The sequence below is a fragment of the Atractosteus spatula genome, chromosome 7, assembly GCF_055471065.1.
Source record: "Atractosteus spatula isolate fAtrSpa1 chromosome 7, fAtrSpa1.hap1, whole genome shotgun sequence".
NCBI lineage: Eukaryota > Metazoa > Chordata > Actinopteri > Semionotiformes > Lepisosteidae > Atractosteus > Atractosteus spatula.
The window spans coordinates 2602963-2675051 of NC_142712.1; the positions used below are offsets into that span (position 1 = coordinate 2602963).

A 72089-nucleotide genomic window follows, 5' to 3' on the forward strand; every position below is an offset into this window, starting at 1 on the left:
AAAAACTAAGGTTGCTGCTGGAAGAGGTGTTAGTGAGACCAGTAGGGGGTGCTCATCCTGTGGTCTGTGTGGGTTCCTATACCCCAGTATAGTGACGGGGACACTATACTGTAAAAAAAGGCACCATCTTTCAGATAAGACTTTAAATCGAGGTCCTCTCTGTCAGTGGTCATTAAAAGTCATTAAAAATCCCAGAAAAGAGTAGGGGTGTACCCCAGTGCCTGGTATCCTGGCCAAATGTCTACCTGGCCTTTACCAGTCATGGCCTCCCAATAATCCCCATCTAGGAATTTTCTTCATCACTGTTCTCCTGCCCAATGTAAGCTGATGTGTGGTGAGTGTACTGGTGCACTTTGGCTGCTGTCCCATCATCAGCTGGGGCTGCACACTGGTGGTGGTGGAAGGAAGTTCCCATTACCTGTAAAGTGCTTTGAGTGGAGTGTCCAGAAAACCTTTATATAAGTAGTAGATATGTATTTAAGTGTATATATAACAAAATAATTAATTAAAATATGAAAGGCTGTAGGGAAGTTCATATACGGTATTTATATAAGGCTGCAATAAGGCAATATTATAAAATGCAAAATATCATACTATGCTTATATGTAATTAGCATGTCTTTATAATAACTTTATTGGCTAAAAGTTTTGCAATATACTAATATTTTAAAGATATTTTATACAAGAGTTCCTGTTATAGAGTAACATCTTAGTCCGTGTTATACTACAAACGGATGCCAACAGTATACAGTATTTTGACACTAATATTGTTAGTAGCACAAATAGTTAGCTTGTTTATACCACTTATAATGAATGCATATAGAATGCATAAAGTTGTTTACTTACTCTGCATCTCACAGGAATGCCACACTAACTAATACCTTACAGAGTATGGTAAAGTCACGTTCATCCCCATTTTATTTTTTCTAATAAAGATTATTCTTCTCCTTATCTCTGGCAAATTCAGTCCATACATGAGGGGATTCAAGATAGGTGGTATGATTAAAAACTCTAAAGACAAGATAATAGCCACGGCACGAGGCACAGAGTCTAAGCGGATCAGAATGATCTCAGAAATGATAGTTATTGAATAGTTGACAAATGTAAGTAAGTGAGGGAGGCAAGTCTTCAGAGCTTTGCTCTTAAATTCGCTAGAACTTTTTTGACAGATCTGGAGTATTCTTATGTAGGAATACAGAATAAAACAGCATGGCAGAAACACTGTGAAGGCTGTGAAGCAAATCCCAAACACATCCTTAAGGGCATTTGCATCACAGGACAGCCGTATGAGTGACCAGTTAGCACAATACAGTCTGTTGATTTCATGCCCACAAAAAGCCTTCCTGGCAGAGCAGGATACAGCTACAACCATGTAGCTGAAGGGATAAAGCAAGGCAGCCGTTACAAGGATCAATACAGTCCTAGGCCCCATGATGCTGTTGTACTGCAAAGGTTTGCATATAGCTACATACCTGTCGTAAGCCATTACGGTTATAAAGGTAAATTCGGCGCCTGCATAGCTGTAGATGATGAATGCCTGAGTGAAGCAGGCAGCTCGGGTGATGGTGTGAGTGTCTGACAGGAGATCAGCCAAAAATCTTGGGAAGAAGCCAGCAGTTCCGTACAGTGAATTAACAGATAGTCCACACAGAAATATGTACATGGGCTCGTGCAAGTTTCTTTCCAGCAATATAACTAAAATAAGTGTTGAATTAATGGAAATTATGGACAGGTAGATAAGGAGTACCAAGACAAAATAAGCATATTTAACATTTTCCATTTCTCCAAACAAAGTAAGTTGAAACATTTCTGTGAAAGCTGGGTCTCCCATTGATTTTATGCTGTATTTCTGAAAGATATGAACAAAAAATAACATTATTAGTTCAACATGATACTGTATATTGGTATGGTCCTGTACTGTATATTTCATTTCACGTACCTAAAAACTAAAGAAATCAGTAAAAGAAATACAGAATACATCTGTGAAATGATTTCATGTTTTTAGAAATAATTTCACATTTCTAGCACGAGCACTAGCTGTACGTAAGAATTTAGAAAAAAAGACCTCAGTCCTATTCAAATTAACAAAGTGTTATTTTCTATAGCAAAAGCAAAATTTAAAGAAAAGAAAAAAGTAACAAAGCAGTGGTTATACCTTTGTTTTTCCTCTGTGTTATTCTTTTTGCTGTAGTCCTTTATAAAGGATCACCTGATTTTAAATAAACGTCAGAAAGCACCTTCAAAGAAGTCTTTGAAGATACACAATCTTGTGAGATACTGTTTTATCTAGGTTTATATTCTACCCGCTCAGGGCTGCTCTGTTCTCAGCTGGGAGCTTGGCACTGACTAGGGAGAGTTTTCAAGTTACCTATGATTAAATGTAAACATTTCAGGAATGACAGTATACAGAGTTTAATTTATGTCAATCTGCCTGCTTAATCAAGTAAAAAACCACATACTTGAGTGAAGTATCTTTTGCAAGTAAGACTTAAACCAGATTTAAAACACTCCTCCACTTAAGTCTGTAAATGTTTACGTAACTTTGTCATCTGTTAAATATCAAGTAATAATTGTAAATATTGCTTAATATTTAACTACAAATAATGTGGAAAATGTAGTAAGATAGCATAAGATTTTATGGTACACTAACATTAATTTTACACTGTCAAGATGTTTCTACACTAATAAAATTAATGTCATATTGTACAGTAATTGTTTTGGGAGTGGGGGTGCTTAAATAAACTAAGGTACAGTACAATGTGCGATAGCCACCTTTCTTAGGAAAGAAAGTATTAAATAATAATATTGCTTCGGCCTGTTTAAGGAAAAATGTAGAGTGTTTTTTGTTTAAGAACAAAAAATTAGGAGTTAGTTAAAAGACATTGCTAATTACAGAAATAATTTAAAAACCAATGAACTATAATTTACAAATCTGTACAACAAGTGTGAGAACTTGGGCCCAGCCTTGTACAGGACCACACCTTTACAGTACAAGACACTCTGGTTTGACAGTGACTTACAGGAAACCTCCTAATTCCTCAGGCTTTTCTTTTCTCTCTCTAGATCTCCCCCTGACCTCACAATCTCGCCTTCTTACAGAGTATAAGCATGCCGGAGGTCCACAGCAGATGGCGATAAGGACTCCAGCAAATATCAAGCAAATACCAAGGATAGAGAAAGACAGGCAAAACAATACCAGCAGAGAGGGGTAAACGCTGACCTCAACATTACACCATGAAGTCTTGTGAGATTGATAGCCCAAGAACCTTACTTCTCCACTAACTGAAGAAATAGGTAGGAAGCTGTCAGGATACTGGTCTCCCCAGAAGGTTTCTAGAGGCCTGGAACAGGTTAAGTAAATAATTCTGCATTACCATTATTATTGATAATGCAGAATTATTATATCTGCAATAAATGTCTGATTTTCGTGGGTGTTGCAAAATCCTGCAATGAGCTATATAATGTAGCAATTTCTTAATCAGGAAAATAACAACAATTAATATGCAGAAATATATTTTTAAATAATGGTAAAATAATAGTATTATATAAATGTGAAAATTGAATGTGAGAAAAATGAATGATTAATCAGTTAGGGTCAATTGAAATGTATGAAAAGGACATTACGAAAAGCTAAATGGGGATTCTCCCATGGTTAGTATTGCATACATTAGATTAATGCCAATTACGAAGAATTGCATGGTTGCTGAAATTAGTCCCAGGCTCCATACTAAAAATATTCTCAATTGTAATTAAACCAAAGCAACAGTTCCTTTACTCCAGAGGATATTAGGGTATGGAAATAAATGAGTACTATTACTATAAGATAAGCAATTTAGAATTGTACTAAGTGTAACATTGTTTCACAAGTGAATGTTGCTAATATATTTGGAACTCATTACTGAGATAATATTGTTAATACAAAGTGATTTTAAGCTTCCATTGCTGCAAAATTTATTGTCATATTCTTCATATTGTTATCCGAATGAAATAGAATAGACATACAGGTCTTATGTTCTAACATAAAATGGTGTCATTGGTAATACAGTTATGAAATAAAGATGAGATATAGATACATGCTGTATGCGGTAGTTATTAGATGTATATTGTGATAAATATGCTGGGGAGACAACTGAAATCTAGGCTAGGTAAATGGGACATGACTTTAATAAGTGTGTTCAGTCATATGCTTTCACTTGTGTATTTTGGTCTATTCACTGGTGGTTCTTAAAGGGCAGCAGGATCAGGGGTACAATATGTTATTTTATGTAGTTAAATGTAAGGGTGTATAAAAGAAAGTTACCTTGGATAGCCATTCAGGCTCCGGCAGCTAAGACTTTATAAAACCAGGGTCATTATCAAAATTGTGGAGACCCAGTTATTCTGAATGATAAAGGTCCACAGATACACACCAGAAAGCACTCACGATGAAGTGCCACAAATATAGCACATGAAAGTGTGTGAGGTTTAATTTAGTATTGATTTTCCATAAACATGAATGTGTTGTAGCATTGGCCTATCTTAGAAAATGAATTGCCAATGTGTTCCCTTAAGCATCTAAAGTGTTTGAGTCTCTGTATCAATTATCAATGAAAATTAAAGCCACTGTGATATGCCATCTGATCAAATTCAAACGGCATCCAACAGCACCTGAACTCATTTAGTGGGGCACTGAAATTTTTCACATAGCTAGTTTGTCATGCCTTTATCTGGAGTATTTTAGCATACATACTGTACACTTAATTTCTTTAAACAAACATTAAATTATCATGAGCGTTCAGCTCTATACAGTATACTGTATGACAATGTTATATAAACAGTAGTACTGTATATTCATTTTAGCCCACATGTTAGTTTACTGGTACAAATAACTCAAATATTCTGAATCAGAGCCCCCTTCTGTTTCTGCTTGCTTGAACAACAGCTTAATCCTTAACTCTACACTAAGAATGGTATCAGCTGGTCTATACTGATTTCTTACATTGTTTTAACTGAGCGTACAGCTGGGGATGATCCCGGGATAATACCATACTATCTAGTACTCTTTGGTATGTGACCATGACCAAGGTCACCAATGGCTGTATGATCTGAGCATTCATTTCTCCTCCTTTTGCTGTTTACTGTAATAGCTCTATCAGGATTGCCTCTCGTAAACATTCAGGAAAGGGAAGAGCCTCTCTCCCCCCCAGGATATCACTTTCCCGTCCCTGGCTGCTTGATTTTAGGCACAATTGTCTTCCTTTCGTGCACCGCCAAGGACCATGCTATTTCCATCCTGAAGGTAGCAGATCAGGATTTTGGCTTTCTAAAGCTGACATTTAAAAAAACTTTGCACCACTGTGTCCTGGTGAAAGACACCAGGTTGTTTGTTTAACCTTTGGCTACAGGAGCAGCCTAGATCTTCAACGCTTTTGCCAGAGGAGTCTTGAAGCCTTGAAGGGCTTAAATTGCCTCCCTGTGGATGAATAAAGTGTTTTGAACTGAACTGAAATAGACTGAAAGGAAATCATCCAGAAGATGAAGGAACCTTTCTCGTTCATTTTCTTGATGATTTCACAAAATGCCTGGTCCCTTCACTATCACTCAGTGTCTTACAATGTTATTTTTATTTCTCCCTTTCCTCATCATAAACTCAACCACATGCTGCACAGTAAAGGAATTTATTTTAATAGGTTTAGAATCAATATGGAACTACCAGATGACTATAAACATTAATGGATTTAATATGCAGCACTTATTATCAACTGTTACATAGAATTTATAAATATAAATATTGTGCTTTTAGAAATACAGAATATACTGTAGAGTATTTACAGTTATGCTGTTGATCTACTCAGTACTTCTATTAAAAAAAACTGTATGACATTTGATTCCTTTATTTTACCAGCTAAAACAACTGAGAACAAATCCATAGTGAAAACCTGGAGACCAATTTCAACAGCTGGTGTTTACAGGAACAATAGAAGTGAATTACCTTGCTTAAGTGAAAAACTCCAGCATCCCATCTGAGACTTAGATCTGCATGTTCTGTTCTTACTCAGCTTACAATTCAACTAGTGAATAAATTAATTTACGGTAGATGGTGTTCTGTTAATGTCTTTTAACCTGCTTACTGCATTGCAATGTAGATTCTACTCTTGCACAAATTCCAAAACATATAAGTTTGCTATTGAATTAAGATTTTTTTATTTCTAAGCAAAGGTATAATTCTTTTTCGAATCTCTGGCAAGTTAAGACCATAAATGAGGGGATTTAAAAGTGGGGGTATTATGAGAAACTCCAGTGATAAGATGACAGGCACTATTTTGAGCATGTCTTTAGTCTCAAATCGATTTAGAATCACCTCAGATAAGACGGTTATTGAGTAGTTCACCAGTGATATTAAATGTGGGAGGCAAGTTTGCAAAGCTTTGTTTTTGAATTCCTTGGAGCTTTTTTGACAAACGATAAGAATTTTTATGTACGAATACAAAATAAAACACAGGGGTAGAACGGAACTGATACATGAAATGACAAAACCTACAGCATTGTTAAGAGTTGTGTTGACGCAGGATAGCTTCACTATAGACCAGTTAGAGCAATATAATCTTTCTATCTGATTTCCACACAAAGGCAACCTGGCTGACAACATAATAATCAATCCCATGCAAAACACTGGATAGAGCCAGGCAACGGCCATCAGAACAGAAATGTGCCTGGGGGTCATTATGATGTTGTACTGCAGAGGTTCTGTTATTGCAACGTACCTGTCATAGGCCATCACTGTTAACATTGAAAATTCCGAAATTGCATAGCTGTAGATGATGAATGCCTGAGTGAAGCAGGCAGTACGAGTGATGGTTTGAGTGTCTGACAGGAGATCTGCTAAGAATCTTGGGAAGAAGCCAGCAGTTCCATACAGTGAATTAACAGATAGTCCACACAAAAATATGTACATGGGCTCATGCAGGTGCTTCTCTAGGAATATTAATAAAGTAAGTGTTAAATTAATGACAATTATTGAGAAGTAAACAAAGAGTGCCAAGGCGAAATATGCAAATCTAACATTTTCAATTTCTCCAAACAAAGTGAGTAGAAACGTTCCTGTGAAAGACGAATCCTCCATTGATTTTTCTGTTGCATTTCTGAAAGATATATATTTAAAAAAAAACACTTGATTAATTCAACATTTGTTTTTTCCATAGCAAAAGCAAATAGAAAAATACAAAGAAGAGAGAAAGTAAATAAAATAATCCCTGGGTTTCCGTGAATGGTCAGATAGGTGTCTATTATAATAATTATTATCATTATGTCACTATTTTAGCAGTTGTTCTTTTGTAAAAGTTTAAATAATTACCTCATTTTAAGAAGACAGCAGTAAGCTCCTTGTAAAAGGTCTTTGAAGACACTCAATTATGTGACATACTGTTTTATCCAAGTTTATATCCAAACTGCTCTGGGCTGCTCTTCTCAGCAGGGAGCTTGGCACTGACTAGGGAAAGCTTTCAAGTTTCATAATAATCCTCCATTTACTGTATATCAATCTGCCTGTTGAATCAAGTGAAAACCACATGCCTGAGGGAATCATATTTCTCAGGTAAGACTAGCATCTTTAAAAACAATAAGTCTGTGAACTTTTGCAAAATGTTGTCATTAATTAAAAATAAACATTTAAATAAAAATATTTCTCCCCTTGCTTTAACAATTTTAAAGCAGCACAAACAATTTGTAGTAGCACAAACTTAATGTATATTTAAACATACTGTATAACCAGCAGCCATATCACCCTGCAAGTCACAACTGACAAACCACTGAAACTAAACAGGTGTGAGCCTAGTCAGTACCTGGATGGGAGACCTCCTGGGAAAAAGTAAGGTTGCTGCTGGAAGTGGTGCGAGTGAAGCCAGTAGGGGGCGCTCACCCTGCAGTCTGTGAGGGTCCTAATGACCCAGTATAGTGATGGGGTAACTACACAGTAAAAAGGTGCCGTTTTTTAAGCTGAAATGTAAAACCAAGGTCCTGACTTTCTGTGGTCATAAAAAAAGCCCTTTGGCATACACCAGTCATGGCCTCCTAATAACCCCATCTATGAATTGGCTTCATCACTCTGTTCTCTTCCCCACTGATGTGTGGTGAGCATACTAATGCACTATGGCTGCTGTCACATCATCCACTGATGGTGGTGGAGGGGAGTCCCCATTACCTGTAAAGCAGTTTGTGGAGTGTCCAGAAAAGCACTATATAAGTGTAAGGAGTTATTAATCATTTTTATTAACCTTCTTTTCATGCAAAACAAAATTGGGGTCATTTCAATGATTTCCTCTAGTGGTCATTCCATAGGTACTACAGTCACCCCAAGCCTGTCAATCACAGAGCATGTAATTTTTATACGTGCTTTATTCACTTGACAGTTGTTTTGGGACAAGTGGATTCTATTCTAAACTCTAGATTGATTTTATGTGAGAGATTGAAGTGATCTTTCAATATGGGTTAGTTATTCAAGATTTGTTTGCCTCTGCATTTCCACTTTTGCTTTTATTGACTGTTACATCAGGCTAAAGATTCAGATGTATTCAGTAACAAGTTTGTGATCTGTGTAGGCTGCTGAGTTTTTTAGAATAATTAAAGTGGAACCATTAATCACTTCCCTCCATCCATTTCCGGGTCACAAAACATCTGGAGCCAGCAATGTGTCCATCGAAGGGCGCACACAAACACAGACACACACGTACTGATACAAGGCAAATATTCCCATAAGCCAATTACCCCACCAGTATGTCTTTGGACTGTTGGGGGAAACTGGAGCACCCCGAGGAAACCCAGAAGAGCACTGGGGGAACATACTGGGATGAAACTGCGAGGGTCATACATCCATGGAAAAATAATAATTCCAACAACAGAACAATTCAAACCTCGGAGACACAAGACTAATCATTATGTTGTGGCACTCAAAAGTATTCTGGGTTCACCAGACATGGAAATTTTGCTCAGTAGAAATGACACCACTCAGGAGGTGGGGTAAATGCCCCCTGCTTTAATAGATCAGGAACAAATGCCCCACCCCCAGCTTTCCTAATCACATATCTACTAACCACCACATAGACCTCTGCAGTAGAATCTATGGAAAGGCAGTGGCTCCACTGTTGACCAGGTTACAAACACCAACCAGATGAGCAGTCTAAATAGGGAGATCTACTGTAGGGAACAGATAACCACAAAAAGGCAACATATGTGCATACAGCAATACATAGTTGTTCCCAGAAGCCCATCTTGGGGACAGGCTGCTTAATTATTGTCCTATCAATATCTGCAATAGCACCAGTGGTTGTCTTGATATGATATAACAGTGAATTGATACAGTAGCTATCGATCCATAAAAACATTTTCATTTCTTCAGCCTTTATAGAGAAATAGAGATGTAGTTTGCCACAAGGAAATTACAAAAGTATTATTATTATTATTTAATTTTATTAATAAAATCAGAAACATTTCTAGTGGTTGGCCTTATTCAGGTTATTCTCTTAACTCGCAATATCTCTGCACCATCACATCATGATGCTTGACATTTGTCATTCATGTGACATTACTGAAACATATACTGTTTATAGAAAATACATTAAAAAAGAACTCAGGTTATAAATAGAAAGTGGCAAAATGTAATAATTAATGAATAACTGCTTACACTTATATAGCACTTTTCTGGACACTCCACTCAAAGCACTTTACAAGTACTGGGGACTCCCCTCCACCACCACCAATGAGCAACAAATCTACTGTACTTCCTGCACTTTTGATTTGTGACATGTTTAATATCAACCAACTTTATAATGGAACAAGTAAAGGTTTATTCCATGCGGAAAATAAAATAAAAGAAACAACGTTTCAGCGGTGGAGCCTTCTCTGGGTGTGACATATTACCTTCCATGCTACATTCCATCACAGTTTTATTTTATTGTTCTCTCAAGCAATCTCATACACAGGCCGTTTAGTTCTGCAATCTTTGATTGGTGCATTTGAATTTACAGCACTACAAACATAAGATGAGAAAAATCGACTGTAGAACTCACATAAGACAAACTGACTCATCATTTTAAAAACAAACAGTTCTTTTTATCACTAAGAATTACTTTTCTATCAAATTTCTATAAAATGAAGCATTTCAATGAAACTCACTCTATATTTATATATAATGTTTTCCTTGCCTATTCAATGCGACTTTTCAGTTATACAATGTTTTTTGGCGCAGGATCAAAAACATTAATAAAAAATGCAAAAGAAAACTTCAACTGATGTTCAGTTCAGTGGATATTGCATTTTTTTATCTATGTTATCAAGCACTGCTTGTGTTAACCTTTCATCGAATTACTTAATTGCTGCCATATGAGTCATGAAAGATGACTGCAGGTACTGTATTTAATTCTCTGTAACCAACAGCTGAAGGGCTACTTTACTAGAAAAACATGTTTTCAAAGCCTGTGCAGGATAAATCCCCACTGCTCTCTTCTTACCAGCAGCATGGTACAGTAGGTCAGACAGGTACTGTATATAATTGGTCTTTAGGGAGTGATGCATTTGAGTGTTTAATTGGCATTTGACAGCTTCTGCACAAATGCTCAATTAACAACTATTATGGATCTCTCAGATATAGTTGTTAAATGCGACTTGCCTGCCATAATATCCAACTTATGCATTTGATTCTGCACTGCCACGAACTAGTTCATGTGGAATAATGACACCCCAGAATTAGATGTTTAATGAGTATTTAAGTATAGTGAACATTGGCTTAACCCTCTGCTTAAACATAGTAGTTTCTGTGGTTCAGTCAAAATCTAAATTTGAAACAAGCTGTCAAATATAAAAGGATAGTATGCTTAATACTTTGGCCTTCGCTTGTCTGGCTGAGGAAATGACAACAGTGGTCAGAGGGTCAGGGCTGTCACATCCTCCCAGAAGGAAGTCCAAGGTACCAAACAGTGAGCTAAAAGAGAACTGGTTCAGAGGCAGTTTCGTAGGAACTGAGTGGACTGTCTGCTCAACATAGAATTAATGAGAAGGGCAAATGATGAAGGGCTGTTTGGATACCCAGTGAATGATCAAGCTTTGGCTTATTTAAATGAGTAGATGTGGATGTGCCATGAGGAATGCTGATGAGAAGTGAATGAGAAGCACATATAATGTGGGTGACTGGACATGAGTTAGCAAACTAGTGGCAGCACTACCACTTTCTGTAACTGCTAGATGGAAATACGGCTGGCGTACAGTATGTGGGAGGAGGAAGAGTTGAGGGCCAACACTACACCAGGTGGACACCAACCAAAGGGAGGGGGTATGGGGGACCCATTGCTGTACCAATCTGGGCTGCCAGTTCCAGGGACAATGTGGGATGTGAACCAGAAGGCCAAGATCTGGAGCAGACTAATGCCATGCGTTTGCACCCATCTCTTGCTTACTTTGTGAAAAATACAGTCCATGACATATAATACCATGGAGGACCTTTAATACAATATGTAGGCCAGTTTGTTGCTGTACTTTATTTGATATAACACTTCTTCTAGATTTTATTTTTCTTTAATTACTTTCATTTGTTTTTATCCATAGCTTTGTCACATATTGTGTTGCTTTTTAATTGCACTGTACTGTATATTGGACTGGTTATTTACATACGGCATACAACTTTAATATACTATACAGTACCTTCCTCCCTGTGCCTGATATGGTAAAGCATTACACAAAGCCCATTATTTTTTTAAAATAAGCAAGCCGGCAAGAAATTTAAGTTGTTTGTGTCAAGTATTAGCCTCCGTTGGATCGGGGTCGACCATGGGTGTTGCACTCTAGTTATTGGTCACTCTGCAACTAGAACACATCGGGAGTGGCTGATGAGGCCAATGTGGGAGTGACAGTCTCTGCTGCAGTGTCTGTGTACCTGGTGGTATGACGCTCCTTTTGATAACTTCTTCTTTCTTCAGCCTGCCTTAGGATCTCATTTTCTCCTATCTTGAGCTGATGCTTAAGAACGCCGCACGGTCACCTGCAATAACCTTGAAGAGCAGTCGCGTGCGCCCAACAGTCCTCTTACTGGATGCAATTTCACCATAAAGGATAACTTTGGGCATTCGCCCATCCTCCATCCGGTGCACATGGCCGAGCCAGTGTAGTTTGTCTTTGTCTTAGCAGTGTGTACATTGTTGGGAGGACAGAATGCGAAAGTACCTCACTGTTCAGAACTTTGTCCCTCCAAGAGATCCTGAGGATGTGACAAAGGCAACGCAGGTGGAAGCTGTTCAGTTTCTTCTCTTGCATTATGTATGTTGTCGACGTCTCGCTACCATAGAGAAGTGTGTTGATGACGCACGCATTGTACACTGATGTCTTGGTCTTGACAAGTACTAACACACTAAACACAATAACATAGCGATTAAATGTTGACTCGTACACAACAAAACAAACCTGCTTTTCAAAGCCTGTTTCTAATCTGTGGTTTTCATTGAGTTCTGTGTGCCAATCTACTGCATTTAAAGGAGGGGGACTGTGCTTTTTACTCCTTTTTATGCTGCACCTTACTTTTTCCCCAAACAGCTGATCTTTCCATGTAGTATTTCTGATCATGGAATAGATTAAAGGTAAATAGGGGCATAGTGCTCTGTTTTTTTTACATTTGAGGAAGGATTTGTTTCCATGCATACAGCATCTGTTGTGCATCTGTTTTTGTATGTAGTTTGTTTTTTAAGGTCTTCAACAATGTAATTCACAAGCTCATTCATCTGCTCATTTTCTTAACAAATACGATGCTTTGTTCTTTTAAAACAAATTACAATCGGTGTTAATGGAAAATGGAACTACTCTAAAGACATCATTTAAATTGAATGTTTAGGTTTGGGGGAACAGGTGTGTATAAAATTTGACATAGACGTTATCTGACATTATCACAATATTATGATACTGTATTATCTGGAAATATCATAAGGCCATATGAAAAGGTGATTAGAATAAAGCAAGCACAGTGCCCAAATAATATGTTAACTGACGCTGATTTGAAAGCAAGAGGAGGAGATTGGAATATGTAGTCTAACACAGATATAATTATTTTTTCATTATGGTATAATGGCTTATCACAACATGGTTATAATGATGATGATGCGCACAGCATATCTTAATAAGATTTGTCTGCCTTGCAGAATCAGAATGCCTCAGTAGGCCAGGGCCCTCTGACTGCAGGCCTTTCACATTCACTACACTAGCATCTCATGGCTTGATTACACTTGACACCGGCTTTAATTCGGGGCTGTGACTGTGGTCGCATTTTCATAGCAATGTTACCTTTCACAACACAGACGGCTCTCAGCAGCTCTAGGTGGATGAGATTCACATATGAAGACTTTCTGCAGTTTAGCCCTCTGATTAACTTCACACTTAAGAGTCGTACTACTAATGAAATATATTCTACTCAATTTCTTTTGATGATATCAATACTCACATCAATGATTAAAAGCAAAATTTTCACAATTAACTTCCAACTCTTTTGTAAGCCCCATACACACCAATAATCAAGAATTATTGGAGTAGTGTGGAAAATCTGGGCATTTGGAATTTTGAATGGCTCAGCCTGCCTCCCCGTTTCCTTCTCTACAGCTGTTTTTGTCAGACTGTGCAGCTACAAGGGCTGTAATTAGGAGCCCAAGGGCTTTGTGTGCAGGTGTACATGTTAGATTGTGAAAAAAAAACTAAACCATTTGCAGAAAACACCAAAAAAAATAGACTTTCAGAATATTAAGATAGAGGTGATAAGGTGAATTGTAAATACATTAATGAAGCTTTAGTTAACCTAAAACTAACAAAGTCTATACTTACATTAAATACTTACAGGTATCCTAAATACATACATTAATATTTACAGGTATCCTAAAGAGTCTGTTCCCTTCACAGGGGAGGAAAAAGGCCTAAAGTAAACATTCTTGAAACCCTTTGAAGTAAAAATACTTTGAACCTAATATCAAACTGAAATACAGTACATAATGATTATAAATAACAATACTGTTAGAACATCACCATTACATTGTTATTACTATTTATTATTGTTTATATTGGTATATCACCACTCATCTACTTTGAATATGCACTTTTAAATGTTCTAAAAGAACAAACATCTCACAGTCAAATAACTATAAAACCTGTAAGCAAAACAAACTGTGGGAGTAGTTATAATGAAGGGAATGCTTATACGTTTTCAGGTATTGATGAAAGACAATTCTGTTGATCACACAGAAAGAAGTTAATATCATATACTGTGACAATTTATCATTCTGAACTAAAAAATACAATTTCTATGCTTGAAAACAGTGGGGTTTTTCTTGAACATGTGAGAAAGAGGAAAAAAAAGAGATACGAGCCTTCTGCTACTGCATTGTATCTTGAGACTTCAACCAGCAGGTCCTTTACAGGCCATGCTGATTTTTTCCTAGGCTCCTCTAATTGTCCGATGTAGGTCTTCTGAGAGGTTTACTTCATTGCTTGCAATCCAAATGGGTTTGCATTAGCCAGGTGTTTTAATTTTGTCCCCAGGCTAGGTCATTTTGAAGTGATAAACATGTTTATCACAGGTCATTAGTCCACTGTATATTACAAATCCCAGGCTATTTCTCAATACCAGCTCATAACAACACCCTGGAGAGATGAAGCAGAAGTGACTCAAACAAGGAAAAGCTCCAGGGGGGGTGGAGAGATCATTAGGACTTAACTAATATGAGATGAGTTAAGCAAAGTAATTATGTCCCTTTTGCCAGTGGTCAGGTATTACCTATGTGGTTTGGCTGAAACAAGGGTGATAGCATTGTCTTTTGTCATGGTGCTTGTTTTAAATTTTCTGTTTCTCTGTCCCATTTCGATGAAAATTCACAATCAGGAACATGGATTTAAATTTTTCTAGGTCAAAAGCATAAAGGCCATGAATAAATGACATGTACTGTAGCTGGAATTGAGATTCCATGAGATGATTGTCATTTTATGGATAACAGGTGTGAATTGTCACCATGTTCAGAGAAAGTTAGTAGAATTAAATGGACCACAATGCTGTAAATAACACCCATTTGTCACGCAACAATACATAGTAGCACCGGTAAATTATACTATGGCCTATATTCAGTGCTTCCATAGCTGGATTTATTAAATAGCTTAAATAGAAGAAAGGGATATGCCTGCCTCAGTTATAGTTTTGTTGTTTCTTTTTGCCCACATATGAATGGCTTTGATGACTAATTATTGGAAGGTGGAATTATTAGTGAATGGTGGTCTGCTTTTTTTTTCTCTTCTGTGAAAAAAAAGTAAAGGTATTGCATTTAAAATTCTTATTCTATACAAGTTTGAATGTTCTAAAACTCAGGTGGTTGTTTTTTAAAAGAAAAGTGAATTGTGTGCTCATTTAAAATACAAGGCTGTTCGTTCACATTGTGTGATAAATGCACCTGTTTACAGGGCCTTACAATCTGAACATTACCACTGCAAGTATTAGCCAACTGTGATTCAAATTCGCAGTCAGCAGAGAAAACCTCGCTGAGTATGGCCACCTTTAAGAAAACAACTTGCCAATATAATTTTTTTAAAGAGCAAAATGTATAAAGTCAATTCATATAAAGTAATATTTTTTTTAAGATTATCCCTGGTAGGAAATAAAATCTCTGGTGGCACAGCAATACTTTGACAAAAACAGATGGATTTCTTTTGTCGCTTTTTTGGGGAGCTTGACAAATACTGCACATGACTGGTTCTCAATATGGCATTACAAATCATTTGATTTAGCATTTACTGTATGTGGAGTTCTTTGATCATATTCTAGTTCTAATTTTTGTGGAAATAAGTGGTGCTTCTCTCTGTGCCTTTGTGCACACACACATGCAGGCTTTGTTATTTTCAGTGCTTACAAGAGTACAGGGAGAGAGATGATACTGTATCTGCACCAGGCCCCAGAATCAGGAAAAAAAAGGCCTGATCTTGAACTGCTGTGATAAGACTCTCTTTCTGACCTTTTAGCCCAGAGCTTTGTAGCCATTTAAAGCTTGGTTTCCTATCAACATAATTGTTAAAAGTCTTATTGCTGATTTTCTCTACGATGAGTGAAGCCTTAATCCTACTCTACAACTTCAGGTCGTCCATGTAAAGCAGGTGGCTGGACGAAGCACCCTGTACTCTTTATACATGATGTATCTTAGTTTGTCGCTATTAAGCATATTATGTCAGTGGAATCAGCGACATACAAAATAGCAGTGGTGACAAGGAGTCGCCTTGGAATATTCCCTGTTTGATGGCAATTCTACCAATCTTGATGCAACCTCCTGCAACTGTAAAGTTGCATCTCTGTTTTCCACTCTCTCATTGCAGCCACGAGGAACCTTACAATTGTTGAACTGGCTCTGTAGATCTTAGAGAGAAGGCCTTCTTGTAATCAATCCAGGCCATACTAAGTTTGTGATTACCTTTTTTAGCGTCCTCTATTACCGCTTATTATTAATATTATTATTATTATTAGTTTGCTGCCTCATAGAGTTGGGGCCCGGGGTTCAGTTCTGGACCTGGGGTGCTGTCTGCATGGAGTTTGTGGAGTTTGCATGTGTTCCCTGCATTTGCCTGGGTTTTCTCTGCTTGGGGGTGTGTCTGTGTGTTCCCTGCGGTGGACTGGTGTCCCATTAAGGGTGTATCCTGCCTGCTTGTCGGAGGGGCTCCTGCTTCTCCATGACCCAGAATTGGATGAAGCACTTAGAATATGGATGAATATAATATTATTATTATTATTAATAATAATATTAGGCGTTGATGTTGATGTATATGTACTATTATTCATAATAATTATGAACAGAACATGTTAGAAAAAGAATAGCGATAGTAAAACAACTTGCCAAGGCTTCACATCTGACACACTTTTCCTTTTCACTATTTTTTCTTCTGCTTGTTCCATTCCAGCTTACATGCTGTGCAGCTCCTTGCTCTTACCTGTGGTGATGCTATGGCAATGATGTAGTGACAAGCACATGAAACAGAGTTCTGATAGAATATGTCCACAGCCTACCTGATACAAAATGGGCTGTAAACTTCTTCAGATAGGCCTAACATATTTTCAAACACAGAAAGAGGAAAATCTTCACAGCACTAAAGATTTCAGCTACAGTACTGTATGTAATTCTGCTCAAACTATGAAATAATACAAATATACAGTGATAAACTGTAAAATAAAAAAAAAGAAAAAGAAAACAAAACAGTACAAAAATCATGGTTTTCTCTGGGATCCTAATTCATGATGAATTAACAATGAATGAATTAAACTGCATGTAACAGGGCTCCAAAGTCTAGTAACTGCTGTCTGCCAGCTGTTAAAAATGCACTCGTGTAACTTTTAGGAATGTATGGATGCAAAGGATTCAGGACACATTATAGGACTGACTTAAGGATGGGAAAATGTATTGAATGATGACGGAAAAGAGAAGCAGCAACAGAGGCACAGGAAACCAAACACAAATGAGGAGATACAAAGGGCTGACTCTGAACCAAGATAGAATGACAATATCTTATTTGCTTGGACACAGAGGCCACACCTATACTTATAGTGCAAACTTTACTGTTTTCCTGATACAAATATATACAGTGTAGTCTGTCTTGCTTTTATGCCATTATGAACACCCTGTGTACAATTATATGGATGTGCACCCTGTGTACAATAAAATATGAACACAGTCTGTAGTAAAGATATTCAGATAATGATAGCTGTAGACATACTGTAAAAATACTGTATAGACATTCTTTGGTTAAAAAAAAAAGGCCACAAGGATGAAAAATTTGAGAAAAGACTATAACTTGCTTTGACACTCTAAGTTAAGCAAAACTGAACAAAAATATTCTGTAATGACGTCTCCTCTGTGCTGTAGGTGCAACAGGTGGTCACTTGATTCTCTGGGAGTGTGTTGACAATGACAATTCCCTGCTGGGTCTGCTGTCAAACAGCTTTACAACAACACTGAGTCAATAGCTGGCTTTCTTGTTTAGCAGTGTCTGGGCAATCCACTTCATATTTTGCAATTCAGCTAGTGACCTGGAAAGCATGTATGTCAATTACAACCACTGAACAGAAACAAGACTGTCAAGTGCCATATCACCAGTTATATGTGTACCATGAAATCATGGTACGAACAAAAAGGCTCTTATCTGATTACTTTAAATATGTAGATTTTTGTCGGTCTTAATCAGGAATGTGGTCTTTACATAAATCATTTAAAAACAATCTTGAAATTGAAATATAAGGAATACTATTATGTGATTAAAATGAATATAAGATTCATTAACAAACAAACCAAATAAAAGTAGATACCAAATAAAATAAGACCTGCATTATTAGATGGATGAAAAGTGCAAATAGTACAGCAATTGATAGACTGAATGATACCATATAAAAAATAATCTTTAAAACCTGACAAAAAGCCTACACAAGCACTCTGCAATACTTCTGCAGAGCCTCTGAGAAATGTCCTTAGCTCAATTCCCAGATCTCTGGCAATCCCCGCTAGTGTGCTGCTCTTAATTAGGTCACTCTGAGCTGATAAACATGTTTATGACAGGTCATTAGTCCACTGTAGCTTTTCATCTAAGCTATATTCCCTCAGTAATAATTTAAATGCCACATGTTGCAGTGGGATAAAACAACAAAGGCACAACTCTGAGGACAGGCTGGGGTAGGTGATTAGGACTCAGGGACAGAACACCAGGTGATACAACGGATCTACAGTAATTAGCCCCACATGGACAGTTCTACCAATGTATTTCAAATTTAATAAAAAAAGAGCCAAAACATACAGTACAATTGCTGTGTAAAACTATGGAAATCTAAATGACAAAACTGGGAGAGATCTTATTTTCTTAAAAAGGCATGTCGTATTGCTGTTTAAGTCAATGCAGAAATCTCAGAAATCCCCTTTTGTTGTCTCATAAGCCTTATCTGATTTAATGCAAATTTTTAATACTGAAAATTATCTCATCTTCCACAAGTAACTTTTGCAAAAGACATCGATGTAGGTTTGTCCATTCATCCATTTCTGACCACTTTATCCAATACAGGGTCTTGGAGGAGCCCGAGCCTGACCCAGCAAGCAACAGGTGCAAGGCAGGGCACACCCTGGACAGGACGCCAGTCCATTGCAGGGCACACACAGTGACATGCATGCACACACTCACACCAAGCCAGATAACCACACATAACATGTCTTTGCACCGTGTGCAGAAACCAGAGGAAACCCACATGAACACGAAGAGAACTGTATCACTGTTTCACTATCACTAGAACTTCACACAGATACCGGTGCTTTTGCCCCCCAGGTCGAAAACTGAACCCTTGGCCCTGGCAGCAAAGCTAACCACTGCGCCACTGTGCCACCCACTGTAGTTTTGTTAAAAAAGCCAAAACCCAAACTTCTTTTGAATCTGAAATTAAGAGCTAGAAATGACTGGAATTCCTTTGCATTATGAATTTACAATACAAACACTACTGCAATAATCCAATTATATTCACTAGCTGTATTATTCTTAGGGGGTCATAGTGAGGCACAGGGCAGACGGTGGGATCACACCTAAACAGAAGCCTTGTCTATTGCTGGACTCCTACATACTGTACATGTGGGGGAGGGAGAAGGGGGCATCTAACTCTGGATCGTACCAGCAAGGCTATTCTTCACAGTATTTTTTTGGAGTTGTGTTTTTAAAAAACAATTTTGTCAACAGTTGTATGTACAGTATGAGCATTGACAGAAAAAGTGAGGGTAGAGTCTTTGTTCTGATAAAACCCCGGAGCTCTGAGATAAGACAGGGTAATATTCATATAAGCAAAGAAAGTCTAGGATCTCCTAGAAATACAGTATACCTTTCCTAAATCCTAGATCCTAGAGTTTCATTGCAGGTATGACTGAGAGGCTCATCACACCTGCCTTTCTTCAACCTCCTTAAGGAGGAACCTTTTGCACAATCTATTGCTGGCCGTTTATTGACATATAAATTAAATGAAACCTTAAAATATTTTAAATTTAACCGACAGGGACCACATTTTGATAAGTAAAGTAAAAAATTATGTACGGCTAGTTTCTGATATGCTACACATTGGGGCTGCTGAATCATAATGGCTGCGGTGCATCACCCAGGGTGCTGTGCTTGAGTAGTGTCCCTGTATGTAAACTGATCTGATCATCTCTGGGATGGAGATGCTATATAAATGTAAGGAATTATTACTATTTTACAGTAGAGACTAAACAGAAATGCTTGGCTAGTGTGCTTCCCTAAAGGATTTACTCTTTCCACACAGAGTGTGCGCTAAAGAACACTTTGATCATGACAGTGAGGGAATTATTCTTAATTCAAGTTTAAGTCTTTTATATTTTTAAACACTTGTATCTTGTAACTTTCCACTCCAATGGTTGTGAAAGTATATAGCTCTGCTTTTGTCTATATACTGTATGCTGAATTGTTAACGTATGTTACTGTATGTTGCAAGGCATGACTGCCATATGTTCCTGAGAGTTACAAAAACAATGAGGAACTTGCTTGACTGCTCTTCACATGCACAGCCAATGTCAAATCCTTTTTATGGACAGGTTTTACAGATCTCACTGTATAAAAAGACCACTCTTTGTAATACTTATTTGAGTCTGGCCTGCAAGAGCTAGGCTCCCGTATGCATATGTAATACAGAAGACTTCTGCTACACAGACACCCGAATTGCTGTCATTTCTTTGACATAACAACAGTAAAATATAATCTTATTAGAACTGCTGTTCTTCTCCTGAACTCCTGTTAATGTTTATTAACGTAAAAAATGAACAAAGATAAAAAAGGTGATATTAACACCAATAATAATAACAGCAAGAAAGTGTGTTCTCATCATTCATGTAACAGAAGTAAAAACAAAGGAAATAAGAGTGCAGTATATTAATCAAGTAAAACCAACAGTAAAACTGTTTTATATTAAATTCTATACATAAACATACAGCAGCAGGCTGACGCATTAGTACAAGGGTTTGCGTTGGTGACTTGCAGTGATAGGGCTCTGGGTTCACTTCCAGACCTTTGCTGCTGTCGGTGTGGGGTTTGTACGCTCTCTCCATGCTTGGTTTTCTGGTGTCCTCCCACAGTCTAAAAACTTGCTGGTTGTTTAATTGTATGCTGGTTGTTTAATTGTTAATTGGCCCTGAGTGTAAATGTGTGTGTGTCTGTGGCTGGTGTACCCTGTCTTGGGCCTCTTGCCTGCTGAGATCTTGCTGAGCTCCAGGCCCCCCCCCTGACTCTGAATTGAAAGAAATGGCTAGAAAATGGATGGATGTAAATATCAGCTAATGTGGTTCTTAAATAGGAGCATTCCAATTACAGAGTACATCTCACATCATCAAGGAGTCAAGCCAAGAAGTCTTATTTTCATGACACCCCCCCCCCACCACCGATTACTGCACTCAGTCCTTCTATGACCAGAATAACGAACTTAATAATCCTTTTGCATTCACATGTTCCTTAACTATTTCACCTCCAGACTAAACAAAATAAATGGCTGCATGATGGTGATTGCTTTCCAAGATTAATTTTCACTACATTTTCCCGTTATATTCCAGGGGGATTTTTTTCCCAACTTGGTTACAAGTAAGTGAAATCAGTTTTGTACATTTTTAACAGTACAGGATATTAAACTTTCTCCTGCTCTCATTTTCCTTTAGATCTGATGAGCACAGACAACCAAGTGACGAACCACATGAGAGAGAAGCTTAGCAAAAACAATGAAAGTTCCTTTTTTCTTGTGGGAAAACTGAAAGCAATGTTTCCTGTCCAAACTAAATGCTCTTAAAATATTTGGTTGCTTCTAGGTTCTGGAATTGATCCAAGGTTTTCATTCTGTTGCTTTAAAAGAATTCAGTGTATCGACTGTACCAAACCAACAAGGTAGTATATTTCAGACTCCCAAGACCCATTGTGCAAAGAAGCACATCCTGTTCTCGGTCATAAATTCACCTCCATTCGGTAACCAAATACAGTACGTCATTTGGTTTGTGTTTTTCCATTGATTCTCAATATGTCCGTGCAGTTACTTCAACTTCAGAAAATTTCTTAATATTTGAATCAAGGGATTTTCTTATCAGTATAAGACATTCCTCTAATCATGGAAACAGACCCACAGTTATCACATCACATTATACATGCACAGAAGATATTATGTTCTTTGTTTTCCTATTGAAGAAAAAATATTTTTAATGATCTTTAAGGCCATTAAAACATTTGCTTGAAAATCTTAATTGGTTAAGAGCAAATCCAGTTCACAAATGTGTCCATCACATGCAAGGCTATGTACCTGTAAATGATTATAACTCTAGTAATAAAATGGGGCATCATCTAATTTATACTGAAACGATATCTTAGGGAATATTCAAGTTTGTTAGGTCTTGCATAATTAACATGAACAAGCATCAGTAGATAATAAATAATGAAGAACTTAATCAAAGGCCTTCTGAAAATCTAAATACCCAGTATCATATGTTCTACTGTTTATGTGTCAATTATATCTATTATTTCTTAAATAATTATTTCTCAAATAACAGGGTGCAGGTATTAAGGGAGATGAATAAATAGAAGACAGAATCTATGGGATAGGAGAGAAAACTCAAGTCTGGGTGATGTAATAAGTGGAGTACTGCAGGGATCTGTACTTGGATCAATGAAGAGTTTGCAAAATGGGAATTACAGAGCTAGAAAATGCTCCTTTTGAAAAAATAAGACTTAGGTGTTTATGTTATGTTTATAATTTACATCTTCTAGACAATATGAGGAATTAAAAAGGTAAATAACATTTTGGACTATATCGTTAAAAGTAGAATTTAGATCAATGTTATACTTAAATTGTATAATACACTAGTAAGGCCTCATTTAAAATACTGTGTATAATTTTGTTGTATAATAGAAAATATATTGCTGTTAAGGAATCAGTCCAGAGAAGAACAGCCATATACATTTCAGGGTTTAAGGGAATGTCTTATATTTGCAACTTTCCCACCATCTTGTTGATAGCTGATAATCTGGCTTTTTAAAGAAATGGCTAGATGAAATCCTTGGATCAATTAACTACTAACTACCAAATGGGCTAGAATGGTCTGAATGCCTGTTCTTATTTGTACAGTTTCTTATTTTCTTACTATTTCATCTAGTCATTTTAGCTATTCTTGAATAATGACCTTCACAATTGATTGCAGAATAGGACTGACGCGAACAGAAAGCTAATTAACAGTGCTGTGTCCCTAAGAGCAAAAAATGAATTGACATCATTAACATACATGAAAGGTAATGGCTTTTTAAAGTCACACGGGACCATACTTTCTTGGGGAATTTTAAGCATCAAAATTAATAAATGGGTCTGTGTCTTCCTATTTTGACTTTATAGATGGAAGAAGTAGAGTTAGAAGATTAGACAGTTGCAGCATTGTGAAATGGCAGTTCGAGTAAGGCTTGTGTTTTAATGACCATTGCAGGGACATGTCTTTGGAACCAAACACAATTTCCTAGAGCATTCTGGATATCCTCAATGAGGCTGAGGAAATCACAGGTCTGACAGTTTTAGTGATTCTTTAGCTCAAAGGAAGCCATTCCTAGCTTAGAAAGGTGAGTGTAATATTTCTTCCATTGTCAGAAAGCTGCTTGTCCAGATAAGAGTTTCAGTAACTCAAAGCCCATTGCAGAAACCTAGTGTGCAAGGCAGGACTGAGAGATCATGGCTTCTCCTTTCCTGGACTGGATACTAGTGTATTGGAGAGCAATGTCATATTTCATTACACCAGAATATTAAACTCCTCAGATGTTTATTTTTCTATTTATCCGAAATGTAATCACTGTTTCAATTTTGCTTCTGTTTTGTACTGTAAGTATGCAGTGGTCTGTTGTAACAGCAACATCTTGGTGCTTCCAATGAGGAGATACTACACATACAAAAACAGAATCCTTGACCACATGTGTGGTTCCCTACTGTACTAAAATCTGATCTGCTAAATCATATCTAAGTTTCTTTTAAAATAAATATATATTTTTAAAAGATACATTGTGATACCTTGTAAGCATAAAGGTAATTAAGTGTTACAGACGTTCCTGAATGACTCAATAAATTAAAGCTTTACACTTGTCATTATTGTGAGGAATACATGCTGCAATAATCAATTGATTATTGATTCACAGCAAATTTCCTTATGAGTACTTTTCAGTTTATTGTTGCTAATATGACAGGTGATGTGGAGGCAATTCAAGAGTCCTGTGCATAACGACAACCACTCCTGGCACGTTTCTCTGCCTTGTCTTTAGTTTTTCAACTGAGAACAAAGACAGGAACTTTAAATGGCAGTTCTAATAATTATTGATATAATCCATAGGTTCCTCTACAATATTGTGAGCAATTCTGAAAACCATGGGATACCTTTTAGATTTTGTTATTAATAATTATAGTGATGAATAACTCTTCTAGAAAGAATAACTGCCAGGTGTTTTTCACCCCACACTCTGTGATGGTACAACATTCTGGACATTAGTTGAAATCCACTTGTTCATTGTGATCAGGAGCACCAAGGGAATAGTGTATGACGGATGAAGAACCACTATGATTGGCTGGGAGGTATCCAGGTGGGGATACTCCAGGTGCTCCCATAACAGCTGATGTACAGTATATGATACTCCATCATACAGATTTGTGAACAAATCTATGGCTTTTAATTAGCAAATGACTGATTTATGTTTAGGGAGGAAAAGACATTGCAATTTCAAAGTAAATTTGATTAAATCTATTTAATCATCGTGATAAGCAACAAAGTGTTAACGTAATAAAACACTTTTGTGTTTACAAAATAAATGTAATAAAACAATGTTGTTGTGTTCCCTACAGTATACTCCGCAACATTTTCACAGATGATCATGGAAAACTCATCCCAAGTGACGTCATTCATATTGGCTGCTTATACAGAAATGGAAGATCTTAAATACTTCTATGTTGCCATTTTTCTTTTATCTTATGTCATAATTGTTTTTGGCAACTTAGTTCTTATAGCAGTGATCTTTGTGGAGAGAAGCCTGCACGAGCCCATGTTTTTTTTTCTTTGCACCTTAGTGTTTAATGGATTGTATGGCAGCACTGCTCTCTTGCCCTCGCTCATGGGTAACATGTTGTCGCAGGTTCGAGAGGTGTCCCGTGCTTGTTGCCTAGCACAGGTCTTCTGTTTACACACATACGGAAATGCTGAATTTACCATTTTGGCACTGATGGCCTATGACAGGTATGTCGCTATCTGTCGCCCATTACACTACAACAGCATCATGTCCCCTTCAAGGTTTTATAAACTTATTATTTTTTCATGTGTTTATCCAATTCTGTCTTTCAGCATCTTTTTCATTGGAACCCTACAGCTGCCCCTGTGTGGCAGGGTCATAGAGAGGTTGTACTGTTTGAACTATTCATTAGTTAAACTCTCTTGTGTAGATACAACCCTCTATAATATTGCTGGGCAAATATCAATAATTATTTTTACTCTCCCTCAACTCTTAATGATCCTTTATTCATACACACAAATTCTAAGAATCTGCCTACATTCTTCAAGAGAGTCAAAAATTAAAGCACTGAAAACCTGCTCTCCTCACTTGCTAGCATTGCTGAACTATTCTGTTGGTGCTTTATTTGAGCTGTATCAGACCAGATTCAGCATGAGCCATGTACCTCATGGAGTGCGTATATTACTGTCTCTCTACTTCTTGATAATTCCTCCCATGCTAAACCCTGTCATTTACGGGATAAGTATTCAGGCTATAAGGGTCAAGGTTAGAAAAATATTACATCCAAACAAGATTACAATTTTTTTACTAGAAAAGAAGATGGAGAAAAGAAATGTTATAGACACTTAAAACTAATTCTGGAGGATGAATGACCAGGCAGGGGTGAGTACCAGAGTACAAGAGGGATTGCAGAAGGAGCAATGTTTCCCTCTGCCACCACCACCTTTAACCCAACCACCCTTGCTAGCTCAGTTTCTTTGCAGATTAGCAATACTTAATTGTATCTTTTGATCTTTTTTAAGATCTGCTTTTTCTGCACGGAATGCTTCCATTATTATTTTTAAAGAAGTACCAATTTGAGACTGATTCTTGCCTAAGAAAATACATTGAACAGTCTGATAATTCAGAGTATGGTAAATTACAAGGTTTCAATAATGTTACATGTGGGTTGAAAGTATAATATGAAAATTACTTTTTCTTATCAAAAGGCAGTAGATAAATGCAATGTTTGGGCATGATTGTTTACATCTAAGGAATACTATTTTTAATTTTGAAAGATATACAAAATTGATTGTTGATTCTAAATTAAAATGTCACATGTATTTCCTAATAAAATTGATTAACAATAATTTTCTCCATTCATTGGAAGTTTCATTTCACACCTCTTTGCACCCATTCTGACTTCACACCTCTTGATTGGCCTCTCTTTCTGTCCCCTACTCCCGCCTCTCACTCCTCCTCCCTCCCAACCTTTGTTCTCCCGCTACTTTACCTTTGCCTACTACCCTGTCTCTCTCACACCTGAAGAAGGCTCCACGGCCGAAACGTTGTGTTCTCTTTCTTCTTTTTTTCAGCATAGAATAAACCTATTACTTAATCAATTATTATGTACTGTCTTCCAAGATGAAGGCCTAGAAACTTTGTCTGCCTGTCTGGCATTATGTGGCAGTTGTCCATGGTGGTTTTGAGGCCTGGCACCTTCTCTAGCAACAAAGGATTATTCCTACTAGACTTATTCTTAAATTAAAAAACTGACGACTCTTCAGAAAAAACCTCCTGAAGCCTGAGCTCATATTGTAAAAAATCATACTGAATAATTTTAAACTAATACATCAGCAACAATCACCCAGATGAACATCTTATACCAGAAGCCATATCACCCTGCAGCTCACAACTGGCATTCCACTGAAGCTCAGCATGTGTGAGCCTGGTCAGTACCTGGACGGGAGACCTCCTGGGAAAAACTAAGGTTGCTGCTGGAAGACATATTAGTGGGGCCAGTAGGGTGTGCTCACACTGTGGTCTGTGTGGGTCCTAATGCCCCAGTATGGTGATGGGTACACTCTGTGACTCTGTGGTCATTAAAAATCCCAGGGCTCTTCTCAAAAAGAGTAGGTGTTACCCTGGTGTCCTGCCCCCCTTGGTCTTTACCAATCATGGCCTCTTATTGATCCCCATCTAAGAATTGGCTTCATCACTCTGTTCTCCTCTCCATTGATGTGTGGTGAGCATACTAATGCACTATGGCTGCTGTCGCATCATCCAGGTGGAGCTGCACACTGCCCTTTGAGTGGAGTGCAAGGATTTATCTTCTTCCTCATATAGTACAGAATCCTCCTTAGCAGGCATAATTTCAAACACGGCTAAAATCAATTCATTTTGAAACACAGAAATAGAAAATAAATTAAACATTATATTAGAAAGCAAAAAAGAAAAAAAATTATTTAAACTAAAAAAAATAATAAACTATCAACAAGTTCAAATTAAACATCAGAAACTGAACTTTTAAAACATAAAACAAAACGGGTCATTTTCTCTTACTAAGAGCCAACAGCTACACATTCATCTCCAATGAAATATTTACACTGCAGCTGAGATTGCAATTCTGCTCTTGTACAAAACATATATATATATTTAATAATGCTTACTCTAATTGTAACCTTTCAGTATTCACACGTGACACAGACCTCTAGAAGCAATTTCTACTTGAAATAATGCCCTCTTAAACACTCTGTAATAGTTTTGTAAGTATAGACAGTAAAGTCCTGGTTCAGGGCCTAAATTGTAACTAAAGCAATATTGGACTGTAATTATTGGTGATAAAGTTTTCTACATGGAATCAAATTCCTTTTCTGAGTGATTTCAAAATGTAATATTGAAGCTTTGAGAGGTCAAAAAGAACAAGTCAGTGAAACTGAAGAACATTAATTTTCATTAATTGAATAACTTAATAATAATAATAATCCATTTTAGGTTTTCAATGGAAAAAGCCATTATACTGTTGCTTGCCAGAAGACTTTTCAACATTGACAGATTATAGAAAAATTATGTTTTTGATACATATTGTTTGAGATGGAAGCAAGTCTGAGTATGCCTCCCAAATTACTGAAGAATTTGACCAAGTAGTAAAAAAATAGGAGCCGGTTTTAGAAAGGAGCTGTGCAGGATGTCAGATGTGGAGGAAGAACGATGATTGATTTGAATTATGATTTGAACAACGTAATTTCAATTAGTAGACATTAGTGAATCATTAGTAGAACTAAGAAGACCTGTTTCTGTACTACACATACAGATCGAAACTGTAGATGTAAACTGTAGATCAAAAATCAAACTGAAATGGTTTATGTGGATTATTTGCAGAGAAATCATCTTGTCACAGAACAATGAAGACCCATTCTAGTATCTTTGCCAAAAATTATTTCTTAAATAATGACTACTATTCAGGAGGCTCCATTGTAATAGAGAGCTAACAACCAATAGCAAAATGGGTAATTCCATATCTAAATCTGAAGATCTGATATCATTAACTATATACAGGTATGCTTTGGAAAGACTGCATCAAACTCTGAAAGATAACAAGCACTAAATTTGAAAATATATAAAGTGTACAGTAGGTGGAATTTCCAACATCCCACACACAGGTATTTTAGTAACTTCAGTTGAAAGCCTACAATGCAGCATATCTGTTAAGGTAACATTCAAGGGAGTATTTTTTTGGAATAGGCTCCACAGAGCAGAAAAGCTCAAGTGATTTGCACAGGTGTTGGTAATTAGCAGCACACACAGCAATTACCTTCATGTTTTCATGTGCATTTGATTTGACATCATAGGACACAATTCCCCCTACATATGTACAGTTTAAAAGAGCTGAAGATCATGAATGTTCTGCATGAACTTGTACAAAAGCTGCTTCATTTTACCTTGCCTAAAAAACTGAAAGGACAACACAAATTAAAACAAAAACATTCTACCCATGTAAGCTGCTTACCTTCTGATGCAGACATTTCTATTATTGAACTATTACTAGAGGATGGAATAGTTACAATATATTTACTGTGTGCACTAAAGAGGATCTTCAAAGATCTTTTATTATATGATTACTGTATAATTAGTTAATTATGCAGACAAAAAAGTCCTTGTGTTCTTGGTCTTGATGACAATGTCTTACATTTTAATTTCCCAGAACTGGGAACTGGGAAATTGTCTGAATGCATGTTCTCCCTTTAGTCATGAGGGTTCCTGGCTAGTGTTTTGTCTCTCTACTACTTCTCAAAGACATGCTTGCTGGATTTGATTGCAACACCAAAGGGTTCCTTTCTCTGTGGCCTTACAATGGATCACCATTGCATCCTGGGGATAGGTACTGTCTGCTATCCATATTGTAAGTGTCAGTAGTAGCAGAGCCTCTGATGTGGTCAGTAGGTGCTACAGACATGCCAATCTCTTCTGTGGTACAGCTCTTTGGTAGACTGAGAAGGCTCTGTCACTTAGTGTAGAGCCAGGATTTTGGAACAGTGGGAAGACTCATTTGCCTGGTGTGTGCTTTCGGTTTTTGGAAGAGTGAAAAGGGCTCTGTGTAATGCCTTTGTTTCTGCTAATCCTTTTATGTCTAATATGAATCAATATTACCTTGCAATGCTTTCTTTGTTTCAGGTTTTACATCAGTCTGAACTGGGATGAAAGCTTTAATATTGTAATCTTGTAAAGTATTCATTTCTGATTTGTAAAATTAATTCTTAAAACAACAAATATGCATTATAGTGAAGAAACAATGGTCATTAATCATTTCTCTGAGGAAATAAACAATTTAGAATTTCCCATTTATTAACTAAATAAGAATTTTCTTTGCCTGTTTGGAATTTTGCCACGTTGCAAAGCACCAATATAACTACTGACATAGTACTGTAATTCACAGCTTGTGAAGCATGGCTGTAAGGACAATAGACTATTTTTAATGCATGTAAAATATTTAATTTGCAAAATAAGTATAACACTAAAACAATAACTTTAATCATTTTTAATACAGCCATATGGGAACATGGTATATTGCACTGTAATCAGATTAGCTAATTGTTTTATGAACATGTGTAAATCTATCATCTTAGCATGAATTATTTCATGGTTAAAATGTTGCTTTACAGGCACCAGTATCAAAAATCTTTCATGCATTTAGTCATTGTAAAGAGATATTTTTTAACGTTTGCAATAATTCCTGTTCTCACAGGTGACTTCGAGCCATGCCAAATACATCAGATGGGACATCATTCATATTGGCTGCATATAGTGACATGGGAGACCTGAGATATTTAGCTTTTACAGTTTTACTGCTGTTGTATCTTGTGATCATCTGTGCTAATATATTGCTGGTATATGTGATCTATGCAAACAGGAGTCTGCATGAGCCCCAGTACTTTTTACTCTGCAGTTTGGCAGTCAATGGACTGTATGGAAGCACTGGCTTGTTTCCATCTTTGTTGTTCAACATTGCATCAGGAAACTATACAATTTCTAGAGTTCATTGTCTGATGCAGATCTTTTGTTTGTACACATATGCGATTGTGGAGCTGACAAGTTTAGCAGTGATGGGTTACGATAGATACCTGTCTATTTGCTATCCTTTACAATACAATATGATCATGTCACCATCAAAAGTTCATAAGCTTATTTTGTTGACCTGGCTGTTTCCATTTGCTATTTTTAGTGTTTTCTTCTTGTACTGTATTCAGCTACCCTTGTGTAACTGGGTCATCAACAAGGTGTACTGCGACAATTATTCATTGATCAAACTCGCCTGTGTTGACACTACCATAAATAATATATTTGGAATAATGTTAATAATTGTTTGCATCGTTTTTCAAAGCCTCATTATCCTTTATTCATATATAAAGATTCTTTCGATTTGCCTGAAATCCTCTAGAGATTCGAGCATTAAGGCGCTGAACACCTGTATTCCCCATCTAGTGACCCTGCTAAACTTTGCAGCTGGTTGTGCATTTGAACTAATCCAAAGCAGATTTAACATGAGTCACGTGCCTTACATGGCTCGTGTAATATTATCAGTTTACTTTTTAATATTTCCTCCTCTTCTGAACCCTATTATCTATGGAGTAAGGACTCAAGCCATAAAGAGCAGATTAAAAATAATGCTATGTGAAAAGATAGGGATCCCTGTGACTGAAACACAGAAGAGGATCAAATGTAATCCCCTAAATTAATTTTTCTGGTACACTGTATTTTTTTTCTAACAGATTTTAGCTTGCCTAACATGAAACATGCATTACTAGTACTACTAGTATCCAAATTAGTTCTATAAACTTTGACTTGTTACAGACTGAAGATAATTGCACTATTAAAGGTCTGCTGGTTATATACTTACTCTGTCACTTGTTTCATTGTTTCTTCTAAAATGATGTCACTTGTCTCTCAGTCTGTAGTATGGTATGTCACATAATAAACCTTATTTTTGAATAATTACTACATGCATAGAAATGACCCTCTATCTAGCTGTGAACCCAAGTCCTGCTTAGCTAGTATCTTAAAATAGTTTCCAACAGACACATACAAATCACTTTAATGGCATTATATGTAAAGACACTGAGTTTGAACAGGTGTTGTTCAAGAGGGGCAAGATGAGTGAGAGAATGGCTGAGTACTGTTTTATTATTGTTTTCATTCTCATACAGTCTCAGTCCATCTGGTCCATTTGAGCAAAGAAGTGCTCCCTGCAGATTTTTCCCCAACCCTGTTTGATTCAGTTCCATGATTCGGTTCTGAAGAGAGGCTGCATTGTGATAAAGAATGAAGAAGCTTCTGACACACCCCTAATGGAGCTTCTACAGTACATAACTTTCCATGTGTTTACCACAGAAACATACACGCCAGTGCAGAAAAATAATTGTCTGCTTTCTACACTGTTAATTCAGAACTAAAGATCTCATATTTGAAATGAGGAACACATCTTACATCAAATCACATCACTCATACAGAGTACTTATGAAAAATATTGGCCATATCTCGACTACATTGTTTTACTTGTATTGTACTGTAGATTATATAGTTCGATTAAAGACATATACAGCAGACTGTTGCTAGTCTTATAGGCTCTGTGGTTGTTGCAATATTGTTTATATGATTCCAGTTTCTAGCACTGATCATTGAAAAGAATAGCTCAGAAAATAAACAGCAATAAAAGCATTTACCGGTTACAAGTTATTTAACATACTGTATGATTTGCTTATTGAATTAGATTTGTAACTATAATGTACTGTATAAAACTGCTTCATAAAGCGTACATATGTGCGCATAAATAAAACATATTTGTAAATTATAACAAAAATTTTGAATCCAGGTCTAGTTTTATGGATTAAACATCATGCTGATAAAATGTGTCCTTATATACAAACTGCACCTGAACAATTGGTAATAGCAAACAAATATTCAGCCTTCTAAATTTCTCCAAAATTCCTTCATGAATACTCTTTACACAACTGGGTATAACAATTCCCCAGCAGTGACATTGTGCACCGTGGTCATCATTACGTCACCTGTCATAACGGGTTTCCCTGGACATTTTCATTTCAACAAACCAATTATAAGTGTGGTTTGTTGTTCAGGAATGAAGTATATAAGCACAACACGTGGAATACTTCTCAATGCAGACTCTGGACACAAAAGCTTCTTGGTCAAAAGGTAAAGGTAAATGGTGTTTTCTTGTTTCTTTAACCCATGTACTACCTTGGTCTCTTCATCTGACTCAGTCTGCGTACTTTTTACAGTTAGACCAGATATTCTGTGACTGTATACAGGACTAAGCTGTGAGTGCAATGCAGTGTGGATAATGTAGATTAATTAAGTACCTTTATTTCTTTATGGAAGACAGAGAGTTATCTTTGTCAAATCCATCATTTTTAATTATGATGTTCTTTCATAATTAATTATGGATCAATGCCTTCTTTTGTTTTGTGTTTCTGTCATGTGAAATATTATCTTAATGTAGTAGAACATTAAACAGCTCTTTAAAAGAGCCTGTCATACAATGTAAGCATAAGTGAGTGATTCAAGAGATGTAGTATTACACTTCTTATTAAAGATAGTATAGAATACGAGCACTCAATTGCAATACTACTGTTACGTCCCAGTGTGTGGTCCATGTGTGTTTTGTTGCTATGTTCCACACTCCCTGACCTTGATTGTTCTCCCTCCCCCATTGGTCCATTATTACACCATTGTTTCCATATGACGTCATCATCAATCAGTTTTTCGACCAATCAGAACTCAGCTCATTTAGTATATAAGTTGGAGGTTTTCAGAAGGAAGGGGCCTTTCGTTTGACTTCGGTCCTGCTTGGCTCAGCTTCATTTAGCTTTTGTTTTTGCTTTGGCTTCCTTTCGCTTCGTGCGTGTGTTTTCGTATAGCTATGGCTTTGTTGGTTTGTTGGTTTATGTTCGTCTCCTCGTACTTTTCGTTTGTTTGTTTATCCTTGTTTCGCCATTACCTTGCCCTAACGTGTTATATCAACCTCTGTGTTCTTTTGAACCCTGTTACTTGTGTCTACTCTTGTTTTCCCTTATTGGTATTCGTAGTTCACTTGTGTATTTGTGTAAACTTTTGTGTTAAGAGTTAGTAAAAGTTGTCGGTTACGTTCTGCACACGTTGTTGATCTCTTTATTAGTAACACTAGTTTAGTATGGGTGAGTGTCGTTTGTTTTGTATGGTTTTGGGTAGTGAGTGAAGGTTAGCTAGGGCGTTTAAAGATGCCGAAGTGTGTTTCGGGTTTTCTTTTGTAGTTAGGTCAGCTTTCCCTCCCTTTCGTAGCCACTTCCATTTTGTTTGTTGTTTTCTTTTCTTTGGTACCTCTCTAGTTCCCTCTACCTGTGTGTTATTGTGTCGTATATTACGTATCAGTCACTTATTCACCTTAAAATAATTACTTTTGGCACCAACCGTTGTTGTCACGCTTCCTAAGTCCCTCACCTGCATCCCAAAATTATCCTAAATGTTACACCCCTTTAACCCTAGACACTTGGGATTATAACAACTACATAGAGAATAACAACGGTGTCTACAGTAGTTAATAGCAATAATAGTTTGCAAGTATGTTTAATAAGCAAATACTATCTCAGTGAACCTCATAAACACCATGCAGTTTATTAAAATTTGCTCCATTGTAATAAATCTTTCTGTTCCTCCCAAAGCTGAAGACCATGGAGAACTCATCTCATATCACATCATTCATACTGGCTGCGTTTGGAGAAATTGGACAGATTAGATACTTCTACTTCACCATTACTCTAGTAGTGTATGTTGGCATTATTGTTGCCAACTCACTTCTTATAGCAGTGATCGCTGTGGAAAGGACCCTGCATGAACCCATGTATTTCTTTTTGTGTGCTCTGTCTGCAAATGAATTGTATGGAAGCACAGCTCTCTTCCCTTCACTTTTAGTCAACATTTTGACAGAGCTCAAAGAAATTTCTAAAGGTAAATGTATTGCGCAGATCTTTTGTTTGTACACATATGGATTAATAGAGTTTTTAGACTTAGCCGTGATGTCTTATGACAGGTATGTGTCCATCTGTTACCCGTTGCACTACAACAGAATCATGACTCCTATAAAAGCAGGTGTGTTTCTTATATTTATCTGGCTCTTCTCTATGGTTAGATTTGGTATCACTCTCATCCTAAGTGTGCGCCTACCATTATGTGGTAACATCATAGAGAAGGTTTATTGTGATAACTATTCACTAGTCAAGCTTGCCTGTGCTGACACTACTCTTAATAACATTTATGGGCTGTTTGGTACATTTTTGTCTATAGGTCTGCCTTTGCTGATCATTTTTTATTCTTATGCAAAAATTCTTAGGATCTGCTTAACTTCACCCAGACAATCCCAGATTAAAGCTTTCAATACCTGCAGCACCCATTTAGTATCTCTTGTAAACTTTTCAGTGGGATGTCTCCTTGAGGTTATTCAAAGTAGACTTAATATGAGTCACATTCCCTATGAGGTTCGTATACCTTTATCTCTGTACTTCTTGATATTTCCACCTCTCCTCAATCCAATTATTTATGGAGTACGAATAACAAAAATAAGAACCTCATTTAAAAAATTGATATCTATGAGAAAATTAAATCCTCATTGAGGCAGCACAACTAATATAAAGATAAATTAATTTTGCAAAACATAATATTGTTTTTCTTCCTCTTTCAAATGAGATGAGAAAATGTAAAACCACATTTTTATTTATTTCATCTGCTCTGGCATGTTCCTATGGCATGTTGAATCTCTCAGCTGACAAGGCCCAGAGCCAACTCTGTCAAATTAATCCCGAATTCTGCTGCTCAGCTTCAACTTTCTGTTCCTCACTTTTCTCTTTCTACTCTGTTGCTCCAGTCCTATAACTTGTTCCCAATTGCTGCCTACACCTTATTCAGAATTCCAAAACTTCCTATCGCTTTTACAATCACTCTTCTGCCCAGCTTCAATCTCTTATCTCTCCTTATATGCTTCTTTCTCCTCCTGTTTCTACAGACTTTCTGTACCCCCTCTCCTTATTCACACTTCCAGATCCCTTTCATTCTTCACCTTCCCTCCTGCTTGATGAAATGAGCTACTCACAGAAATCAGAATTGTTCAGATTCTGAGTGCATTTCATTACATGCTTGAAGCTCATGTGTTGTGCCGCACCTGTGATCACTCATCTCTCTATTACTGTACATACAGTATATAATTTTTGGTATAAAATACCTTTGCAAACCCAGAATAAGTATTACAAGTGCAAAAGGGCAGCAGGTGAATCTTGTTCTTACTACTGTATATAACCTGTCACCATCCATCACCTGACCAGCCAAGGATAATAATTAATTGGTTCGCTGATATAAACACCAAGAAGTGGAGGTTTCTAGAAAGCTGAGAGCAGATGAGGAGACAAGAAGCAATCAAAAGAGCATATGAGTTATAGTAAAGAATTCAGAAAGCATCATTTGAACTCTGCATGTTGTTTGTAGGCAGTACGCAGCTTCCCTGACTGACTGATCTGACAGCAGAATGTAGGATTCTCGCCTTAATGTCCTAGTTTAACCCCTGACCAAAGATGATCACTGGACTCACTGGTTTGGTGAAGGTAAACAACAGATCATGACCCCAAGGTTTCTGGAACAGAAGATGATGTAATAGGTACAATGTCCTCATTCTTTTCTCCTGCTGCTCTTTTACACCATTTTACACTTTATTGCACTGATATTTTAATTTCTCAGTCTGGTTATGTAACTTGCCAACTGCACTTATTCATTATAAGCAAGATATTCGTGCTTACACACTACCTGGGTAATACCTCAGTTTACATGCCAGTTAAAATTGCTTAAAGATATTCCAGAGGCATGCGTTTTATTATACTATTTACAGTTAAAACATCTTTAGAAAACATTTTAACGGTAGTTGCTTAAAATCTTATCTTTTATTAGTATGTCATGAAACATAATTGTATATAGCATGTAAAGTAACATAAATGTTAATTGATACACTTGGTATAAAACTTAATGACCTCATAATCCATTATAGAGCATGATCTTTTGTGTGTGTTCTAAGTGAATCCAAAAGTTACAGATGAGGCAAGTACTGGATGAAATAAAATGTTCATGGAGTCTCTTTCAATATTCTACAAAGTACATTAGAAATATTATTATTTAAATATCTAATTGTTTTGGATTTTTATACATCCATGGCTAAATAAGTTCTGACATGCAAGTGAGTCACATTTGTATTAAACATAGAGCAAATATGTCTGTGCAAAATGATGTAAAGATGGTCATATTTGAGATTTGTTGAAAAACAAATCAGCTTTGTGATTTAAGAATCACAGCAGTCTCGTTTGTCGTTTTCTGATTTCCTGTAATGAATGATTAGTGGTTTAGTAATGTAATATTCTGGGGAGCTCTAAGTAAAACAGTTTTCCTTCTGTGATGTTGTATTAATTGTTCATCATTTTGTCACCTGGCAATAAATTTCCCTGGACATTTTTAAATACCAAACTAATTACAGTTGGTGTTTTCTTGTCCAGAAATGAAGTATATAAAGCACAACACACGCAAATATTTTTCAAAATGCATGCTAGATACGAAACCTTCTGCTCCAACAGCCTCGCAGGTAATGTTCTCTTATCAGGCTACTCTTTTAAAGTTTTGCCCTCTGTTTCTGCCTCTCTCTGTCTGTGTACTTTTTACAATTAGTACAGAAAATCGGTGACTGTGAAAATATGAAGCTTGATGACTATGATGCCTTATATACATTCATAGTGTTGAAGTTCATCAGACATGTAAAGGTTGTTATTTGACCATTATGTGAGTAGCAGTGATCTTTGTAGGGGTTAAGGTATATATATTAAATGCATTAATGATAGTTCAACTAAATCATTTTGTTAAATTTAACTTTGCCATGTCTAAATACAGTATTAATAGGAGACTTAACAAAGACAGTTGTCTTAAATGTTTCTTTTTCTGTCTGTTTTTCAGACGATATGTTTACCTGTATATTTATTACTTTGAAATTATGGAACACCTCTTTGTGTTGTATTTTTTAAATGAGTCATTGTCCAGTAAAATACGTCTTTAATTGCTTTAATATATATCTTTAATTAATCTTTAGTTGTCGTAGAATATCTATAATTACTTAATTAAATAATTATTTAATAGTCATTATTACATATTGTAGACGTGTTGTAGGATTGTACAAAACAGCTACATTCAATTGAATCAAAACAGGGAAGGCGGCAGCGTATGATTTTTGAACACCCAAGCAGCTTAATGAACATGTTCCATTGAACTCAACTTTTCTGCTTCTCTCACAGCAGCGGACTCAAGTCTGAAGATCATGGAGAACTCATCTCACAACACATCATTCATACTGTCTGCATATGGAGAAATTGGGCAGATTAGATACTTCTGCTTCACCATTACACTAGTATTGTATGTTGGCATTATTGTTGCAAACTCACTTCTTATAGCCGTGATCTCAGTGGAGAGGACCCTGCATGAGCCCATGTATTTCTTTTTGTGTGCTCTGTCTGCAAATGAATTGTATGGAAGCACAGCTCTCTTCCCTTCACTTTTAGTCAACATCTTGTCAGATTTCCATGACATTTCTAAATTGAACTGTTTTATTCAAATTTTTTGCTTGCACTCATATGGATCTATAGAGTTTTCAGATTTAGCTTTGATGTCTTATGACAGGTATGTGTCCATCTGCTACCCATTGCACTACAACAGAATCATGACTCTAAACAAAGCATGTGTGTTTCTTATATTTATCTGGCTCTTCTCTATGGTTAGATTTGCCATCAATCTCACCCTTACTGTGCACCTACCATTATGTGGCAACATCATAGAGAAGGTTTATTGTGATAACTATTCAATAGTGAAGCTTGCCTGTACTGACACTACTGTTAATAATACTTATGGCCTGTTTGGAACCATTTTGGGTATAGGTCTGCCTTTACTCCTAATTTTCTATTCCTATGCAAAAATTCTTAAGATCTGCTTAAATTCACCCAGACAATCCCAGATTAAAGCTTTCAATACCTGCAGCACCCATTTAGTATCTCTTGTAAACTTTTCAATTGGATGTCTCTTTGAAACAATTCAAAACAGATTTAATATGAGTCACATTCCCAATGAGGTTCGTGCAGCACTATCACTGTACTTCTTAATATGTCCACCTTTCCTCAATCCTGTTATTTATGGGGTAAGAATAACAAAAATAAGAGCAACATTTAAAAAGTTCTTATGCATGAGAAAATTTGCTCCTCAGTCAGACAGTACAACTATCTAAATGTAAAATAAATTTAGCAAAATACTGATTTTTTTATTCCTTTCTCCAAAGGTGAGAAAAAAAAATGAGGCAACTTGAGTGTTATTTCTTCTGTAGTACACACCTGATATCGGTTTTAAATAAAGTTAGTGATGACTAATCACTTTTCAAGAAACACCCTGGGATTTTTAAGGACCACAGAGAGCCAAGAGATCGGTTTTCCATTTAAATCTGAAGGTCACCACCTCTTTTACAGAACAATCCATATATTGGGACACACACTAATGCTGATAATGCAAACAGATAGGGGGATTCTCTCCATCTCTTGTTTCTGTAATGCGTGGTGCCATGGGGGTAGTTGGCACCGCATTGGGCATGGTCAGGCTCCCATTCTCCCATCACACCCCTTTATAAGCTCTTTTGGGCTCCTTTTCTTTATCTTACATGCACTCTCCTCAAAAAGCGGTGATCACACTGACTCCCTTATCAGGGTAACAGGATACATGACTCAACATTACTTCTGGAGCCCTTTGACTTTAGAGTCTCAAGTTCACCCTGTTGTCCTCACTGCTAGGAACCTCCTGCTCCCAGACACCAACGCAGAGCCTCCTGCTCCTACTCCATTAGGTCACTGTTTCACACTCAACCAGTACCTCAGACTCCCAGGTCTGCCTCCACCCTTGACGTTCTCTTCCCAGCACCACCAGGTTGGCTTGCACAAACACTACCTACATCACCGAGTCTCTTCGGCACTACACACCGTGCCAAGACCCAACACACTGTCCCTCTCTAACACACACACACTCACAACCCCTCTGGCATCTCACTCTTACCCCCTGGTGTTGTGAACTCACAGCTGCCAGCGCACCTCACATCATGCCCAGCCACCACTGCACTATCTCCCAGTGGGTGTAGCTAGACCCTACTCACTTCCCCGATACCAATGTATTGCTAGGGGGAGGGTCCCTCTACCACACAACCCACTCTGGTCCACACACACTAACTTGCTCATAAAGCGGACACGCCAGCCCTGCTTTCACACCCTACAGGATGCTGTCCCCTTTAAATCTTTTGATGATCTCATAAAGCTCCGTTTCTTCCGTCAGTCTCCTCACAGACTGACGCTTTCACTCTTTTCCTCGCAGGCTATTCATCTCACAATCCCTTCTCCAGCCCCTCACGGGCTTTCTACAGCGGCTAATCAAGTCTCTGCTCACTCATTCTTTACATGGCCGCACGCCCTTCTAACATCGCCCGACTAGTAGCGTCTCACACCCGCTACTGCCCTGCTTCAGCCCGGCTCTCTCATAGCAGAGCCTCCGCATTTCTCCTCTAACCACTGCAGCCACAGCAGGACTGAAGTCCTGCGACATCCTCCCCTCTTTTCCAGGAAGTATTTAGGCTAGTTTTAAACCGCTTCTACACCTGCCGTTCATTCACTCATTCAAGTCAGGTGTGGTTTCCACGGCAACGCGTCTTCCTTAATCCGGGGCTCCGCCCCCCACACCAGACAATTCCTGCATTGTACCCCAAATGGAAAACAAATGGCCAAAAAGACTTTGGTAATTTTCTTTCTTGCTACATTATAACTTTGACATTACTTTAATAAATATACTGTATTTATCTGATAATCTGTGATTTGCTGAGATACTGTACAGTGCAATATGCTTATTGTGTTTATCTGATACAGTGGAGTATTAAAATTCACTAATTCCTGTGCACTGTAGGTGTGAAGTAATCAACATTTTTTCATCTTAATAATAATCACAATAAACTTTCTGAGATCCATATTTTGCATTCCAACTTTGTTTTCTCAACTCAATAAATTATTTAAGATGATACAGCACTGTCTCTTTTAGTTTTTTTTGCATTTCGTTTTGTTCAAATGAAATGTTTGCTTCATGTACTAGAACTTTAAATGAACAAATGTTTCAAATCTTACATTTCAAGACAGACATACAATAGTTTAGATATAAGATTATACAAAACAGTGGATTAAATCAAAACAGGGAAGGTAGATGTTGATTATGAAGAGCTTTGAAATGAGTATAATAATCAATCTTACAGTATCTCAATGACCCTCAGTTCAAACAGTTACATCTTACTGAAGCACTGATCCATTGTAATCCATTCTTGGCAGCTCTAGCTAAGACAGTTTTCCTTCTGTGATGTTGTGTTTAATGTTCATCATTATGTCACCTGGCAATACATGTCCCTGGACATTTTCAAGTACCAAACTAAAGTCTGTGTTTTTTTGTCCAGAAATAAAATATATAAAGCACAACACACACAAATATTTTTCAGAGTGCATACTAGATACAAAATCCATTGCTCCAGTCCTCCCATGTGTTCGCAATTGCTGCCCAGATCTCATTCAAATTCCTTCCTGTTACCATCCCAATCACTCCTTCCCTGCCCATCTTCAGTCTCTTAACTCTCCCTTTATGACTGCTCCTTGCCATTCTCTCTTCTCATCCGTTTTCCACTCTCGTTGTTCACATTTTCAGCACCTGTGATCTCTCTGCTCTCTGGTATATACAGTAATACCTTCGCAACCCCAGAATAAGTATTACAACTGCAAAAGGGCAGCAGGTGGATCTTGTTCTTACTATATTACCTGTCATCGTCCATCACCTGAGCAGTCCAAGGATAAAACCTACGGCTATAGACACCAAGAAGTGGAGAGATTTTAGAAATATGCAACTATTTAGAGTTATAACATCTACAGTATAGGTACCATATTAAAAATATATATATAATATATATAATACTTTTCTTTTGTTAGCCTGTTATAAAGCATAACTGTATATAACATGTACAGTAGCATACATGTTATTTGACACACTTAGTATAAAAATTCAGGACCACATAAACCTCCATATAATTGTTTACATATTTTTTATGCTAATTTGTGAACACAAAGATGCATTAAAAGACATTTGTCTGTTGCACTTTTATTACAGCTAAAAATTTTAAATGGTAAGGCAATAGGTGTATCATTAAAAACTGCTGGGCATACATACTACAGGCTTTCTAGGTTAATGCCTATTGCATTGGGTGTATCTTTTTCAATTATTACCTTGTCTGTTATCAAACCTGGATTGAACCCTTACCCTACCTGCAATGAGCCGAAGGCTAGATAGAAATGATAAAAGTTAGGAAAATCGAGTCCACTTTTGCTTGTTCTTGTGCTTAGTGTCTCAAATGAGCGTCAAATTAATCACAACTTTTTTCTTGACCAAATAAAGGACATAATTATTTTATATATATACTGTACTGCGTCAAAACATTTTATTAATCACTACTGGCATCATTCTTATAATGTAATTTATGTTTGGGAGTATCATCATTTTAATTAATTTGATCATATTTAATTAATTAAAATGATGGTATGGGCCCCATAAGGTGATACATATAGGCAGATGCCTCCATCCAGTCGCATCTGATTTAATGTGATTTAATGTTTCCTTAAGGATAACATCTCTAGTTCCAGTAATAATAGATTTTATTTGCAACCCAAGGCAGAGTATCTCCATTTTAAGTTGCACTGGATATACAAAACTACTATTAAAACGTGAAAAATTAAAAGGAAGAAATTCTGACTTATCCCAGGTAACCTTATATGCAGATAATTTACCAAAACTGTTAATGACATTCACTACAACTGAAAAGGACTTTGCACAACTGAAAGATACAGTATAATATTATGTCTTCCACTTTTAATGATGCAAGTTTTCTGATATACTGTACCTCTGTACTTTTAATCTGCACTTTTGAAAGCTACAATAAGTGCTTTATGGCTAAATTGAAAAGCAAAAGTGAGAAATCTCTGTTTAGTACCACTATGCAAATTAAAATAACTTTAGATGCAATTGTTAATCATCATTGATGGTTGTAGCCTACCGTACACTGTACAGTGAAATTTAAAACCATTTAGTAAGATTAGGACCATACAGTTCCAGTACATTAAAAAGGTAGCTCCATTCAGTTTTATGGAAAGCTTTTTCTGCATCAAAATGTTCAAATAGCAGGTAGTGGGTTAGTAAGGTTACCGTGGTGAAACTTTCAGATTAAGGAGTTTTCTTGTATTGTCTAAAGAATATTTTTCATAGATCCTGTTCGATCTTGGATGTATTAGCTTTGGCAGAGGTTTACATAATGTAGTTGGGTTGCCATTGATTTGCCAGAATCTTATTATCCACATTTATTAAACTCATTGGACGATAGCTACGGTCCCAAATAAAAGTCATCTTTCCCTCTTTTATTTATTAATGTCATTAAAGATTCGCTGAATGATAGAGAGGAAGTACCTGTTGACCGTATATTATTAATTGCCCATTACAGATGTGGACTAAGCTGTAAAACTGAACCGATAAGAAATATTGATATATAATAAACGTGAAAACTTGTATGTCTCATACTGATAAAACCCAGCAGTGAAGCCATCTGCATTTTTAGGCAACATATTACATCTATTAAAGAAATAGCTTCTTAAAGAATAATCCGTTCTTGTGCAAATTAAAATGGTGACCCACCTCTCTTTTATGAATTACCATAAGCCTGAACTTCCTAATATTGGCCGATATAGTTTAGTGACAGTGTATCGATTTTAAATGGGTTTCTTGCATCATCGGCACCTTGCACATTCCCTGTCACAGTGACAATCATCCACCTCAACACTAAATATGAATGGAAGAGACTAGTCATTGCATAGTAACCATTATAAAAATAGCTATTAGCTCTATGACCTAGAGTGTGTCATCCTGCAAATTCCTCATCCCCTTCCCCCACCTGAATTACCTCTCAAAACTTTCAATGTGGCTCTTAGTGTAGGGGACCATTTACTTTATCCCACTCTCATTAAACCAAAGGAAAGTGAAAAAAAAATATATGGACATGAGGGCGGAAAAAAAAATGAACTAGTCATCTCAACATGGGCATGCTTTTTAGCAAACTTGGTAGCAGCAAAACGATATCCTGAGGTGAATTACGTTTTCCTCACAGCCAAGTTGTAATTTGTAGTCTCGGAAGAGCTTGGCATTGAGGTATGATTTAAACATTTCAGATGTAGAAGTCACCTTTTCAAACAGAAACACATCAGCTGCAGACATGGCTTGGCCCCTCATCAGACTAACTTGAACCTGTGTCAGTATGTCCCGATGCAAGCATTTAGCTTCACGTTCGTGTTCACTCACAACTCTGTAGAAATTGTCAATGTAATCCTCAAGGTCTTCAGGATTTTTAGAACACTCACTCCTATTAGTATCCGTTTTAATTTAGTAAAGGAGCATATTTTCACAGCATATATTTGGGTGAGATCAAGAGTAGGAGCTCTGCAATTTTTCTGTATATTATAAGTATGTTATAAGCATTTCCATCTCTATATCTCATTTCTTTTGGACTGAATGCATTCATGGACAAATTAGCCCTCATATGCCCTCATACTGTATGCCAGTGAATCAATTTTTTTGTTAAGCATGTAGTTAATACTTCTGTATGCAATGATGTTGATGTGAAAAGGTATACATTTTCTTCATTTGGAGATACGCAGACAAGCAAGTCAGCTTCGTGATTTCAGATTCACGGTTGTCGTGTTTACTTTTTCTATTCTGAAATGATTAGTGGTTTCCTGATGGGATAAGCTTGACAGCTCTGGGTAAAACAGTTTCCCCTCAGTGATGTTGTGTTTAATGCTCATCATTATGTCACCTAGTAATAAGTTTCCCAAGACATTTTCAAGATCTAAACAATCTGGTGTTTTTTTAACATAAATGAAATATATAAGTACAACACATGAAAATATGTTTATTCTAGACACAAAACCTGCTCCTCCAACAGGCTTTCAGGTAATGGAAATGGTGCTGTTCAGTTCTTTGTCTACACTCATATCTGTCTCCCTTTGTTTCTGCCTCTCTCTCAGTCTGTGTACTTTTACAATTAGCACAGAAAATCTATGACTATGAATCTGTGACTAGACAAAGTGTAAAATTCAATGTAGAATAAACATTAGGCACTGCACTGTATTGGTACTGTAGGACATAGGAGTTTTCACATTTATTATATATTATAGAATATTATATTATATAACATTACTTGACTTTTGTTTTCTCAAAGTTAATACAAAACTCAATAAAAAGATGGACTAAATAATCATCACAGCAGAAGAATAAAATGTCAATTTAAAAACTATTTCTCTCTTGTTTCTAGAGTTTAGAAATGTCTTTGTATTGTGTATCTGTTTAACCTGTTTAATAGCTAAAAAAATAATGCAAAGTTGTAAGATCACTTGTATATAGTCATAGTACTGCAATCCTTAATTAATCGAAATGTGAATAGCAGTGGCACAAAATCTCTATAGAAAAAAGGGTCAATAAATTAATTGAATTCTTCAATGATACTTTAGCTAAACAATTTAGTTAAATTTAGCTTGTTCTTGTCTATATATTAATGGGAGATTTACTGTAAGACAACTGACATTGTGAGATGTAAATGTTTCTTTTCAGTGCTATATGATTTTTACGAAACTACATTTAAATATGTTTCTTTGAAATGATGAAGCACCATTTAATTTCTTTTTCTTTGTGAAATGAATCATTGACCACTTAAATGTATATCTTTAATTTCATTTATCATCTTTATAATCTTCTAAGAGAATTTTGAGTCATACTGAGTTATACTGTACATAGAAATGGTTTAAGCTTTTATGAAACAGTAACATTCAGTTTAATCAAATATTTGAGCTTACATATTGCTTTAATAAATTATATCTTAGTGGTTACTTTTAACATGCAGCTTACTAAAATGTAATCCATTCTAACCAACTTTTCTGTTTCACATACAGCAGTAGACTCAATGCTGAAGGAATGGAGAACTCATCTCACATCACTTCGTTCATACTGGCTGCATTTGGAGAGATTGGACAGATTAGATACTTCTACTTCACCATTACTCTAGTAGTGTATGTTGCCATCATTGTTGCAAACTCACTTCTTATAGCAGTGATCGCTGTGGAAAGGACCCTGCATGAGCCCATGTATTTCTTTTTGTGTGCTCTGTCTGCAAATGAATTGTATGGAAGCACAGCTCTCTTCCCTTCACTTTTAGTCAACATTTTGAAAGACATACAGGAAATTTCTAAACTGAACTGCTTCCTTCAGATTTTTTGCTTGCACACATATGGATCTATCGAGTTTTCAGACAGCTGTAATGGCTTATGACAGGTATGTGTCCATCTGTTACCCGTTGCACTACAGCAGAATCATGACTCCTACAAAAGCATGTGCATTTCTTATGCTTATCTGGCTTTTTATTCTGGCTAGATTTGCCGTCACTGTATTACTAATAGCACGTCTACCTTTGTGTGGCAACATTGTAGAGAAGGTTTATTGCGACAGCTATTCCCTTTTCAAACTTGCCTGTACAGATACTACTGTTAATAACGTTTTAGGGCTCCTCACTATGTTTCTGTCTGTAGGTCTGCCTTTATTTCTCATTTTTTATTCATATGCAAAGATTCTTAGGATTTGCTTAAAATCTTCCAGAGAATCCCAGGTTAAGGCTCTGAACACCTGCAGCTCTCATTTAGTATGCTTGGTAAATTTTTCAGTTGGATGTCTCTTTGAAATAATTCAAAGCAGATTTAATATGAGTAAAATTCCCTATGAGGCTCGTATCCTGTTATCAGTGTATTTCTTGATTCTTCCTCCACTGCTCAATCCAATCATTTATGGAGTAAGAATATCAAAAATAAGAACAACATTTACAAAAGTTATTATACACAAGAAAATTAGGTCCTCGCTCTTACAATAGCAAAACACTATGAACGGAATTGTAAAAAGATAAACGTTATCATCACCATGTCATTATTTCTTATTTGAGTAGAAACTGGGCTTATCCGAGGTTCTTTTAACTTACTTACATTAAAAGAAATATCCATATATGAATGTGAACAATTTTAAGACAACAATACTGATCAAATACAATACTGTTTTGTGCATGGAAGCTTCCACACTGTAATTTAAATGATAATTATCCAATAATTATCCAACATGCTGTAAATAATCCAATCAATTATTAACATTTCAAAATAAATCCAAGATATGAACGAGGCTTAGTCAGGAGTGAGAGAAAGCACTGAACAGGATTCTTGTTCAGTGGAAGAAGATGGTCAGTCCAGTAAAGGTGAAGGGTCATAGGTGCTGTCTGAATACATTAGGTGAGTCTTGAGGAGATGCTAGGCAGACCTTAGGGGTGAGGACTACAGTCACACATGCAAGTGAGGATCTAAAAGAATAAAAGATGCGGATTGCATTGATGTTTCCAAATGTTGGTGTTGGAGATCAAATGAGATAGGAGAGACATTACAACATGAAAAATGCTCTAAGCTACAACTTTTTTTAATTAAAACAGTTTAAGAGTTACAATCCATATACAGTACCTCTTCTTATTTCCCCTCTCCTTTTTCTAGAAAGCAGTAACACAATTCTTATTTCCTGGTGGGCTCTGTGAGGACAACGTGTCTACACAGTTTATCAGTTCACAATAAACACCTGAGGTCACTTTTAGTCGTTCTGTATTTTCCATTCATTAGTGTCATACTGTAGTTCTTTCAGTGTTCAACTACAGAGATTCGTACTGTATGTTCCCTCCCTGCAGCCATCTTCAGGAGATGGTTATCAGAGCATAGTGGCACAAAAAGCTTTGTGTATTAACTTGAAAGGCTTCAGTGATACAGATTCTTTCATTACATACTGTGTGATAGGAATATTTGAAGGGGATTTTTGTTTATTACTCTGGCAGTATGTGCTCAATTGGATATGTTAATTATCTTAGACACAGATTATCTTGGGTTTCTAAAGTCCAAAACTGGATCAGAAAAGTACTATTATTTTATCAGGGTAGAAGAGTTTTTGCCTACAGTGAGAAACACATTATTACAAGAATGGAATTTCATAACTGAATAGTTCAATTGTTTCCTCTTTTTAAGAGCTTTTAAAGACAATGTCTAGTATACTACAGTACTTATGACAAGTAGTGCCTCTCCCTTTTGCCTGCAGTTTTCTTCCTTGTCAACTAATCACAATACTATGAGGACAGTATGTCGTACAAGTTGCTTTTGAAAATGTACAGGGAAAAAATATATCATAATGTGAACAGTTCCCCAGGCAGTCATGACCAAATGCTTCTTTGTGAATAGGCTATGTTGCCTAATTTGTACAGAGGTGATGTCACATGATGTAAGATGTATGATGACACTGACAGCTGTCAATAAAACTATCGCTGCTGTAAAAACAATAATTTCCACCGCGTGGCTTGCTGCTGAATGTGGTCTGTTCACATTAATTCTATTCTTAATAATAATAATAATACACTCATATAGCGCTTTTCTGGACACTCCACTCAAAGTGCTTTACAGGTAATGGGGACTCCCTTCCACCACCACCACCAATGTGCAGCCCCACCTGGATGATGCGACGGCAGCCGTAGTGCACCAGAACGCTCACCACACATCAGCTATTAGTGAGGAGGAGAGCAGATTAATGAAGCCAATTCATAGATTGGTAGATTATTAAGAGGCCATGATTGGTAAAGGCCAATGGGAAATTTGGACAGGATGCCAGAGTTACACCCCTACGCTTTTCGAGAAATGCCCTGAGATTTTTAATGACAACAGAGAGTCAGGACCTCAGTTTTATGTCTCATCCGAAGGACGGCACCTGTTTACAGTATAGTGTCCCCGTCACTATACTGGGGCATTATGACCCACATGGACTGCAGGCTGAGCACCCCCTGCTGGCCCCACTAACACCTCTTCCAACAGCAACCTTAGTTTTTCCCAGGAGGTCTCCCATCCAGTTACTGACCAGGCTCACACCTGCTTAGCTTCAATGGGCTGCCAGTTGTGAGTTGTAGAGTGATATGGTTGCTGGCTTAACTCAACTTAATTCAAGCTTCATTATCCCCTAGGGGAAATGTTATTCTTACCATTCCTATGAATATTGCATTATTTGCTTAAAGTTTCACAGGATTTCCATTGTTAACATTTTGAATTCCTGTAGTACCCATACTTTTAAACATTTCTGTGAATTTGCAGCTGTTTTCTCAAATTATTTGAAAATAGATATTTGAAAACAGATCTAACATGTCTTGCCTCATTTTCAAGTGAGAAATTAACAATATATAAAAAAAGACTGTCGTTCAACAATATTATCCTCTCAATGAAAAATGACGAGTGGAAAAATAATCCAAAACTCTCTAAATACAGAAATTGTAGGATGGCAATTACAAATGACATTTTGATTTAAGATCAGTATAAGCCATGTGACATATCAACTACAACATATGATTCACCTAATTACAACACAACATCGAAGATGTTGCTTCGTCTGTACTGTATACCGTTCAGACCTCTTCTCTGCTATGCCCGAACAAGGGCTAGCAGTACCTTTTTAAATGCTGAAATGACACTAAATCATTAAGATTAGTCAAAAGAGCAATAGAAGGGAATGTTACAGTATTTCAAGTATTAAACTCTTCATATCCAAATAAAACTATGATGTACAGTACATTGATTGCTCTGTCACACAAGCTTCCATTTTGCTACTTCAAACAACAAAGGAGAGAAAGCTAAGCCAGAAAGAGGTTTATTCTGTTAAAAAAATAGGTTGTGCAATGAGAAACAATACTGTCCATTGTTCCTACACAGCAATATAGGTACATACAGTCTGCAGCCACTCAGAATGCACATCAATCCTGATTATTGTATTAGCAGTACTGCACAGAACTGAGCACAGCAGAGTATGTGATTAAATATTTGCTTTCTATTTAGAAGGTCCAAGGTTCAATTCCGAGTCAAACCAAAGCTTTAACTTTTTTTCACTCAGCCAGATGTATAAACTACAGCACACTCATATTTCTTATAATCTTATACAGTATATCACAGTATGTAAAAAAATCCTTACATTTACAGTATATAGCACTTCTGTGGACACTGTAGTCAAAGCACTTTACAGGTAATTAGGACTCCCCTCCACTACCAATGTAGCCCCATCTTGATGATGAAATGTCAGCCAAAGTACGCCAGTACGCTCCCCATACACCAGCTATCAGTGGGGAGGAGAACAGTGGGATGAAGCCAGTTCATAGATAGGGATTATCAGGAGTCAATAAGCGATAAGGCCAGGGGTAAATTTGGCCAGAACATCAGGGTAACAACCCTACTCTTTTCCAAAAATTCCCTGGGAAATGTAAAGTCCACAGAGAGTCAGGATTTACATCTCATCATTTTTTACAGTATAGTGTCCCATCACAATACTTGGGCAGAACCCACTGGCTGCTGGGTGTATACACACCTACAGTACTAGTCCCACTAACACCTCTTCCTCCCATCCAGTTACTGGCCAGCACACCTCCTTAGCTTCAGTGGGTTAACAGTTGGGAGTTGCAGTGTAATAAAGTATAGCTGCTGTATACTGTAACATGGTGAATCCAAATAATCCTGTTTGGTGCTTGGCCTTTCAATCAGGTTTACAATGAAAAATGTTCCCCAGCTGCTGCTTTTTTTCAGACAGTCCCATCAAGACACGTGGTCTGAAGATGGATATTTTTTTTTCAATTAGTTTAGTTTTTTAAATTAAAACTAAATTGCATCATCAACACATTTCCAATCAATCTAATAAAGAAAACACATATTCTTAATTTTTTTAAATATAATTAAATATAACGTATATCTATTAAAAATATTTCATTTTGAATTTTTATTTCCAATATGAAATGTTATATCCTGTTTCCCATGATAAATAGATAAAATATACAACATTTACTCATTGGATAACCCTCAAGATCATGGGCGATTGTCTCTCATTAACTCAAAAGACACAGATGAGGCAAATACCGGATTAGATAAAATGTGCATGGAGTTCCTTTCAATACCCTTTGATGTGGATCATAAACATTTTTGACTATATACCTCATTTAAAAAATAAATAATCTATAACTAAATGACCCCTAATATGACAGTCCAATATAACATTGTTTTTTCTAAAAGTGCCTTCAGTATACAATAATGTGGTACATGATTGGTCTTTGGAGAATCTACCTTTGCAGACAAGCCAGTTAACTTGGTGATTTCATTATTGCAGCAGTCTTGTTTTTTTTCTGAAATGACTGATCAGTCATTTCCTAACGGAATATCTGGATGGCTGCTTTGGGCAAAACAATTTACTTCATCTACAGTATGTCTTTGTTTGTTTAGTGGTCAACATTATTATCTCCTAGAAACATGTCTCTCTTGACATTTACAAGATCCAAACCAATTACTTTGGTGTTTGGTGTCCAGACAGTATGTACAGTATATAAAATCTATACATGGAAATATTTTCCAAAGTGCATTCTGGACACAAAATCTTCACATCCAACAGGCTCACAGGTAAATGTAAATGGTGCTCTTTCCTTCTCTATCTACTCTCATACCTTCCTTCTTCAGTCTCCATCCTAGTCTATGTATTTTACAGTTAGTACTGATAGGAATCATCACTCCTTATAGCTTCTTTTCAAGTTTGTGACCTGCATGCTAAATAATTTGAGACTGTGTGATAAAACCATTTATCTGATACAGGAATAATGTTACAGTGCATCCAAAGCTACTGTGTATTGGTGCATTTTGCAATATGGAAATAACTGAAAGAAAATTTACAGAATAACAGCTGAAAGAGTTGCACAGGACTGAAGCTGAATAAACATCCAGCTGCATCAGGATTGCCCTTACTGTACGCAGCATGAAGCTATTTGAAATTTCTCCATTGCAAAAAATAAACTTTTCTCTTCCTCAGACAGCAGTACACTCAAAGCTGAAGACCATGGAGAACTCATCTAACATCACATCATTCATACTGGCTGCATATGGAGAAATTGGACATATTAGATACTTCTACTTCACCATTACACTAGTATTGTATGTTGCCATCATTGTGGCCAACTCACTTCTTATAGCCGTGATCTCAGTGGAGAGGACTCTGCATGAGCCCATGTATTTCTTTTTGTGTGCTCTGTCTGCAAATGAATTGTATGGAAGCACAGCTCTCTTCCCTTCACTTTTAGTCAACATTTTGTCAGATTTCCATGAAGTTTCTAAATTTCAATGCATTATGCAGATTTTTTGCTTGAACACATATGGACCTATCGAGTTTTCAGACTTAGCCGTGATGTCATATGACAGGTATGTGTCCATCTGTTACCCGTTGCACTACAACAGAATCATGACCCTTGACAAAGCATGTGTGTTTCTTATATTTATCTGGCTCTTCTCTATGGTTAGATTTGCTATCACTATCAGCCTTACTGTGCGCCTACCATTATGTGGTAACATCATAGAGAAGGTTTATTGTGATAACTATTCAATAGTGAAGCTTGCCTGTACTGACACTACTGTTAATAATATTTATGGCCTGTTTGGTACCTTTTTTTCTATAGGTCTGCCTTTGCTCCTAATTTTCTATTCCTATGCAAAAATTCTTAAGATCTGCTTAAATTCACCCAGACAATCCCAGATTAAAGCTTTCAATACCTGCAGCACCCATTTAGTATCTCTTGTAAACTTTTCAATTGGATGTCTCTTCGAAATAATTAAAAACAGATTTAATATGAGTCACATTCCCAATGAGGTTCATGTAGCACTATCACTGTACTTCTTAATATGTCCACCTTTCCTCAATCCTGTTATTTATGGGGTGAGAATAACAAAAATAAGAACAACATTTAAAAAGTTCTTATGTATAAAAACATTTGCTCTTCAGTCAGACAGTACAACTATTTAAATGTAAAATAAATTGAGCAAAATACTGTTTTTTTTATTCCTTTCTCCAAAGGTGAGAAAAAATGAGGCAACTTGAGCGTTATTTCTTCTCTGGTACACAGCTGATATCTGTTTTAAATAAAGTTAGTGATTACTTATCTGCCTTTTCCATACCCACTGCTCTTATATTGTACCTCTTACAATGCTAGGGTTCTGGAGACTCAGAGCACCATACTTTTACCATACTTTCCAAGAAGTGCCCTGGGATTTATTAGGACCACGGAGAGCCAGGAGATCGGTTTTACATTTAATCTGAAGTTCGCCACCTTTTTTTTACAGAAAAGTGTCCCCATCCATATACTGGGATATTAGGACCCACACACACCACAGGATGAGCGCCCCCTACTGGTCTTACTAACACCTCTTGCAGCCACAGCCTTGGCTTTCCCAGGAGATACTGGCCATGTCACACCTGCTTAGCTTCAGTGGATAGTCATTATTTTTTTCTAATGTTAAATGCAATTTAACCTCTTGCCACCCTCTGTCAGCCCCTGCTTTTCTTTATGTCTGTATGCTTTTTACTTTCAGCAGAGAAATGCTGAGATTGAAGATGTGACTACAAGATTTAATATTGTTTTATATTTCAGTCACCACCAGGTGATCCAATACTTTTAAATTAGTTTATGATTGACCTATGACTTTTTAACAATTGTTCTACAGTACATTATTGTGAATGTATTTAGTTTAGAATACAGAGACCTCAAGCACTGTGCTGAATCCATGGTACAACCATAAAAACAGAGAGTGGGATTCTCTCAGTCTCTTGTTTCTGTAATGGGAAACCTCCTATGGCCAAAAAGACCTTGGTAATTTGTTACTGCACACTATTACTTTGACATTACTGTCATAAATATACTGTATTTTTTCAGATAATGTGTGATTCACTGAGATACAGTGCAATATGCATATTGTGTTTATCTGATACAGTGGAGTATTAAAGTTCACTAATTCCTGTGCACTGTAGGTGTGAAGTAATCAACATTTTTTCATCTTAATAATAATCATAATTAACTTTCTCAGATCCATATTTCTGGATTCCATCTTTGTTTTCTCAACTAAATAAATTATTTAGTATTATACAGCACGGTCTCCTTTATTTTTTTTTTGCATTTCGTTTTGTTAAAATGACGTACTAGAGTGTGTGTGAAGATCACAGAGAAGGTTTATTGTGATAACTATTCACTTATCAAACTTGCCTGCACTGATACTACTGTTAATCACATTTACTGTATGGGATGTTTGGCATGTCTCTGTCTTTAGGTCTGCCTTTTCTCGTCATTTTTTATTCTCATACAAAAAGGATTAAGATCTGCTTAATCCCGAATTAAAGCTTTAAGTACCTGCATCACCCATATAATATCCCTGGTAAACTTTTCAGTGGGATGTCTCCTTGAAGTAATTCAAAGTAGACTTAATATGAGTCACATTGATTCATACAGTGAAGTTCGTGTAGCACTATCACTGTACTTCTTGATATTTCCACCTCTCCTCAATCCAATTATTTATGGAATAAGAACAACAAAAATAAGAACAACATTAAAAAAATATTATATATTAAAAAAATATGTGAATTTACAAATATTTGCAAGGAAAATAAATTCAGAAAAACATTTTATTAATGTTTATGGAGGTGAGAAACTATGATACTTTTTTAATTTTTCTTTTTTTTTTTGCATTTTCTTCAAGAACATTTTCATTGTTAAATTGTTTTCATCTTTTTAATAACACAAACTCTTGTAACCAGCCTCATTTTTGTCAAGGACTTCAGTCTGCACTTCTTGACACTGATGACAATGTACAGGAAAGATAATAATATTAATATTGTGCAGAGGTGATGTTACATGTAAAATTACACTAATGTCTATCAATAAAATTTTCACTGGTGTAAAAACAGCTTGCATCCCTTTGTTTTTATCATTATTCAGATTTCTTAGATACCCAGTTTCTGGTGATATTACAGTATGACTGAAAGCTGAACGTTGACACCTAATCAAACCTCAGCAGCTGCTGAACTGAATTCCACTCCACAATTTTATATTAACAGAATCAACAAAGATGGATTTCAGCACTATTGTGTGAAGAATTACATTTTAATAACCTTTGCCAAGATGTATAAACCATGATAAAAAAAATTGGGTCTTCAGTAACATTGCAAACAAGATAAGCATGGCAAGAAAATGAATCCAGATATTTCCTGGACTGTGGCATTCAGATTGTGATAGATATTATTAAAATGGAACCACAAAACTCTGGGATAGTATGGGAATGTTAACGGATATGTCATGGGAGCCAGGAGAGACTCCCATGAAGTCCATTGTTAAAGACCCTATGCAGATGGTATAATCTGGCAGAATCTGGAGAAGGACATCAGGAGACGATACAGCAAAGTTAGGATGGGTTGACAGACAGGGGGGAGGCGACCAAGTCCACATGGGTCCAAAAAGGGTAATCAGGGCACAGTCCGTAATCCAAAGGCTGGGAGATCTATCCAAGACGAAGACACTTAAAATCCCTGGGAAGAGGAACCGAGACACAGAGAACTAAAACAATAATGGGACCAGGCATTCCGAGCCCCGGACTCAGAAGGTCAGGACGCCGGGGTGAAGCTGATGCCGTCAGGTCTCTTTTGGACCCGCTGGTAGGCGGGCTTCCGGGCGTCCATCTCCCAGTGCTGAGCCAGGAACTGCAGAGACGCTAGGCTTTTAAACCAAAATACTGTACAAATGAAACACATCGGGAAATAACAGAACCTAATCATAACAGAAACGGGTTGTAGCACCCTCTAGAGGAGGGATGTGGAACGTAACAGGATATCCTCAGCTTACAAGCCCTTTTTGAGTGAGAAAGTACAATATAATGAAATAGATCCACCCATTTTTTTTTTACCACTTTTTCCAATATAGGTTCACATGGGAGCCAGATCCTATTCTGGAAAGCAACGGGAACAAGGCAGGATATTTCCTGGATGGGGCACATGTCCATTTCAGGGCCCACACGACGCAAACACAAGCATGCACACACTCACACCAGGGCCAGTTTGTCCAGCAGGCAATGAACCGGCCAGTATTTATTTGGACAGTGGGAGAACCCCAAGTGAACACAGGGAGAACATACAAGCTTCACATAGATCATACTCTAGGAATTGAATGCAGAGCCACAGAGCTGTGAGGCAGCAATGCTAGTCACTACACTAAAATTACACATTGTAATGAAATACAAACACATATTTTTAAAAAAGGATATTAGATAGTCAGAGACAGAGAAGAAAAAAAATAAGTCTAGAAAACAATAAATGTATAATGTTAGAGCAGATAAATTAATATTTCTCCCAAGTGTGAAAAAATGAACAACATACAATATAGTACCTCAAGCTGAGGAAAAATAAAGTTCTAAACTAAGCATAAGAAGTACAGAAAAGGCAGGATTTTGGAGGAGTTACAAATTTGTGGGTTTAGGTTAACATACAGTAGCAAGTGATCTTTAGATTATTTTTTAAAAGCTGAAACATTGTGTCTTTTCTTTCAGTGTTGGATTACTCTTCACTTGTTCCTTTGCAGCTAGAACACACTGATTCAGGTCCCTACTCAAACTTATAACTGTTATGTTATATATACTGTATATACAAACTTTGTGTATGTTTACGTTATACAAACTTTGTATGTGCTTGGTAATTACAATAATATTGTTTTTTTCCCTATTATAAAAAATGATTTCCTCATGGAACACCCTTTGCAGCTCTTGGTACAGTATAACAATTCTACATCAGTGATGTTTTGTTTGGTGGTCAGAATTATATCACCTGGCAATACTTTTCCCTGGGCATTTTCATGATCTGATCCAGTTACAGGTGGTATTTGGATGTTTTGCTGAAGTGATGTACTGTATATAAGAACAACACATGCAAATATTTTTCAAAGCGTATTCTGGACTCAAAACCATCTGAAACAAGCTCACAGGTAATACAAAAATGTATTTTCTTCTCTGTCAACCCCCTTAGCTCTCTACCTCTGTCTGCTTCTCTCTCAATGTACTTTTTAAAAATTTAACCAGAAAGTCTGTAAGTGGAGAAGGGTGTACAATGACAATCAGTGTAGTCAATGTAGATTAAAGATACATTGAATGACCTGGTAGCGCTGGGCATATGCATTTTAACATTTATTCTATATTAAAGCTTCTTTAATACTTTGTACTTCCAAAGGTCCTAGAAAACATAAAAATATTTTATAAACACTGATGTACAAATATAAAGGCTGGAGATGAAAAGCTTTCAGGGACAAAAGGTTTTTTGTACAATTGTTGCATCATCTTTACAACTTTGTCAATGTGCACAGTGAAAGATGTGAATATCTGTTTTGCCTCATAGAAACAGCACAGTGTGATGGAAATTTTAAACTGCTACAGCAACAATGTTATAGTTCACCAACAGCTTCAGAGTTACTGAATTAATCAATATGTGATGGATCAGTTGCTCTAGAGTTGCTCAATGGATGAAATTTGTTTTATGATTGAACCATTTCTAGGTCTTGTTATATATTCATGGGAGGCTTCAGTGAAAATCATTCAACAATACATTATTTTGCATAGTGTTTGTTTTTGCACACCTCTGTGTATGAGCACGTTCTCCTTTCATTTTGTGTTTGTGAAATTTACTGTAACAAAACTATGTGTATCCCTCATACAAGATGCATATAATTAACTGTTAGTTAATAGATGTATTTTATAAGCAATGCTATGTAACTGGTCCATACTTCCAACAATGCACAGATTACAGAAAATTGTTCCATTGCTATAAATATATGGAATAAATATAATATTTTCTGTTCCCTCTCATGTAGTTGATTCAGAGCTGAGGACCATGGAGAACTCATCTCACAACACTTCATTCATACTGTCTGCATATGGAGAAACTGGGCGGATTAGATACTTCTACTTCACCATTACTCTAGTAGTGTATGCTGCCATCATTGTTGCAAACTCACTTCTTATAGCAGTGATCTCAGCGGAGAGGACCCTGCATGAGCCCATGTATTTCTTTTTGTGTGCTCTGTCTGCAAATGAATTGTATGGAAGCACAGCTCTCTTCCCTTCACTTTTAGTCAACATTTTTTCAGACATACAAGAAATTGCAAAGGTTGCATGTCTTGTGCAAGTTTTCTGCTTGCACACCTATGCAAGTACTGAGTTTTCAACTTTAGCTGTGATGGCATATGACAGGTATGTCTCCATCTGTTACCCACTACAATACAACAGCATCATGACTCCTAAGAAAGTGTGCACGTTTATTGTATCAACTTGGCTGCATTCGATAATTGGAATTGCCATCACTTTAACCTTAACTATGTGCCTGCCATTGTGTGGCAACATTATAGAGAAAGTATATTGTGACAACTATTCATTAGTCAAGCTTTCTTGTATAGATAACACTGTTAATAACATTTATGGGCTTATCAGTACATTTCTGTACACAGGTATCCTGTTGACCTTAATTTTATATTCATACACAAAAATACTTAGTATTTGTGTGAAATCTTCTAGGGAATCCAAGGTTAAAGCTGTGAATACCTGTGCTCCACATCTCATTTGTCTTGTAAACTACTCAGTTGGATGTCTCTTTGAAATTGTTCAAAATAGATTCAGTATGAGACATGTCCCATTTATAGTGAGAATAATATTATCAATATATTTTATAATATTTCCTCCTCTCCTCAATCCAGTTATTTACGGCATCAGAATTGCAAAAATAAGAACAACAGTTAAAAAGGTTTTAGTCCCATGCATAATAGCTCCATGCCTTAAAGACACAACTGAATGAGGGCTAAATAAATAAATACGTTTTATAACCACACACTGAACCTTTTGAAAGGTTGAACATTGATAATCAGTGAAAAATGCAAATGCATGTAAACTGCTTTTCTACATTTGCCCCCACTGTGTTCTCTCAAGTGGTACGTAGTAGTGTGTGTGGTAATGGGCCATACAAATGATTTCCTGATCTGCTTATTTGTCAGTAGGTAAGAGATTTAAAAAGTTGAACTACACTTACTATATTAGCACTCTGAGATGAAAAATTGAATTATTTTTGTCCTTTGCCCTTTGACCTCTTATTTGTCCTCTAATTTAGGGAAGACAGCTCTTATCGGTTTTATCTTCTATGTCCCTCTCCTAAGCAATGAAAAACTAAATTTATTTCTTGTTCCCTGATAAAAAACTGAGAAACTCCCAGTGAAACTCCACTCCTGCTGATAAAATAGAATATTCTGCCTATTGTTTAAAAAAGGTTTGGACAGTATAATGGATTTTTCACTTGTATAGAGAATAGTTGTCTTATAAATCCATTAGATATATTAAATAACACAGACCCATGCTTTGTAAGAAAGTTAAATCTGGAAAAAAAAATAAAGGTTTTTGAATAACTGAAAGCAGTGCAGTGCTGCCATGCCCATAGTTTCACAACAACCTGGGTCATTTTGAAAAGTTAAACAATTTATTTTGTTTATTATTTCATTTTGATTACTTGTACAGACATCAAACTTTTACATATATTTGTATGTGGACCAAACACATACAATAAAAACAAAGATGGATATCACCTGATGCATTGATAATTCTGAGCACTTAAGTCATAATGCAAATTTGACATGAGTTCACATTCACAGTCAGCAGGGTGAATCGGCCAATTGTGTGAAATGTATAATAATCACAGAGAGCAATGGGACTGCTGTTCACTGGTGACAATCAGGAGCTCATCAAATTGCATCTGCTGCTCTAGTTACTAAAACTCTAATTTGGGTTAATTATATGAATGCCATGGCATTGCAGGACAGCCTGTTAGGATGTCATGTGTTAAGTGGGGTAAATATGAAAGGAAGTATTTTCAATTGTGAGAAAAAATAACTCAAACATTTATCATCCCATTTGATTCACAAGTGAATCAGAAGTTGTTACACTGAGTAAAATGGCACTGATAGCTGTCATATCAAAAAATGAAAACAAAAAACCTTTTTTCATTACTATTACTGCCAAAGGAATAATCCACTGTTTTTCTGTGTCTGTATTCTTATGTAATATCTACCAGAGTTCTGAGGATATGACAACTGACAAAAAGAAATTGTAAACTAATCAGCCATCAGTTGCTGAAAAATAAGGTTCCACATTAAACTGCTCCATATCATCAGAAGCTGTAAAGTTGTCTTTGAGAAAGTTGTGTGGTGCAGATTTGCACCTTGATAACCTTTGTTAAGATGAATAAACCATGAAAAATGAATGGGTCTCAGTAATGTACGACATCTGGAATGCATGGTGAGTATTTTAACACGGAAAAAAAGTGGTAGCTGAAGTAACTGGAGTAGTGTAGGAATACTACACTGTCCCTGTTGTCCTCCACCACAGTGCCCCCTGTGTCTTGCTGGCACCTGCAAGCTTGCTGCATAACCTGGCTTGCTCACACTACAGTACTGTATGTCCTCACTTCTCCCTTTGCTCCTAATTGGTACATCCTGGGGAAATTACAGTTTTCTACCACAGATTTAACTAAAGTTTTCTCTTAAATATTATGAGTATAAGCTGTCATACAGTATATTCCCCTATATACACTACTCAGTCTATTTACATATGAGGCAAGGATACAAAAATATTATCAAAATGGGATTTTATTGTCTGAACCAGCCAGAACCCAGTACCCTCAAGGAGTTGCATGAGTTACCTTTGATAAAAAGCAGATAGATATTCATTAAAACTTACAGCACCCAATAATGTTCTGATTGGTGAATGTGAATCATGTGACACATGACCTCTTTGAATTTAGTATACCAATCCCCAGAAACCATGCTGGGAGAAAATTCAGAACATAAAAGACTGCAGAGAGAGGCAGATATCTAAACAAGCACAGAAGGACATTGATACTTCACCTGGACTGGAGCATCTTAAAGGAAACTTCATCTGCTCTCCAGTCTTCCAGGTTCATTTCTGTAAGAACTTGTAAGTGCTAATTCTATGCTTATTATATTATCTGTAATATTATTTATTTTCCTTAATCTTTATTAGTAAATATAAATTATATTTGACCTTTTGAGACTTGAACACACATCAGAGAAAATGAATTGAAAAGGGTAATTCAACCTAAAATCTATCCTAAACATAAAGAACAATACAACTGTATAAAAATCATGACAAAACTGCTAAAATACATATACAAACAGCAAAAATATTGCAAAGTTATCTATTTTGTCATATGTGAACTGATATTTCATTAAGCACACAAGACATGAAAGGCGCAGCTTCATTAAGCTAAATTAACTCTTAAGCTAAATCAACAGTATTGTCACAGGTTAGTAGGATGTGTGATATTACAGATGTCATCTTATGGGATTCTGTCTCATTCCTGTCAGAAAGCTTGTATAAGTATTTGCCTGCTTACTGATCTCAGAGCCCTGGATGTCCAGGCTCTTCCCACAGATGATTATCAGGGCTCAGGTCAGGTACTGGCCAGGGTCACATCCACCGTAGCCAAGCAGGTGTGAGCCTGGCCAGTACCTGGATGCGAGACCTCCTAGGAAAAACTAAGGTTGCTGCTGGAAGAAGTGTTAGTGGGGCCAGTAGAGTGCTTTCATCCTGCGTGATGGGGATACGACACTGTAAAAAGCTGACATCCTTAGGATATGACTTAAAACCAAGGTCCAGACTCTCTGTGGTTATTAAAAATCCCAGGGTGTTTTTTGAAAATTGCAGGAGTGTTACCCCCGTGTCCTGGCCAAATTTCCCATTGGCCTCCTAAAAATACCCATCTATGAACTGGATTCATCACTCTCCTCCCCACTGATAGCTGATGTGTGGTGAGCATACTGGAACACTTTGGCTGCCATCGCATCATCCAGCTTAGCTGTAAAGTGTGTTGAGTGGAGTGTCCAGGAAGGAGCTGTATAAAAATCAGAAATTATAATCTCAGTATGGTTGATGTTACATGAGAAACATGAAGGCCCACTTTGTCTTGCCCGAATATTGTCACAAGTGGAGATCCCAGTGAAAAGGCACCTACTGTATTAAGGTCCCAGCACTTGATTAGACTTGCACTGTGTAGTGGGATAATCATTAATCACTACACGAGGAGTTATATACAGTAGGAACTCCTGCTCAGACGGTCACACTTGAATATCCCTATCAATAGGTAGTGTGTCATTCTACAGGTCTGTGTCACTATCCCTGGTGTCCACCAGGATGGTCTGCACAACCCTGCCAGTGTCTGTAGTTGAGGTGCTTCTCCCACAACCACATTCTGGTGCATCAAGGAACATTGATCCATTCTTATCTAATGAAAAAACAAAAGGGCGGAGTGGGGGCTCTGTGGCTAAGGATCTGTGCCTGTGGCTGAAGGTTGCTGGCTCAAATCCCGCGGCTGGTAGAGGAATCCTACTCCGTTGGGCCCCTGAGCAAGGCCCTTAACCCCAGCTGCTCCAGGGGTGCCGTATAAATGGCTGACCCTGCGCTCTGACCCCAAGCTTCTCTCCCTGTCTGTGTGGCTCATGGAGAGCAAGCTGGGGTATGTGAAAAGACAAATTCCTAATGCAAGAAATTGTATATGGCCAATAAAGTGATCTTATCTTATTGGTGTTGGTAAGCACTGGGCCTCTGTCTAGCAGCCCGATGTGCAATTGACGGCTCTACTGTTGCTTTCTCACGAATGAATTGTTGATGCATGGGTTGTTGTCACCTGGAGTTTATACGGTTTATGCCGTGACATTGTATCTGATATTCTGCTGTCTCAGTCCATCCTCCTAAATGCTGCTGTTAGGTAGGCTCTGTTTTCTTGATAGTTGGGGGTAATTTCTTTTTTTCTTTTTTCTTTTGGTTCTTCATGCTCATCAGGCTTGACGTTCAAACGGTTAAATCACTTCAGCACCTGTGTCCAATCAGTTCACAGTCAGTGTCACTCAAGAGTATCACGGTAAGTCAGTAATAACTGAATGATTAAAATAACACCAAACACAGTTCATCCATATTTGAAATCTGCACACTTTGTTTTTGCTAAAAACATATACATTCATAGTGGTAAATTGTTCTGATGTTCAGAATATTTGCCACCATACATTTTCACAAGCATTGAGACCTCACATCTTAATTGCCTGTGGTGATACAGTATCAGTAATACTACTATTAATGGCTGTTGTAGTAATAGAAGTACAAGCTAGGTCATCTGAAGCTGAGCTGTTGAACTTTTTTGTTTTAAAGTCTATGCATTGTAAAACTGAAATTAAATCAAGCTGTTTCATTCAGTCCTGAAATTATTTTTATGGAATGAAGTCTAGCTGACATCTTGTTTGTTTTAAAAGTATGGCTGTGTGATCAGATGTATTTGATTATATTCAGTCCTTATTTTTAAAAAATATTTCATTAATTCCCTTTTGAAAGATGTTCAGTCTTTTTTGTTTTTTTATGTCCCTTTTTTTAATGAAGTCTGAATCTGAGCCAGAACACAGTCCAATTAACATCCTCCCATTTGGGAATCATTACAAACAGAAGACACTCCAGTATTCCCCAGGCTAGGGGAAGGTGGTGTTTCCTGTAGTGAAGACCCATCCAGAACCACTGTTCATGACAAGAATTTAAGGTATGTGCACAAAGCAGCAGTGATAAGAGATAATATTGATTGATCAATACTACTGAAAATAAAGCCACAAATGATCAGATGCAGAGGTCTGTATACTGTACATACTGTACAGCTGGAACGTTACTGAGCTGGACCCTAAGGATTTCCATCCAGTAAATTAGTACAGTACATCAATTCAGATTCTACACATTCTGCTTTTTTTTAAAAGGCCACTCTTTTTTAAATGTTTTAATACACACAGTATGTGGATAACAGTTCAGCCCCAGATAGATCATCTACAAAAAAACACACAAGGGCTTGAACTACAGAATGAACATACTGTAAAATTAATTGATTCACAGACAAATGTTACATACTGCATATTTCCAACCTTCTCTGGTTCCTTATTTGTGAATAAGTGATGTGTACATTCACAAAGTATTTGTAAAATATGCAAGGTAGAAAGAAGACTATTTATTAATGAACAAAGAAAAACATACAGATTAAAAATAAATTATTAAGCTTATTTAGTGTGTGCATTTACATTTCTTAAAGACGCTGTAAATATTTTGATCAAGGATCTAGAGGACTTAAATAAGATATTTAACCTCATAAATCATTAAAAGACATCTTAAATTATAAAAGATATTTTATGCTGGCAGTTAAAAATATTTCTAATAAGAAATTCCAATATGTATTATGGGGAAAAAAAATCTTTAAAACTTTATTTATTTCTAGGTGCCTTCAGAAAAATCAAGGGACAATAACAATGCAGAACATAACTCCTGTGACAACATTGCATTTTACTGATTATGAGATAACCGGCAATATCAAGTATTTGTACTTTATGTCCACTCTGTTAGTTTTTCTCTTGATTGTCTTTGTGAACATAGTTCTTATAACCGTAATTACTACACAAAGAAGCCTTCATGAGCCAATGTATATATTCATTTGTAACCTTGCTTTTAATGGACTATATGGTAGCGCTGCATTCTATCCTGTATGTATGGTTAACATCTTGTCAAAAATGCCATCTATATCTAGAACTGGCTGCTTGATTCAGGTGTTTTGCATTCATACATATGGATCATTTGAATATTCAATATTGGCTCTGATGGCGTATGACCGATATCTGTCCATATGTCATCCATTAAGGTATAACAGCATCATGACACCATCAAAAGTGACAAAGCTGTTAGTATTTGTGTATATGTACCCCATTTGTATTTTGTCTGTACATATTTATTTAACTATCCGGTTACCTTTATGTGGCTTTATAATAGATAAACTATACTGTAACAACTGGTCTGTTGTCAGGCTTTCATGCATTGATGTGTCTGTTAATAGTGTTTTTGGTCTGTTTGTTACAACTATTCTCATGGTTCCCCCATTTCTAGTGATTTTCTACTCCTACATCAGGATCCTGACAGTGTGCCTGAAAGCTTCAAAGGAAGCTCGATCTAAAGCTCTAGAAACTTGCACCCCTCATTTACTGACTTTCATGAACTACAGTGTCGCCACTTTTTTCGAAGTTGTGCACTACCGTTTCGATCTAAGCAGTATGCCCCATGTCCTGAGAATTATTATGTCAATAGATTTTCTGTTGCTCCCCCCTCTTTTAAATCCCATCATCTACGGAGTTAAAATGCAGGAGATAAAGAAAAGGACCATGAGAATGTTTGTTGGAAGGAAACCGAGTTCCTTTGAAGCACCTAGAGAAAACAAGCAGAAAATAACATGGCTTTCGCATATGAAATGAGAATGTTTGGCTATGTTAGGGTGGGGGGCACTTGGACATTTCACAGATCAGGTGAGCTGGGGCACCCTTTACCATGAAACTGCTGTTACATTTGGATGGAAGATTTTTCAAACAAGTCTGTCTATCAGAAGTCAAAGTTCCTGAACACTGTTTATGACTGCAATATTTCACACTCCCCTCCTAGTCACAGACAGACAGAGACTGTGGTAAAGTGGTTAAGGGAATGAGATTACTTTGTTAGCAAATGCAGAGTTTGAACTCCTGTTATAGATGTTATTAAACTTTGCATAGCCTTACTGCTCTAATGCACCTATTTACTTCTTAATTTGTTTTTGTATAGCTTCTGACGCACTGTCTATCCTTACTGTACTGTTATTTTAATTTTACCATTATTTTACCATTCTTTCTCTTAATTGTAATTCAACCTTCTGTCCCCTTGTGTACTTGTGCTTAATGTTTAACTTTAAAAAAACAAAAATAGCTTTTTTAAGCAAAGAAATACATACACACTATTATTAAAATATTAAATATTATACCAGGTTTGGCACAGTGTTACACAGCAATGTGATACCCCACACCTGGATTTTATGGTGTGCTGTAAGCATTACAAAAGAGATTTAAAGAAACAGCTTTGGTTGGGTTCTTTCACAGCCAAATTTCTAGTTTTGTGAATAATAAATAAAAACTTACATCCTCAAATTCCTGTGCTAAAGTGATATAAATATAAATTATTTTCTACATCTACATGTTACAGTTTTGCAAGGTTATGAAATGTATTAAACCAACTTGTAGTTTCTCAGTGGCATTATGACAGCACTGTTTAATAGTGTGAAGCCTTTGCTTCTGTACAATGAAAAAAAATCCTGCCAATAAACACAAGTGATTATTTAGCTTGAAGGCATTTGCACAAAGTTTTTATAACATTAAAGCCTTGTGTTTCACCATGTTCTGGAGGAAACACAGGTTGAAAGAAGACACCTTATATGTATGATATATTTTCTTAATAGGACATGAATTTAAAGCCATCATTAAAAAGGTTTCTTAAGGAGAGTCAAAAGGATATTTTTCCCACCTTGCCTTCCAGATAAACTACCAAGGGATTTCACTGTACTTGCTTTTCCCAAATGTGAAGCAGAAATTTACAAATGATCATTTTTGCAAGCAATGGTCACAATTACATTAAAAAAACATTTTTTACAAAGTAAGGTGGGCTTCATTTTTTAAATGTCTGATGAAATACATATTGTATAATTGTTTCCAAAGAAGATAAAAGGACTATGGATGCCTTTGGTGCATTCTTTTATGTTGTGCACTGCAGTTTCTAGCACTGAAAAACAAAGAACTGTATAGAGTTAATAGTATGCTTGTAATTTTTATAAAGCTTGTACAGTAAATAAATATAAATAAGGCAAGTTTTGGAGTTAAACAAAACATAAGCACACAGAGTGGTAGTGGTGCTTGTGATTGGATGGTAGTTGGACAGACATCAAATTAAATTGTCTGAAACTCCAAAATCAAAATCCTATCTTTACTTCTAAGGCTGTTGCTGGTTCTAGCCTCTTGACTATAGGTTTGTGATATTGAAGCCCAGGTGGGACACTGCAGTTATACCCTTGAGCAAAGTTTCTTACCCAAGTTGCTCCATTAAATTGTCACTAATAGTAAAGTGTTACTAACAGTAAAATAATACTGTAGTAAAGTATTTATATAACCCCCTGCTACAAGGAGCTGTCGGTCTGACTGACAGATTAACATCTGCTTTCCAAATCAGTCTCTGCTGGTATTTATATAGTAATGGAAATGTAAAGAAGCCTTTAAAGGTTTTGATAACATCGGAGAGATTGTTCATTTACAGTATGTTTCCCTTATAGGCCCTGATTTTTTATTCCTTAATAAGGATCCTAAATATTTGTCACAATTATTCCAGGCAGGCCTGGTGGCACAGGCAGCGATGGGGTGATGTCTGTAACGAAAGCATTCTTTTAGCACAATCCAGGGTAGAGTGAGGAAAACACGGGGAATAAAGCATGCGGGAGTCAGGAATGAAAACAGGGGGTGTGTCCGTGGTGCGCTGGTGTTCGGGGGAGGTGTGGCCGAGGCAAACAGTCCAGAAGTGAGTCCAAGGGGAAATCTGAGACGAGGCAAAAGTCCAAAGCCGGGTGGTCCAACCAAGAAAAACGGGATTAAAAACAGGAACTGGGTCGGGACCGGCACGGGACCAGGCGCTTCCAGGTCCCGGACTCACCTGGTACGGAAACCAATGCAGAGACCGGAACAGAGTGAGCGTCTGGCTTTTTAGGTGAACTGAAAAGGGGGCTGGAACAGGGAGCAGGTTCGGGAGATGAGCAAAAAACAAGGAAGGGCTGGAGCGTCCTTAAGAGGAGGGGTTTATGAACGTGACAATGTCAGCCCCAGGTGAGCTTGCTGGGATAGATGGGAACTATCAAGGACATTGTTAACTCTTGGGACTTGGGGGGAAGGACAGGAGTTTATGTACTGTACAGTATGTGTTATGCACGTGTACGTGTGTGGCTGTCCCTGGTCTGTGGTCTTGGGTTCCCACCCTAACCTACCTGGCCTCTGTTAGTCAGGACCCTCCACCTTCACTGTGAGGGCCAGTGGTTTTCTTTGTGCTGACTGGTGTGACCATTTCTTTTTAAGGCTAGTGAAACTATGTCATTCCCACTCTTCTGTGTGTTTATTGTCCAATACCAACTTAGCCTTGTGAGAAAAAGAGAGTGGGGCTGGGTGATGTAGCAAGGTCTTACTAGATAGTTATAGTATAGTATAGGTGCTCAGCACATGATAAGTGCATGGGAATTAAACAAGAGTTAATGATTGTATTTATTTTCATGGAGCCACTCTTATGGTAATAATGTACCCTTCCATCAAGTGACTTGTCTGACTAATCCAGTCCCTATCCCTGCCAATTGTGCACTGCTGCCTTTGGAATCACAATTACAGTTTACAAGTAATATGACTCCAGGCTAAAATGTGTGACAGCTGGGCGATATAGCTCAGCATGCATTCAGATGACTTCTGTTCAGGCTCCCATATTGTTGGGCTTCACTGACATGTAACACTGTATCTTAACCTTCAGTCCATCTGCAGGGGTGTTATAGTACTGTCCTGTTGAGAGTCACATAGTGAAAAAGTGACTTTGAATGAGTAAATAGAGAAGTGTAAATAACCTTGCCTGTTATTCAACTCACAAAAGCTCATGAATGATTCCTGTGGCATCACCTGTGTCCAGTTTACTTTTGCCTATTTTTTCTTGTTTGAATTAACAACCTGGGGATAATGATCTATGATTAAACACCAATTATTTTGATTTCCTGCAGGACGTTTGAGAGCAGCACATGATGTAATATTCCCCAAACAGGGGGGAAACAATATAAAGCAGAGAAAAAAAGGGTTTAGTTATGGTCATAGCAGAACAAACGAAGATTTTGGAAGGTATGTGACAATTGCAAATCCAGTCTTATTGAAAACTGACATTATGTGTGTGTTAAATTTTTAGACTATTCAGTAAAATCTGCTACAGCTAAACGTATTCTTATATATTACAGAATATTTTTCTGTAATACAGCTTTTATATATAATAAAATTTGTATTTAGTGCAGAATTTCATAAATTTATATTCTAAGATCTTGGAATTAATATGACAGATATTATTGATTTAATTTAGCAAAATACAAAATACTGCAATCCACAATAATACAATTAATTTAACTTAGTGATGCATGTCCCATACCACAAAAGCAGATTTTATGATAAAAGTAAGCAAGTAAGCAAGCTTGATAAAAGTAAGCTTTAAAAAGAATGTGTACTGTACTAGTTTAAAAACTCAAGAGAGAAGACAGAACAGAGAGTATGTCACACAGGTGTAATAATTAACATTCAGATGTTGATTTTTCTGTTTGGTATTTGGATAACAGGAATGGGGAGGATGAAATGAGCAAAGTACAGCACGACAGATTAAAGGCATGAATTTAACTCCATGGAAGGAGTCAAAAAGGGTTTTCATAGTTTTATCGTCAAAACCAAATAAAGTCCTTTACAAGCACATTAAAGTGAAATTAGCTTGTTTCTTTTCAGCACTGTACAAAATTTAGTTAAAAATTAGAGGTGCAATTTAATAAGATGTTAAAACACAACTCACAACACAGTCAAAGAACATGGCTTACTGCACCTCACTGCAAGAGATGTAGCTCAAATGAAAAAGTAAAATATGGTACGGTCAGATTTATTTAATACATACTGTATGTATTTTTTTCTAGGTGCTTTCAAAACACGTAGAAGAAAATTAAGATGCAAAACTCAACCAACATGACAATGTTCCTTCTTACTGCATATGGCGACAATAGCAATATGAGATATTTGTATTTTACATCTACTTTGTTAGGCTTTCTTTTCATACTATTTGCAAATTTAGTCATCATAACAGTCATTGCAAGTGACCACAAACTCCATGAACCCATGTACATTTTTATTTGTTTCTTGGCTCTGAATGGACTATATGGTAGCTGTGCATTTTATCCTAGCTGTATGGCAAATCTCCTGTCAGACACACCAGCTACAGTATATCCAGAACTGGCTGTTTCATTCAAATATTTTGCCTTCACACATATGGATGCTTTGAATATTCAATTTTGGCTCTGATGGCATATGACAGATATTTATCCATATGTCACCCATTGATATATAACAGTATTATGACCCCATCAAAGATGGTTCAGTTTTTGGCTTTTGCGTATATGTATCCTATCTGTTTTTTTTGTATACACATATCTTTAACCATTCGATTGCCATTATGTGGATTTATCATTACTAAGGTGTTTTGTGACAACTGGTCGGTTGTCAGACTTTCATGTGTACAGTAGATGCTTCTGTTAATAATGTCTTTGGCCTATGTTTTATAGCAGTTGTCATGATTGCACCAATACTTGTCGTTTTATACTCTTACATCAGGATCCTGGCAGTGTGCCTGAAAACTTCAAAGGAAGCTCGATCTAAAGCTTTAGCAATCTGCACCCCTCATTTACTGACTTTTGTGAACTACAACATTGCCACTTTTTTTGAAGTTGTCCAACATCGTTTTGACTTAAGTAATACATCTCCTATTTCACGAATTATCATGTCAGTAGATTTTATTTTGTTGCCTCCTCTTTTAAATCCCATCATCTATGGTATTAAAATGCAGGAAATCAGGAAAAGGATCATAAGAACATTCTTTAGTACAAAACCAAATTGTGTTGAAGTGTAAGTGCAAGACAAAAATCTTTTTGTGCATCTCCGCAAATTTATGTCCTGGCTCTTATACCCAGGTACTGTCAGGAGTACACTTCAATCCGACTGATCTAAACAAATTTTAGATCAGTCAAATTAAAATATTATATATTTAAATAATAACATATTATTAAAATATGTTGCCTTCACAGAGGATTAATCTTGGACATTTTTACTAGTAATGTGTTCTAGTTCTACAATATATAAATGTTCCTTTGAAGCTGACACTACTGTATGTCACCTTACTGTATATTTTTATCATATATAAAAAGAAATCCAGGGGGTGTTTTTGAAAATGTGGAAATAAAAACTTTAATATAATGTACATAAATGTATTATTGCAAACCAATATTTTATATATTTTAATACCTATCTCACACAAGCAGAGATCACTGTCCCACATTAAAATGAGTAAAATACAAAACATTTATATAAAATAAAAATATTGTGTGAAATGCAAAATTTTAAATTGATGTCTTCCACTGCTTCTTATTGAAAGTGCTCTGGAAGGACTGTGCCAATTGAGCATTGCCACTTGAAGAATCCCTGTCACACTGCCACATGATCCAGCTTAAATGTCTGGCTGATGAGGTTCAGTCTGTGGTCTAAGCTAGATCATTTACTGGATAAGACAAACAGAAGCTTTACTGTATGATCTGTCAATTACATTAATAAGATGGGGTATGCTATCTGTTACTACTAAAACACTAATGATAAAAGGAAGTTAACGTTTAAATTAAACTTATTTGTGTTCAGCTAATTAATAACTTGTGTTTTAATTTCTTGGATCAAATGTTATTTATTTGCATGTATTTATTTGCATATACAGTACAGCTGTTCACAAAGCACTCTGGAGGTCCCTGTTCGCACATTTCCCATTTCCACGCAGAAATGAAACACCAAACACCCCTTTTACAACACTCCCGAACCTCCTTATAGTCTGCGCTAAGTGCTGTTTCCTCTGACCATGTAAAACTGTACAAAACATCAGTTCCCTTTGTGTCTGCCGTTTCTTGTGTCAGAGACTAAGTGAAATTCGGATCCCTTAGAATGAGGTTAACTGGGGTTTAAACAAGCAGCAAAAAGAAACTGTTATGGTACGTCTGGGACAGGAGTTAACTGACTGGTGTAAACTCATAAACTTTGAAAAAAACATGTGACAGATGGGATTTAATAAATGTTGTTTTGTACAGTATATACTCTTAACTTTTTAAATAAAAAAATAGGAAAATACAAAGTTTTCCATGTCTTTCAATATGACTGAATGTTGCTTCGTCATTATGTTGACTCATTTATATCATTTATTCTAGGATGGTCTGGGATGTCCCACAGACATGTATAAACTACAGTACATTGATAGGATAAGACATGAGGTGTAAAGGGAAAAACTATCCAATAAGTACAGGTATGAGTCAGTTCTGTCTGAGAGAATCTAATTTAACTAAAGTACCATACTATTTTTCACATTAATAAAGATTTTACTGTGGTCCTAATGTTTTAACTGTGCTATGTGCACTCAAAAAAATAATCTGTATATCAATGACACTTTAAATTCTGATATAGTGTTTACTATACCATGGTGTTCCTGTGTCACTTAGTGTTGCAAAGCAGTTGGAGATCTGTTAATTCATCCGGCCTTAGGCCCCAAAGGGACAGTCCCAGCTTTACTGTAACATTTTTTGTTTTGTTTGTTTCAAATGTGTGTACCTGAAATTGTTACACTTAGCTCCAATTAACATCTTCAC

At 36.7% G+C, this 72089-nt stretch overlaps 9 protein-coding genes and 2 pseudogenes across 10 annotated transcripts; 9 read left to right on the forward strand and 2 right to left on the reverse strand.

The window, feature by feature from the left end:
• Positions 1 to 283: 283 nt before the first annotated feature.
• LOC148830134 (olfactory receptor 51B5-like) lies at positions 284 to 1830 on the reverse strand. Its single transcript, XM_088921652.1, has 2 exons — positions 886 to 1830; positions 284 to 388 (listed from the first exon to the last, which is right to left on the reverse strand). The coding sequence occupies exons 1-2, from the start codon at positions 1828 to 1830 to the stop codon at positions 284 to 286; spliced, it is 1050 nt and encodes a 349-aa protein (XP_088777778.1).
• A 4332-nt stretch (positions 1831 to 6162) lies between these two features.
• On the reverse strand, positions 6163 to 7101 carry LOC148830135 (olfactory receptor 6N1-like). Its single transcript, XM_088921672.1, has one exon. It carries the CDS (start codon positions 7099 to 7101, stop codon positions 6163 to 6165), a length of 939 nt encoding a protein of 312 aa, XP_088777798.1.
• A 17825-nt stretch (positions 7102 to 24926) lies between these two features.
• LOC148830136 (olfactory receptor-like protein OLF3) lies at positions 24927 to 27112 on the forward strand. Its single transcript, XM_088921685.1, has 2 exons — positions 24927 to 25817; positions 27008 to 27112. The coding sequence occupies exons 1-2, from the start codon at positions 24927 to 24929 to the stop codon at positions 27110 to 27112; spliced, it is 996 nt and encodes a 331-aa protein (XP_088777811.1).
• A 3180-nt stretch (positions 27113 to 30292) lies between these two features.
• On the forward strand, positions 30293 to 31273 carry LOC148830137 (olfactory receptor 51E1-like). The gene has a single exon (XM_088921706.1). It carries the CDS (start codon positions 30296 to 30298, stop codon positions 31271 to 31273), a length of 978 nt encoding a protein of 325 aa, XP_088777832.1. The 5' UTR covers positions 30293 to 30295.
• A 2985-nt stretch (positions 31274 to 34258) lies between these two features.
• On the forward strand, positions 34259 to 35214 carry LOC148830138 (olfactory receptor 4B13-like; annotated as a pseudogene).
• A 2709-nt stretch (positions 35215 to 37923) lies between these two features.
• LOC148830139 (olfactory receptor 4B13-like) lies at positions 37924 to 38883 on the forward strand. Its single transcript, XM_088922071.1, has one exon. The coding sequence runs from the start codon at positions 37927 to 37929 to the stop codon at positions 38881 to 38883; it is 957 nt and encodes a 318-aa protein (XP_088778197.1). The 5' UTR covers positions 37924 to 37926.
• Positions 38884 to 45725: 6842 nt separating this feature from the next.
• Positions 45726 to 46671, forward strand: LOC148830140 (olfactory receptor 4B13-like). The gene is given in 2 exon segments (XM_088921711.1): positions 45726 to 46054; positions 46056 to 46671. Coding segments are annotated over 2 exon segments (945 nt in total).
• A 5045-nt stretch (positions 46672 to 51716) lies between these two features.
• On the forward strand, positions 51717 to 52676 carry LOC148830141 (olfactory receptor 4B13-like). Its single transcript, XM_088922002.1, has one exon. The coding sequence runs from the start codon at positions 51720 to 51722 to the stop codon at positions 52674 to 52676; it is 957 nt and encodes a 318-aa protein (XP_088778128.1). The 5' UTR covers positions 51717 to 51719.
• A 4893-nt stretch (positions 52677 to 57569) lies between these two features.
• On the forward strand, positions 57570 to 58526 carry LOC148830142 (olfactory receptor 4B13-like). The gene has a single exon (XM_088921721.1). It carries the CDS (start codon positions 57570 to 57572, stop codon positions 58524 to 58526), a length of 957 nt encoding a protein of 318 aa, XP_088777847.1.
• Positions 58527 to 64065: 5539 nt separating this feature from the next.
• LOC148830143 (olfactory receptor 52E8-like) lies at positions 64066 to 65055 on the forward strand. The gene has a single exon (XM_088919868.1). The coding sequence runs from the start codon at positions 64066 to 64068 to the stop codon at positions 65053 to 65055; it is 990 nt and encodes a 329-aa protein (XP_088775994.1).
• Positions 65056 to 68396: 3341 nt separating this feature from the next.
• Positions 68397 to 70321, forward strand: LOC148830144 (olfactory receptor 51L1-like; annotated as a pseudogene). Its single transcript, XR_016091346.1, has 2 exons — positions 68397 to 68511; positions 69336 to 70321. The product of XR_016091346.1 is annotated as an olfactory receptor 51L1-like (transcript).
• Positions 70322 to 72089: the final 1768 nt, after the last annotated feature.

Excerpts from the sequence above, each read along its gene's own strand:
- LOC148830141 (XM_088922002.1), top strand. The coding sequence starts at position 51,720 with ATGGAGAACTCATCTAACATCACATCATTCATACTGGCTGCATATGGA.
- LOC148830136 (XM_088921685.1), top strand. The coding sequence starts at position 24,927 with ATGGAAAACTCATCCCAAGTGACGTCATTCATATTGGCTGCTTATACA. Across the intron at positions 25,818-27,007 it reads TAAGTATTCAGGCTATAAGG|ACCTCCTGGGAAAAACTAAG; the intron begins GTCAAGGTTAGA and ends CCTGGACGGGAG.
- LOC148830143 (XM_088919868.1), top strand. The coding sequence starts at position 64,066 with ATGCAGAACATAACTCCTGTGACAACATTGCATTTTACTGATTATGAG.
- LOC148830142 (XM_088921721.1), top strand. The coding sequence starts at position 57,570 with ATGGAGAACTCATCTCACAACACTTCATTCATACTGTCTGCATATGGA.
- LOC148830139 (XM_088922071.1), top strand. The coding sequence starts at position 37,927 with ATGGAGAACTCATCTCACAACACATCATTCATACTGTCTGCATATGGA.
- LOC148830135 (XM_088921672.1), bottom strand. The coding sequence starts at position 7,101 with ATGGAGGATTCGTCTTTCACAGGAACGTTTCTACTCACTTTGTTTGGA.
- LOC148830134 (XM_088921652.1), bottom strand. The coding sequence starts at position 1,830 with ATGGGAGACCCAGCTTTCACAGAAATGTTTCAACTTACTTTGTTTGGA. Across the intron at positions 389-885 it reads ACGTGACTTTACCATACTCT|TGTGCAGCCCCAGCTGATGA; the intron begins GTAAGGTATTAG and ends CACCACCACCAG.
- LOC148830137 (XM_088921706.1), top strand. The coding sequence starts at position 30,296 with ATGCCAAATACATCAGATGGGACATCATTCATATTGGCTGCATATAGT.